General features: G+C 45.4%; 1 protein-coding gene across 1 annotated transcript; it reads left to right on the forward strand.

Annotated features, from left to right (window-relative positions):
* The first annotated feature begins 15932 nt into the window (after positions 1-15932).
* On the forward strand, positions 15933-39108 carry LOC115322455 (ribosome biogenesis protein ERB1-like). Its single transcript, XM_029982809.3, has 3 exons — positions 15933-15999; positions 19334-19419; positions 38602-39108. Exons 1-3 carry the CDS (start codon positions 15933-15935, stop codon positions 39106-39108), a joined length of 660 nt encoding a protein of 219 aa, XP_029838669.3.
* The last annotated feature ends 32981 nt before the right edge of the window (positions 39109-72089 follow it).

Here is a 72089-nt window from a genome sequence, read left to right on the forward strand (position 1 = left end):
GGCGGCGGTGGGGTATCGGGTATTGTTATCGGAGTCATCGGACCAATCTACTAAAATTCTCCATTTCTAAATCACGAAGCTGAGGAAGTAATCATACATCTAGCCAAAACTAGAATAAGAATTGATTTATGTCCTTCTTACTATACCGACATATATCGCCAGACAATAGCAAAACATAGTTGTTACAATAAGGTGATAATCAAATAATAAATAAGGTTTGGCTCGATATTCTTCTTTCTTTGGTTCAGAACAGGTTGAGCCTCGGTTGAGACGTTGGTGAATAAAAAAAAGTTTCCAGTTTATAAATATAAGCAATGCTTGTTGCACGAATAAAAAAAATATAGGCAATAAAAAAAGGACACTCACAACAATTAATTAGAACGTCGGTTAAAACAAGAAAATGTAAAGCAGGCTTGCCGTGTGTACCTTTCTTGGTGCCGTTCAAAAACTCACGGAGCACGAACCGACTGCAGTTTACTCCGGTGTTCTCCAGATAGACGTCCGCTGATGCCACGGGCAGCGAAGTGCAGAGTACTAAGTAAGCCGCGCTATCAGAGAAATATAGTACTACGTAAAGAGTGGCTACTAAAGCCGTTTCGCGGCCCAAGAGTTAGGGACTCTATGGCCGTTAGTATGCGCAACAGTGCCACTGATTCTGAACATTTGTCAGATATATAATATGAATAAATAACTTCGTTGTATAGAGTAAACTTTTAAATTTATTACGAACTTTGAGAACTTTCAGAAACAAACTCAACGGCTGTGGCTATGGCTGCGGCGCGACGGTTGGCTTCGGAGTCGTGGACTCGACGGAGGGCGGATACTTCGGCTACTTGGTCTGCGTCTCTAGACTCGTCGTGTGGGTTGAGTTGGATCCGGGGCTTGTTGTCTCGTGCGGGTTTCTAGTCAATCTTCCATTGCGGTCATGCTATACGCTATACGTAAGAATTATTGTGGCTGTAGTTTCTTTGTTGACGGGCATTTGCATTCGGTCACTGAATTTAGAAACCACTGGGCCCAGCGGCGTAACTAGGAGGGGGGGAAAGGGGGGGGGGGGGGGGGGGCAGGGGGGTACAAGTGCCCCGGGCGCCACTTGGGAAGATGGAGCCGAGCCGAGTCCACCCACACTAATAATATAATGATGATGATGACGACGATGTCATTATCACTATCATCATGAGGGGAGCGAAATTTCATTTGCCATGGGCGCCGTCATATCTATACTCCGCGACAACTTTTCTTGGCAATGCAGTGGAAGGTACAGGCCCGCGTCCCCTCTCCCATTTTGAGTGTGTGCGGGCTCTCCTCCTCTCCCCGGAAATGGGGGAGGAGGAGCGCCTGCGTACACTCAAAATGGGAGAGTGGACGCGGGACGTACCTTCCACTGCATTGCCAAGAAAGGTTGTCGCGGAGTATAGTTACGCCACTGGCCGGGCCAGATTGTTCTTCTATTTTTGCTGCATTAGACACACGGTCGTATGTGCAAGCGCTTTTCATGGAACTTGGACGGTAATTTTTTTAAATGCACTCCATCATATTGCATTTGTCGTTGTAAGTCTCGCTGTAATACAGTATTTTTTCCAGTGTTGCAATGTTGACGCGTTATTCATACATTTTGCATGTGTATTCTTATTTTTTTAATGTATGATTAACATACATCACTCCTTGTCTTCAGAGTTGATGTTTGTTTTGCTTGTCATAGTTGGGTGATTTCAGATAAGATTGACCAAAGGATGGCTAGTCGACATTTTCAAATCAACTGATGTTTTTATATGTTATTGTCTAGTGTCTGGTATGAACGAATCCAAACTTAGTTTTGACTAGAAAAAATACTTGGGGACAGGAAAAATCGCAAGGCATGAGGTGGTGGACAGTTGCATTAACGCGCACTGATGGAGGGGGCCCGTTTGAGAGTGAATAACTAAAGCGATCACATTAGGAGAACTCTAATACGTTTTAGGCGCACACTATGGGTATAGCTTGCTTGTGATATAAAGTAATCATATTTATTTAAAGTTTATTTATTTTTCTAAAAATTGACAAACATGCCTGCTCGAACGACAAATGGCAAACTTTGGAGGTCTGTATCTCATGAAATAATTTAATCATTACGATATCATTTGCAGATATTATTCTACTAATATATAGCTAATATTTAAAAAATAACTAAGGTATCTGTGTGATACAATAGTTAGGATATATTTAGTCAAACATGAAAAAAAAAAATCAAACAAAGAAAAATTCCGATGCGAATAAAAAAAAAACACCACCCTGGATTTTTTTTAAATTTAGGTAACCTGTTATACTCTATTTCGGCATTCATTTCCATTAAAAACATGTTGTATCATTTTATTGAGAAAGAAGATACAACTCCCCAAAGTAGGGTCCTTTTTCAAAGCCTTCACTTAGCAGTGTTTTATACAAGAACTGACTCTGAGTTCCAGTTTCATGAAACCAACACACATCTTTTATATATTTTTATTCAGATGAGGCCAATGATAACTAAAGAAATCGTTCACACACTTAAATTAAGGAGAAACTACTGTGTACAAAGTGGTGTCATATTACGGACTAGTGATCCGAGAAAAGATCATGCAGCCATCGGCCACTAGGAACTTTGTTTACTTTATTCTCCTGCGACACTATATGCTATTCCCTCTTCCGCTCTACCTTCATCTCTCTCTCTCTCTCTCTCTCTCATATATATCCAGAACAAAAACATGTTTAAGCATTCCCTTTCTGCGTGGTAGTGTTCTGTGGCTAGCAAAAATCATTTCCTCGCTAAGCTCACGATTATGGCAAAATAGTTGCCGGAAACCGCAGACGACACTCGTCGCTAGTTCTGGCAAAACGGCCGATACAATCTTTTTTTCGCATTTCCCCGCTCCCTGTCAAGGACAAGGGGGTTCGCTTCAACCAGCAAAACATGGCCGCCGACGCCTGTTTACTGAGCAGTCATGCCTGTCGCCATCTCACTCGCTGGCGTCACGGGTGATAATATCAGGCACAAAGGGGCACACCAACCGGCAGCATTATCCCCAAATACTCGAGCCTCGCGTAAATACATAGAGTGTAAACGCTGTCGCCATGTTATCGTAGTAAGACCGCCCCCCCCCTCCCCCAACGGGGGACTGCAGTACGCCACGGCGTACTAACACAACGGCGACGATATCGACATCGCGGGCTCCGAATTTTCCCATAGTTCTACTCCACGGGCATTTCTCGAAACGCTTGATATTGTGTACGCCCGCCTGGAAGGATTTCAGGCGCGTAGTTAAGATAAGGCGGTTCTCCGCGGCAAAAGAAAGCAATTTCACAAAAGCTTAAAAGCGGCGGCGACGCGTGTGCGGTGAACGCTTGTAGTTTTGGTGTAGACAGGGTGTGTGTGTTCTCGTTGTTGACACCAGCCGGCGATAAGGCACTGCAGGCGGTAGCTCAGTACAGCAAGGGCTAATCCGAGTGACCATCAAGGTAACCCCACCGCCAACCCCTCGCGAACCGGTCGCCGACATGGCTCAGGCTGTGTCATGAACCACGTGGTAGAAGCTCGGGTGCTTTCATATCAGCGCGTGAAGGGACGACAGTGCGATTCAAAGCGCTTCATGACACGCTCAATACGAGAGGCCTTCCGTATATACAAAGACAAGCATCCCGATTCCGGCGTTGGGCTAACGAAATTTTATTCGTTGCGCCCTAGATGGGTCCAATGTATTCCACACCAGGAAGTGTGCGTTTGTGTGCGCTGCGCCAATTATTATCTTTGTATTGCCGCTCTAGAGAACGTTACAGGCTCAACATTCAACACTGGTGAAATGAACTCGGCATTTCTGTGCGACCCAGCAACAGAACTGTGCCTTCAAGGAGACTGTGATCACTGCCCAAAAGGCCAGTTTCTTACACTCCAGGAACTTGATATCCCAGAGCATGAAGAGATTGTGCTTGCAACATGGGAGTCCGGCGACCTTGTGAAAAAAACTTTGGAACCTGATACTTTCCTAAAAGTCATCCAAGTGACGGTTGGAAGTTGGGTACTTCACAACCATATCCGGCAAACGCAAGGTAAAGCGATCTACGATGAAAAACAGTGCATGCAACCCGGGAGCATTGTCTTTCATTTTGACTTTGCTGAAAACTGGACCATTGTGCTTCCTGACGAAGTGCAAGCATATCACTGGAAAAAAAAAAAAACAAGTTTCGATATTTACATGTGTAGTGACGACAAGAAAATCTACAAACAGCTTTTCCATCATCAGTGAGGACCTGTGTCACGACGCCCGTCTAGAAAAAGTGAAGGAGTGGGTTGAAGACAACGTTGCGGTATACTCGTACGTGACGTACGTAAGTGACGGCGCCGCCAGTCATTTCAAGAATCGCTACCAGCTTCACCAATTTGCAAAGGACGATTGCCCACAAGCCCAGTGGTTATTTTCTGCATCTGGACATGGGAAAAATGCATGTGACGGAGTTGGCGGACTCGTGAAGCACCAGGCCACGCTGAACAACCTGAGAGAACGTTCAGTAAACGCAATTCAGACGGCCAGGACAATGGTGAGCGTTCTATCAAAGAAACTGAAAGGCGTGCATCTTGTATATCTGGACGAAAATGAGGTTGTTCGGTATCGTGAACAAAAAAAAAAGAAGAGTGGCTGACGGTGCGCGCCTTCCCTGGCATTCAGTCTTGGCACGCGTGGCGGCTCAGCAAGTCATCAACAGAAGGGACCTGTGACGTATATGTAGCACGGACAGTCGGATCTGCTTGGAAGCAACTTTATTAAATGGGTACAGCGAGGAAAACCTTAGCGTAAAGTGCCGAATTCGATTTCCCAAGGACTGCTCATTTTGAATGCAGGGACATCTTATTTATCACATTTTTCTTCACGGGGTATTTAACCTACTGTTTTTGTTGGTGGTTACTAATAATTTTTAACTGATCACTATAAAAAAAAATCCCAAAATGTTATCCTCGAGCAGGATAAAATATATCGGCTTGCCACGATTCATTCATACACCGAGAGCATCGAAGCTGCTCCAGTTAGGCACTATGGCATCCGTCACCTGACATTGTTTGTAATCGTAAATACACAGCCAACCTAAATATCTTACTATTATATCTTTGTTTTTGTGTGTGGAAGTAAAGTTATTTATTTTACTCTAGATGTAAAATATACCGGAAGGAACAACTTCACACTGCATCATCTTTTATCAAATCATTAGTCTCTAATATGATACCACTTTGTACGCTTATGTAAAATGCTGTATATAGTGTCTCCTCCCTTTTACTGTGTGACCAATCGCTCTTTTTATCAATGACCTCATCTGAATAAATGTATATAAAAGACTTGTGCAAGTTTCATGAAACTGGAACTCAGAGTCACTTCTTGTATAGGACACTGCTAAGTGTAGGCTTTGAAAAAGGATCTACTTTGGGGAGTTGTTTCTTCTTTCACAGTGCAATGATGCAACATGTTTTTAATAGAAATGAATGCCGAAATAGAGTATAACAGGGTACCCAAATTTTAAAAAAATCGAAGGTGGTGTTTTTTTTATTCGCATTGGAATTTTTCTTTGTTTGATTTTTTCCCGTGTTTGCCTAAATATATTGTAACTATTGTGTCACTCAGATACCTTATTTATTTTTTCAATAATAGCGATATATTAGTAAAATAATGTCTGCAAGTTATGTAATAATGATTAAATTATTTCATGGGATACAGATTTCCAAAGTTTGCCATTTGTCGTTTGAGCAGGCATGTTTGGCAATTTTTAGAAAACTAAATAAATTTTTAATATTATTACTTTATATTACAAGCAAGTTGTACCCGTAGTTTGTTTGTAAAAATTTTTAAAATTCTCCTAATTTTTATTGTTTTAATTATTCACTTTCAAACTTGCCCCCTCCATCAGTGCGCGTTATTGCAACTGTCCACCTCTCCCTGCCTTACGATTTTTCTTGTCTCCAAATTTTTTTTCTGGTCAAAACTAGGTGTGGATTCGTTTATACCAGACACTAGACAATGTCATATAAAAACATCAGTTGATTTAAAAATGTCGACCAGCCACCCTTTGGTCGATCTTATCTGAAATCACCCAGTTACGAAAATAAATACTTTTGTGTGGCAATCCCTGGTGTCGTCCCATGTCGTCCCTTCAAGAGAGTTGGCAGAAACGTGAAAATGTCGTTTTCGGTGTGCGGTCAGTTTGATTTATATGTAGCGCTGAATGACTTCTCTTCTCCAGTACAATTAGGTATGTTTATGAAACAATTATATTTTAAACAAAAACCATGCTAGTTACAATAACACTGACTCGTTTAACAAGAGGCGCATGCTACTGTCTGATACAAAAATACCGCCAGAATTCGCCTTTAATCCATTCATTCATCTGGCCAGCGGTTACTGCGTGTATTCATCCATTCAACACTCAACTAGGGACTATACTGGTCGCTGGGAGCGCTCTCTGACGCTGGAGGTGACCGCTCTTTACGTAGTACCAGGGATGGGCAGTATTTCAAATACAAGTATTTGAAAATACGTATTTCAAATACTTTGTGTATTTTGCATTTGTATATAAATACAAATTGGGTAATCTATTTGACGTGTGTATTTAAATACTAAAACGTGGGTATTTCAAATACAATTGTAAATAAATACAATTTTGTGTGCGAAAATACATCCCTCAAATTTATTGTAACGACTCATTTTGCTTATCCTAAGACATGTCCGGAGCAGGAAGAAAACTACGTTCTGCACCGAATGCAGTGTCTCTCAATCAAGCACAAGCGTTTAGTGACTTTGTGATTACGGTGCTAGTCCAGGGCAAGAATAGTGACGAAATCAACGTTCACTGGCAGACTGGCTAAATAAGTGCCTGTGACAACTTGTGATGCTTTCCAGCCTGATTTCCATCCATATTTTGGCCTGGAATATTCTAAATGCGCGGGTCGTCCAGATTTTTATAACTGGTGCGAGTTGCAACAATAAAAAATTCTCTAGCTAGTGCTGCACGTCTTGGTCTTCTCGGTTCTTTGTTGGTCTATACCAAAATGTAATCGACAAAAAAAGCTGCTTGAAGCTCTGTACCTTTCTCACCTATTACGTCCAAGCTGATTATATTTTTTTGTGATTATATTTCTATAACGTTACTGAAGCCTCGCACACTAACGCCCGAGTGTTCGATGCAAAATTAAAATGAGATACCCATAAACCCATTGCAGGTGCCCTAAAGTCGCCGACGCAAATATTGAGGAATGTATTTGGAAAAGTATTTGGAGGAGACCAAATACATTTGGTTGTATTTGTATCTTGTGCTTAAATGCTTTTTTGGTAAATGTAACTAGAGTTGTAATTAAATACCTTTTTGACAAAGTATTTTGTATTTTTATTTCAATACATATATGCATGTATTTTGCCCATCCCAGCCTGGTACTATATTTCTCAATGGCGCTATAGTCCCACTCAAGAATTTCACACTCCCCTCAAGCCCAGAATGTCAAGTCTACGTCAGCCACCATTATGTTTTATTTGTAAGAATACCTGCTTGAGATAAGATGCGTCCTGCTGGGGCAAAACAGGAAGAAGAAGAAAGGAAGACTATTACCATTTTCCGTGTGCTCGCCAAAAGGTGACTCACAAAAAGGGTGCTTGAGATGCAGATTACGTGGCTGGAATTCACAAATAAAGTGGGCCAACCTAGAACTTGGACTACAGAAAAGTAAGTAGCTTTCAAAACAGATTCAAATAATGTGAAAGAAGCAGAAAAAAAATACATCCTGTTTTCTAAGAAAAGCAACGAAAGAAGATGTTTGTGGCAAAAACACCTTCACACATTATCACATCTCTTTTAGTGGATTTTAGGGTTGATGGAGCGTTGTCTCGTGTTGTGACATTATGAAAATGGTCGTAGTCACTATAACTAAGAAGGACATTGTTAATTCTTTTCTGTGCACTCACCGCCTCGAGCTTCTCGAAGAGGCACACAATCACTTAGGGCCGGTTGCACCAACGTCGCTTAGCGCAAAGCGGAGCTTAGCGGGGAACTTAAGCTTAGTTTCGGTTTCGTTCGGTTGCACCAAACTCGCTTATCGCTAAACCTAGCACTAAACTACGCTTAACTTAAGCGCCCAACATTGGGCGCTTTGCTTCTGGTTGTTTCTTAATCCTGGATTAAAAACATGGCGGCTGGTTTGTCACGGTCGACGCGGTGGACGAAATTGGTTGTGCAAAGTGTTTTAGGCTACATCAGCGTGAAAGTCTCGACAAAATGACATTCGATTGTGACAAGGATGCAAAATATTGTCGCGTGAAGTGTTGATCGACCGCTGTTTTCAAGTTGGCTCTCCACTTTCAGGGCGTGTTAGCCCTAACCGAGAAACGTACGGAGCTGTGGGGCTCACGTCTGTATTCCCGTTGGTTCTTCTGTCAACGAGCTTATTCGTATGTACTTCCTAATTTTCGCATAGCTGTAACGTATTGTTATTTACCACCTTGTTACTTGCAGCGCGTATCCTTCAATCTGATCAGCGCGTTGAATAGTGGCAGTACATGATCTCGGCGATCAGCTGATTGTCGACACCTCTGCCGTTTGCATTAGATTGCGGCGCTTTTAGGTGATAAAACAGCGAAAATTCAATTTCTTTCGTTTTCTGAGTTTTGAGACAATATTCAGTGAATTTTCCTTATCTCGCGAGTAGAATCTTGGCTTCAGAAAACTGTATCGTTCCATAACTGTAACTTTTTTGGTGATCGCATTTTTTTTTTATATACTTTGCTTTATATCTTTCATTCGTTTCCCGAGAACGAGATACTGTTGTTTCCGAGTTGTGCTCTGTGATGGTGTTTTCCCTTTACTTTTGGCGTTTGTTGTCATTTGACGATGGTTGAGACTATATACCGGAACACGTTTTCAATAGAATTCAGTTGAAAGTTGTGCCTTGTTGTGTCCTCCGTAACTTTTTTGGTGATCGCGATTTTTTAGGAATATTTTGCTTTATATCTTTCATTCGTGGCGACGACAAATCGTAACGACTACTATGTTAGATTCGGTCATTGCTGTATCGGGGCAGGCTGGGGCAGGTGATGCGAAGAGACGACCGTTCTTATCGGCGCGATGTGATGTACTAGTGGGAGTTTTTTTTTTTTTTTTCTGAACTCGACAGTGTGAAACTGAAGTCCGTTTGAGGCTGCAGCGGATGTTCAACGGCGGTACAGTGCAGTTCTGTCACCTTGCTGATAGCAACGAGTACCTTCGATGCAAGGTCTCGTGACCTGACCTCTCGACAACTTCTATTCGACGATTTCCGGGCATTTTCGCCGCTGCCGTGGCGAGTTCGTCACTGTTTCGAACTTCATCGGTCTCAGGCTTGACTTGGTTTTAGTAGTCATCTTACCTGCCTACTTATATCCATGATGTTCTGTCTTCAGCGATGTAGTGAGTAGAGTGTCCTTCTCGCGTTCGGTGAGTTTTGGGGCCCCCGATGGCTCCTTCGCCTCAAAATGTGAGCACGAAAACTACTACCACTGTAAAAATATCCTGTTATCAACCGATATTAAACACACAATCACAGATGTAAAGAGCATTCGTGTTTATTTGAAGCTTTGACTTCTGTTATTGCAAGTTAAAGGAAAAGTGATTGAATTTGGAGACCTTTAATTTGTTACTCACCGAAGAAATACAGCCAAAAGTAGACGCCGACGACGACTACTACGGCAGTTTTTTTTTTTTTTTTTTTGTTTACATCACGTTATTCCTCTTCGCCAATCGTATTCGTCGCTCTGAGCGTTCCCTAGTTTGCTCTGTTTGTCCCTAGATTCCTTACGCAAATCCAGCGTTTAGCTAGGGGCGCGTCTGTAAAGCCGGCTTAACCTTGGTGCAACCGGAATTTAAACCCGTGCTTACCTAAGCTCGGTTTAGGGCGCTAAGCCGGCTTAGGAAAGCGCCGCTTTGGGTTAAGATAAGCGACGTTGGTGCAACCGGCCCTTAGTGTTATCCTTTTCGTGACTTCGATCGCAAAGAAAAGACGAAAGGACTAAAAAAAGCGAATATAACTTGCGCCCCCCCCCCCCCTTTTTTTCATTTCTTTTTTGTAAAAATGTTTATTTGAGTTTTTTTTTACATTGTTGTTAGGGTCTAAAAAGATAGATTCAGGAGCTTCGTGTTGCAAAAAAAAGGCTTTGCGGAACTCAAGAGTGCCAAACCTCCCTTTGCGCTGGTCCATTCGCGTGGCAGTGTCACTGCGCTCGACTTTACCAAAATAAAAACAACCCTGTCTTTAGAGGGGGTGAGGGGGAGGGATGGGGGTTGGTCCCGAAACAAAATGTAACGGATTACAAGGAATCCGTTACGTAAAAAATCTAAGGGAAATACATTGAGATTACTCGAGGAAATATGTGATTATTCATTTAATGAATTGCTGATAAATGGAAGGGATTAGAAGTAAATTTGTTACTTGTAACGGATTACGTACAAGTCCTCTTTAGACCCATGTTACGAATAAAAAAACAGGACGCGGGTGGTATTTATACAATGCTACGGTCGAGTCCGAATTTCGGCGGGCTGACGGTTGGAGCTTTCTGTGAGAGAGAAGCGTAGGGCGGTTCTTATCCGGGTGAAAAAGCTTGACGGTCGGGGCCCAGTTTCACGGACGGCGGGATGACGGTTGTAGCTTCTTGAGAGGGGGCGTATGGTGACTTTGTGTTCGGGCGGGCAGGAGTAACCTGGATGATAGCGTACAATAGACGAAAGTTACACGCGCAAACCAAAGTGCTGTCTCAAAAAAAAAACAAAAAAAAAACGGCATGGTCACTTGTGTTGTTTTCTGGGGCATGCATGCGTCAGACCTGGAAGGAAACAATGTTAAACCTAGAAATAAAAAGGAAACACAATGAATATCAAAACCTGGAAATAAAAGAGAAAAGTTGTTGGTCCAGGTCCGGCCACAAACACAGTACCACTGTTAACAACAAAGTCTAGGACTTAAGAAAAAGGGGTGTCCTTTGATCGCTGTTGCCATTCGTCTGTTAGCATTTTAATCGCTGCCAGAGTACCGGGGCTTTTATTTATTCCTTCTTTAATAGTGTTGAATCGGTGAATTAGGTAGGACTCACGCTGTTCACGTTAGCGATCTGATTTAAATCCAGATTCTAGGAGCGTCACTGACAATTTATCAAACGAGTGTTTTGGGAGAGCGACATGTTTGGATAGAGGCAGTGTCGGAAGATTTATGGCGTGAAATTTGTGATTATTAAAGCGCAGTCTAAATGCCGTTCTAGTCTGCCCTATGTAATGCATTTTGCATACCGTACACTCGAAAAGGTACACGACATTCGACGAGGCACATGTTAAGTTCCCTTTAATTTTGATCGAGAACTGCGAGTACGTGCTGCTGGCCGCGCTTGTGTGCTGCATCTGTCTACAGCTCAGACATCCTGGGTGCATGCAAGGCGTACACTCGTTAGGTGGTGGCGATGAATTTATCCGAGAGTTTACTAGCGCGTCTATGAGGTTACGCGATCATCTGTGGACTACCCCAGGGGCGGATGGAAACGCGCGTTTAAGGCGCTCGCTTTGTTCGAGAATGTTATAATGTCGTCTTACGATATTATTTACATTATGATGGTTCATGCTATAAGTTAGACATAGATTTGTGCGTTTTGTGTCGCTTTGCGTGGGGCGCGGGCTGATAAGGTCTGCGCGGTTCAGTTGCATGGCTTTTCTGATTGCATCGTCGATTTTACGGGGTGGATACTTTTGTTTCTCAAGCACTGACTTTAAATGTTGACTGCTTGCATCAAAATCTGTCTCTTTTGAACAAATTCGTTTGAAACGATGAGCATGGCTATAGGGAATGCTGTTCTTACAATGGTGTGGGTGGTCGCTTTGATAATGCAGGTATTGCTGTCGATCTGTTGGCTTACGGTACAGGCTCGTGGCGAGTTTACCTTCGTCTATTTTAACGTTGACGTCCAGGAAGTTTATTTCATGAATACGTTGGCATAGTTCGGGGCCATTTTAGTGCCCATCGCGGTTCCGCTAACCTGCCTAAAGTATTTATTGTTAAATTCGAACGTGTTGAGTTCTTAGGCAAGCCTCGCTAGAGTAGCGACGAAGTGTCCATCTGGGATATCCGGTTGTTTGTGGAGTTCGTACATGTCAATTAAAGAAATTATTCAATCATCGAGTGATATATTCGTATACAGCGATGACACATCGAGTGTAACCAGATATGATTCCTTTGGTATGCATAAATTTGATATTTCCCTTAAAAAGTGAGTTGTGTCTTTAATGTACGAATCGAGACTTGTAGGTATATGTTTAATTAAACTGTCTACATATCCTGATATGGATTCGGTTACCGTACCTATTCCAGATATGATTGGGTGCCCTGGGTTACCAGGTTTGTGAATCTTAGGGAGCATGTAGAAGCGGCCCGGGGAAGGCTGTACCGGTTTCATTAATTTCTTTTCGTTTGCGGTTATTCTGCCCTCGTCTAGGAGATTCTTAAGGACCGAGGTCACAATCTGAGTGTGGTGCATCGTAGGGTCATCCGCAAGAGGTTCATAAAACTTTGAGTCATTTAGTTGGCGGTTTCCTTCTCGGATGTATTCCGAAGTGCTAAGAATCACAATTGCTCCTCCTTTATTGGCTGGTTTTATTGTTATGTCTGTCCTATTGCTCAGGGTTTTTAAGCTAGCCCTTTCGGATTTAGTGAGGTTATCCCGTTTTCCCGCCTGCCTGCGATATTCCTGTATAATGTCTTTTTGCACAGCGGCAATGTATAAGTCAAGACAATCATCACGGTTAGCCTTTGGCGTCCAGTCGCTCGTTGCACGCAGCTGAGAGGTGTTGGCGCTAGAAGTTTTGTCCAAGAAGTATTCCCGCAATCTTCAATTTCAAGCAAAGTTGTCGAGGTCGCGTAGTAATTGAAATTCGTCAACAAAACTTGTGGCGGGACAGAAGTTTAATCCTCTCGAAAGGATTATTTCCTCTTCTGTTTATATAGTCACGCCAGATAGATTAACAATTGTAGTGCCACAAGGGGCAATAGTGCTTGACCTGTCGTCCGTTATGCTAATGGCCGGTTGAGTATGTTCGCTGTCGTCAGCTGAGGTAAAACGGGGTTGGGAACCTTATCGCGCTGTAGCTTACGTAGCTTGATTGTTTCGAGGTCATGGCGTTTCTTTTTATTGAATTCAGATACGGCGCTAATTTCGGATGTGGATAATGGGCCATTTGAACGGAGAAGTGTAGCTGTCGCGGTAGTTAACTGTTTTACTTGTTTGTCACTATGATGAATCGCTACTTGGACCAGTTTAAGGGAACCCTCAAGGAGAACCTGTTGCCATTCCGATGGGTCATGTTGGTCGAGGTTTGTGCAGGCGGGAGGAAGGGAAAGCGACATGCCCTTCGGGGTAATGCCTGCGTTAAGGTACACTAGCAAGGTTGATTTATGGAGTTCGTGCCTAATGCGTTTATCTGAGAGCTTTCGTACTTTAAGAAAAGTGGTACTGTAGTTTGGAGCGGAGGAACTGGACCCACCGAAATGTCGTCAATCTCCTTTCGGGTGCGGGGTGCTCTCCGCGGCGGGCTTTCGCGGGTTGTAGCGCTGTCTTGGGGTACTTCTCGGCTGCTGCCGGCGTCGCTGCGGTGCCACATTCTCGGCAAGTGTCGGGTACTCATCGACGTAGTCGACGGTCTCGCTGGCTGCCGGGCACGGTGCTCCCGGTGTCCTCACAGGGGCAGCTGGGCTCTCGATGCTCTCGCTGGCTGCCGGGCACGGTGCTCCCGGGATCCCCACAGGGGCAGCTGGGCTCCCTGGACTGGCGTTGTGGGACCTGGGACTCTCGGGGTGCCTGGATCCCAGTGCAGTTGGCGGTGGCGGGGATCTGCGATGACCACCCTGGCGACGTCGTACTTGTTCCACGTTGCAGAATGAACTTCAGGTTTGCCGCGAGGAGGGCGGCCCCCGTGAAGCTCGGGTGCAGCCCGTCAGCCGCCAGGACTCGAAGAGGCGGCAGCGACGTGAAGTCGTGGTCCAGGAAGGTCACCTTGCCTGGTTTCCTGTAGTAGCCCTTGACTGTGTCGTTGAATTTCCGGGCTTCGGTGTTGAACCAGTGGACGAAGCGGTGGTTCGACTGATCCAGGCGTCGATTGGTGTGCCGAGGCAACACGAGGGACACGATAAGCCTGTGGACCTCCGGACGTGCTCGCAGCGTGTTGTTGACCAGGCGGCAGCACCGTCATAGCGTCTCGTCGGTGCCGTACCGTTCCAGCTCGGTTGTCCCTACGTGAAAGACGAGCGTCGTGACAGAACGTGGGAGGTTGACGAGCTCCTTCTCGATGTCGAACGTGGATGCACCACGGATGGTGATGAAGGCGGGTGCGGCTCTATCGTAGGGGTCGAAGTGCTGGTGGAGATATCGGGTCTGCGAGTTCCCGATGACAGCGGAGGTCGGCAGGTGCTTGGGGTACTCCGCGTTAGCTGCTCCACCTTGGGTGCGCCGGAGGCCGGTCTGGATACAACGGGCATGGTGGCGGGAGGCCGAAGGCGTGGGTGAGAAAAAAAAACCCTTAGTGAAAACAGCAACAACGGACGATTTATTCTTCGACGTTTCGGCCGGAGTCCGGCCTTCGTCAGGAAGAACGTTTACAGATGAACGCGGGTGGTATTTATGCAATGGTATACGGTCGAGTCCAAATTTTGGCGGGGTGACGGTTGGAGCTTTCGTGAGAGAGAAGCGTAGGGCGGTTCTCATCCGGGTGAAGAAGCTTGACGGTCGGGGCCAAGTTTCAAGGACGGCGGGATGACGGTTGTAGCTTCTTGAGAGGGGGCGTAGGGTGACTTTGTGTCCGGGCGGGCAGGAGTAACCTGGATGATAGCGTACAATAGACGAAAGTTACACGCGCAAACCAAAGTGCTGTCTCAAAAAAAAAAAAAAAAAGACACGGCACGGTCATTTGTGTTGTTTTCTGGGGCATGCATGCGTCAGACCTGGAAGGGAACAATGTTAAACCTAGAAATGAAAAGGAAATGCAATGGCTATTAAAACCTGAAAATAAAAGAGAACAGTTGTTGGTCCAGTTGCAGCCACAAACACAGTACCACTGTTAACAATAAAGTCTAGGATATATATACACCAATGGTAAAGATACCCGTTCTCTATAAAGACCATAATTTTGTGCTTTCTTATTTATATCTTTGGTACCTACATAAAAAACGTGCAAATAAGCAAATGACTCATGATGGCTTACTGAATAGCGATATGCAGTATTTGTTCTAGTGCAGGTAAGTGAATGTACTTGTCCACTAGAAAATAACTGAGCAATTCATTATTCTTGTCATATCATATGTGGCGAAACAAGTTTACTGTATGAGTCTTTACACGGCACTACGATTTTTATCAATAGAACAAATAAGTAAATAATGATAAAATGTTTAAACCGATGTTTGTTGTTAGATACAACAAAAATCTTTTTGTATTGAGAAAAGAGTGAAATCAAACTTATACATAACACTTCGGTGAGCGTGCGAGTAACTTGTCTCGACCTCCGTAGAGTTTGTCAAACCTATTTGGTATCCGAAAACAACTGTATAAGTTAGAAATCTTTGAGCAAGAAAAAAAAAAAACAGAATATTTCAACACTTGTTTGAATGGCGTAGCACCTCCAAATGGCATTTGATGAACTCTCATATAAGAATGTACAAGTGGTGTCATGCTGCGTAAAACGGAGTACAATGGCGAATATCTGACGACAGGTATTAGAATATCGCCGAAACCAATAATAAATAGTTTTCCGTTCTGCGGATATGTTTCTTGCGGCGCAAAAATTTAAGTTTTTCGTTTCAGCAATGTATGTGTTTTATAGGCTAGCACACCTGTAGCTATGTAGGCAACTGAGAGTAGAAAGCGGACGTTATTGCTAGGACCAGGTGTGGCATGATAAACCGGCGTAGCGCGTACGATTGTTTGTTTACAGATATGTACAACAGACTCCAATGGATTGGTAAGTCAGTCTAATAGAGATAAGAATCAAAACATTCTTGAGTTAACTTTAATTACAAGATTTAAATAATCAAAATAAATAATGCAAGTTTAGTTGACTGTTTTCACTTTTAATGAGTTAAACTGAATTCGAGCATAATGAAAGGATCTGTCGAAGAGTGCCAAAACAGAAAAAGTAGAAGATAAAAATTTTTATAATTCACTCGGAATATGAGATTTTTTATGCAAACAGGATGGTGATATGTGGATCATACATTTTTTAAATATCGTTTACTAAATCGCGTTAAATCGTATAACCGTTTGAAAGGAAAAAAAAAACATTGATGTTACCGAATAGGTTTAAAAAATCTTTTTTTTTGGAAGCTTCCTGTTTTTTCTAGGCGTTATGTGCTGGGTCACTCTATCACAAACGTCACACACGTTGCGCTCGACCATTTACAAATTTTAAAAGAAAATTTTTAGTATTTTACTTCTTTTCCTAAAAAATTTTCGCACAACGTTTTTTTTTTTTTTTTTTTTTTGTTATGGCTTGGTCGGGGTCTGAATTTTTAAAATGAGCGTAAAACTTGTCATCCACGAATAAATGAATAAAAATTAGATTTTCTTCGAACCACCACCCAATTTGTTTTATAAATTTCGAACGGCTTTTTTTTTGCTATGTTATGATGATAATGCCATTTTTATTGTAAAAATAGTAGAAAAAAAATTAAAAACAGAATGCACAAGAATCAGCACATATCTCAAGCTGGTAAATTATTCTCGCTTGGTGCCTGGCAAGTAAAACTTCTCTGTTGGAAGCCCAGGAGATGTATTACAAATCAAGAATGTTTGAAACTGTACAAAAAATAATCCACAGGCAAAAATTCTCAAGTTGTAAAAAATCAGTTTTGGTGTCTAAACAGCCGTTTATTCTACCCTGAGGTGGTCTAAGTAAAAATACGAAGATAACGGCTTTATAACAAGAGTTTATTGCCTTTCATTTCTGCAAGCTTAATCAAAAGGATTTTGGACTAAATCTAGAAAAAAAATATATCGAATTTGAGCACCCGCGTCGTAACCTGGGGTTGCTTCTTAGCCCCTCTTCACCGTACAACACGCCACCTGACATGGGGTGGAAATTAATTGAGCAAACAACTAGCGACCGCCGAGTTTTCATCGAAAGGCACTTCAGCGAATAGTCGGCCGCCGCGAAGCGACGTTTACGGGTGGGCCAGGTGGGTTATCATTTTTGCGATGAGCCGCCGCAGACTGTCGCCGCGAAGACAGAGCGTAATGGTGGGGGACAAGTTCATAATAAAATAAACAAATAAGTGCTAATTTTTGTGCATTTTGTTGAATTTCGAGCATTATATCTTATTAGCATAAATTGCATAATAATCAGAACATAGCAAGCTACAAGTCGTTCAAATTTTATAAAACAAACTGTGAAACTTTTCGAAGTAAATCAGATATTTACTTTGTTATTGGTTGATACATAGTTTTACGCCCATCTCAGAACTTCAAAAAACGCTCATGCAATAAAAAAAAATGGGGTGAAAATATTTTTGCAAAATGTTAAGGATTTTGGGGTAAAGTGCCCTGAAGTTTCTATTAAAAATCGAAAATAGTCGAGCGCAAAGTTTGGGACCAAAAGACCAGTTGATATACCCCAAGCGCCCCGGCCCGCGTTAAAAGAATCATGGGAACGGTGTTCCTCCAGCTCCTTAGTGGCCGGTAATTTCGACGCTATCCTTCGTTCCACAGCTTCTGAGCGTAATTCGGAGTAACCCTGAACAAGCGCCGGATATACCCCAATGACCTGTCCTATCGCTTTTAAAATTTCTTATTGATGTCAGCGTGTTTGATACTGTGCGTGCTGTCCACCCTTCATCCTCGATGAGCTGCAGAAATCTCTTAACATTATTATCATTCCCGTACAGATTCAGACACTGATATTAAGCTAGAAATGCTAAAAATGCTATAAACAAACCCCCGGACTACAAGCTAAATCTTGGTTTTCTGGTTGTGAATTCTCGGCTTTTTAAGAAATTCCTGCTAAACCAAGATTCGCGAGAATGATAATATTGTGAGATTTCTTCAGCTGAGCCAGGTTGCAAATGGTCTAATGATTTCGAATGGCACTGCTATTTTTTTTTCAGAACTATCAAGAAAAATACAAATCTTTTTTTTTTAAATCTATATTACGCTATTTTGTAGGTACATTATAACCATATAACTATCGTTAATGGAAATATATATATATATATATATATATATATATATATATATATATATATATATAAACATATTTTGTTGCGGCGGCGTTTGTACAGTGTATGCAAACATTATTCTAACAGGCAGCAAATATGCATATCTTTCAATACAGAAGTAGCTCCGACTTTCGGTGTATTTTACCCAACGCGAGTAGGCAAACAACCTGGGTCAAGTTTATAAGATTCCTTAGGTAAATGTAAATACTTAGGGCATACTGACGAAAAAGGCTATTAAACGCATCCAGACATTCATATTATTATTTTTTTTTATCGTATGATGTAGTTTTTTATTTGAGGAGGGAATGAAGCATCCTGAGCTCGCGAAAAGCCTTCGAGTAGAAAGCGGGATTTATAACCGGCCTACATGACGACAGAATATTGAAATTTCCGTCGTTTTGACTGAGCGAACCTCCTCCTTTTGGGAATGATTATAATGAACAGCATTGGGATGTGTTTTTGTTTTCTGCGTTTTCTTAATTTGATGAGTTTACGAACGTCGCAACCGCGTTCACGAAAAGAAAGAGTACACCGACTTACCTACATGCGACTTTGTCGTCCGAATGCTCGGCCGTATTTTCCGTACCACGCCTTTTTTCTCGGGACCTGTTTTTCTGGTCGGTCTATGTATTAATCGCTGTTCTTCGGAGATAAAAAGTCTGCCGTGTGAAAACGCCAGTGTTACATTGTATTTTGTGTACTGTAAAAGATGTCCCACAAGGCCGAAAGATTTCGGACACCATGTAGGGAACCGCGTGCGTAGGGTATGATTGCCTATTTGGTGAAACAGACATTTTCGCCTGATTGTGTTTTCACTTCATACTTTTATGTATCTGTGTACAGTACAGTGCACTGCTGCTCAGGCCACTTGGCTGTTTGCAGGCACGAAAATAAACAAAACAAAATCGTGAAAAGTGTTATATCAGCTATGCGGACTCGCGGTAACACAGAAATAACTGTGTGAGCATATTTTAGATAATTATGCGTTTACTTGCTACTTAAGTTTCAAGTTGATATAATAGTGATGCGTTAGGCTAGGTTAGATATAGTGTTTTGCTTCTCCTGACTTGTCAAAATCTATTACAGCAATCCTTCTATCATTGGAACATCTGCTGGCAGCGTCGCTTCCAACGGATATATTTTTAGACAATGAAAAACAAGCACTTGCTCAGGTAAGAGGCTCTGATTGTTCACTTCTATTAGACAACATAATACTAAAGTTGTTTATAGTGTACGAAGCATTCGTGCTAAAACCGGTCCCCACCGATTTATAACCCCCAACTTCGATCAAGGCCGTTCTTGCATTTTCTGTGGTTTTTCATTGACACAATACTTCTTTGCATCAAGATAGTCTTATTTTTTTATCTGATCGATTTGATATAACAAAATAAGAGAGCCAGTTATAACGGTTTGTACAGATATAAGCTGAGTTGAACACATTTTTGTTCTTAATGCGCAATAATCTCATTTGTTTTATTAAAAACATGAAGACCGCGTCAAGTGATCAAAAATATCGATTAAATGCCGCAAGACTTTTAGGAAACACCACTTTTGAATGAAGTCAATATAGCACTTCATTTGAAACATATGTGTGCACGATTGAGCTTTTACGAAATGGGGCTTTTTTTCAGAAAGGTAACTACCCAGGTAGCACGCCAGAGGAATGCCCAACTTGGGCAAAGGTCTGGCAAACATAAGGGCCCAACTTTGGCGCAGTTCGGTTTTTGCACCATGGCATTCATCAGTGCCAAAGTACGGTGCCTAACTATAGCCTAAGTTGGGCGATCCTATGGCATGCCAAAGTTTGGCTCTTCTCCGGTACGCCAGAGGAGTGCCAAAGTTGGTGCCATACTTGAGCCATAACTGCCATAGTAAATCCTAATCTGGGAATTCGGGGCATGCCAAGGTTTGGCATTTCTCTGGTCTGCCAGAGGAGCGCCAAAGTTGGTGCCATACTTCAGCCATAACTGCCAGAGCAACTCCTAATTTCGGTATTTGGGACGTGCCAAGGTTTGGCGTTTCTCTGGTCCGCCAGAGGAGCGCCAAAGTTGGTGCCATACTTCAGCCATAGCTGCCAGAGCAACGGATAATTTCGGTATTTGGGACGTGCCAAAGTTTGGCTTTTCTCGGGTCCGCCACAGGATTGCCGAAGTAGTGCAATACTAGAGCTATAACTGCCACAGCAATGCCCAATTTGGGTATTTTGGACATGCCAAAGTTTGGCGTTGCTCTGGTCCGCCAGAGGAGCGCTAAAGTTGGTGCCAGATTTGAGCCATAACTGCCATAATAAAACCTAAACTGGGAATTCGGGGCATGCCAAGGTTTGGCGCTTCTCTGGTCCGCCAGAGGAGCGCCAAAGTTGGTGCCATACTTCAGCCATAACTGCCAGAGCAACGCCTAATTTCGGTATTTGGGACGTGCCAAGGTTTGGCGTTTCTCTGGTCCGCCAGAGGAGCGCCAAAATTTGGCGTTTCTCTGATACGCCACAGGAGTGCCGAAGTGTGCCATACTTGAGCCATAACTACCAAAGCAACGCCTAATTTCGGTATTTCAGCCTCGCCGAGTTTGGCTTTTCTCTGGTCCGCCACAGTTGTGCCAAAGTAAGTGCCAGACTTGAGCCATAACTGCCGTAGTAAATGTTAATTTGTCGATTCGGGGCATGTTGAAGTTTGGCTCTTTTCTGGCTACCCACTGAAGTGCCAAATAAGTGCCAAAAGTGGCAAAGAAAGCCGAGAGGCCAGCCCAAGTTTCGAATATCTCTGGTGTGTCACAGAAGTGCTCTTTTACGCGTCCCAGGAGAGAAATAAAATAAATAAGCGTTGGAAGCACGATAGTAAGATGTCATCACCTCCGTTCCCAAGCAGCACGGCAATACTTTGCAGTATCGTGCCAGTGCCGGCCGAAAGTCGGTTCCAATATCGCTCAACTGTCCAGTTTTGCACCACCGTTTGATACCCGGCAGGTATTGCCGTACAGCTGTTTCGCCCCGGCCTAGCGTTCGCGTAATATTGTGCGAAAACTCTACGATGCGTCTGCTTCGTATTGGCCGAACGTCGTGCAAGTATGTGTACGTTACATGTCATTTGTTGCATATCCAATTACTTATACGGACAAACAAATTTTTTCGATCGCTCCCAGAAGTTTATTAAACAACTATCATTACACACAGTGTATTCTCAACATATTTACAAAGGTCACACTTCTCTGTAAAACGAAAAGCAAATTATAAAATACAATTAACACTGTCCTCATGCCAAGCAAAACTCATCACACGTAAAACCGCGGAGAATGAAAGGAAAGCAGGGCGACTATCAGAATCATGCTTGCAGTGCACTTACTAATAAAAGAGCGATATCATGTAATCCTTGATAGATGCATAATCCAACTCAGGCACCCCACAAACACATTCGAGGAAGAAGGTTGCGCACATTCAACTGACGTCTCGTCGTCGGCGAAGAGCAGTTTTTGTCGAAGCGTGTCCAACAAACACATCACAAGTATTCCACGAACTCCGGTGCAAAAAATGACTGTTACCGAAAAATTGGCATGGACGTATTCCGACCGTTTACGACGAAAAAACACGGCCGCGTCTGCAACGCACGAAAGCAACACAACACTGAAGAGCCCAGTTCGAAAACCGGACCTACGTGGCCCGCCTATTTCTATAACTAGCCAAACGGCGAAAACGACACCCCCAGAGATCCCATCAGCGTGACAGAAAAAGTCACGTGACAAATTTTCGTCCGAACTTTTTTGTCCTACGCGTCCTATGTAGAGGGGTCACGCTGAGTAACGCGTTTCGCTTCATCCTTTTGATTTGCTTAAAGCGGCTGTCGCGCTCGCTGACAGCCACACGAAGACGCAAAAGCAGGTGGGGAGGATTTGCAAAAGGCGAGGTCGAAGGGACATCAACGACGCATAAAAGGAAAGGCCGCTTCTGCCGGTGACCTTGTCGCCTTGCCTAGTCTGTCAGCGTGCGGCTTCCATTAAAGGGGTCATGAAACGCTTTTCCAACTTTTTCCTGTTTCGCTTTCCTCCTGAACTCATAAATCGCGCATTCCACCAAACAGTTGAAGAAGACGAAAAGGGGGAGTCCCCTCTTGCTCGCACTCTCGTTTGTGTAATCCCGGACACATCCATTCTCCCCCTAGAAGATTAGCCCGTCGCTCAAAATTCAGACAAAAGTCGCTTTCCCCACCCCGTTCATTCCGAAGCTGACAGTGCTGTTGAAGCTACGTGCTCGTTGGGCCAGCCACACTTGCCACGTGAGCGTGGCAAATGTGACTGCAGAGAATGAAGCAGGTGATGAAAGGGAGGCGGCTGATTGGTCCGGCAAGCGTGTAGCTTCCACCACAATGTCAGCTTAGGGGTGAAGGGAATAAGTGAGGTCCGGTTGCGTGTGACGTCAGTTTGGACCCGATAACGCGCTTTTGGCACCGCGGTTGTATCACAGTGAAAAGGCAGAGAGGTTGCGAAGGGGAGGAGGTACGAAATAGTCCGCTCTGTTTTCAAATTTTCGCACTGAAAGTCAGGCTTTTGACTTTCTACCTTTTTCTTTTGGTCCACTGAACGATGTGCTATTAGTGAAATCCCAATCTAAAATGATTTATCCCAACCCAAAAATCGTTTCATGGGCCCTTTAAGGGCCTAAGAAAGATAATCTCCTTTCTTGAGAGCGAAATGGACGGGGTGGTTATGTTTTCCGGGCTTGTCGCCATCCGATAGGCCTCAATTATTTCTCTCCCCATTTGCACGCAGTGGCCTCCCATGGCTGTCGTGCCGGTGAAATTAGGAGCGCAAAAATACTCCACAAGCCGGGCGAAGACGTGATAAATGTAATAACAAAAACGGCTTGACATCACAAAAATAACAATTTAATTAAACGTTTCGCCTCCCATGCGTGAGGCATCTTCAGTAGAGCGCAGAACGAGTGAGAGTCGCACAAAAAAGTTCGGTTATTTAGGCATAAAGTTTGTGTACACGTCCGGCAGGGGGCCACGGTTCTTGTTTACCAGCGATGAATCACTTCCGCGTTTGTCGTTCTGGATGAACCAAGATTCCAGCAGCTTCCTCGGTTCCCACCTTTTATCCCCCTCCAAGGTGGATGCCTTGTCAATGTCAAATTGGTGTCCTGACGTCCATGCGTGGTCGACGAGTTCGGACATGAAGCGGGTGGCGGTCCCGTGCGTGTTCTTTTAGTCTTGTTTTTCTTTTTCGTCTCGTCGCTCCAATGTAGGAAGCGTCACATTCCTTGCACTGTACCTGGTAAATCACGACCCTTTCTGCCTCTGGCAGGGTCGGATCTTTTGGCTTGGAGATAACATTGGCGATTGTTCTGTAGGGTTTGTATACAGTTCGTACCCCCAACGGCCCAAGGCCGCGTCCCAATGCCTCCGAAACCCTTAACGTAACGTGTTCGTTCGGCTCGATCCAGGCGCCGATGGGACATTTGTTTGTTGGTCAACAAGAACGCATTGGTCTTAATGAGTTGAAGTCAGACAGCTCCATCATGATTTTAAAGGCCGACAAAGGAAAAAGAACCGTTGTGCTTGATAGGGATGACTACATAAAGAAGATGTATGAAGTTATAAACGACAGTCACTATTTCGTGAGGCTATCAAGAGATCCCGCTGCTAAGTCCGAAAGAGAGTTAGTTGACCACCTTCGAGAGCTGAAAAAGAAAGGACGCATCAGTGACGACCTATACCGTCGTCTCTTCTCCTTTGACGCCGCGACACCCAAGATGTATGAACTCCCCAAAATTCACAAACCGGGTTGCCCCCTACGCCCGATTGTATTTTTTATTAGTTCATCCACTTACAGCCTTTCCAAATATCTGGTTATGATTCTGAGCCCTCTTACAAGAAAAAATGAGTTTAGCCTCCGGAATTCCCATGACTTTGTTGAACTTATACGCGCTCAGACCCTGCTACCGCACGAGGCTATGGTATCCTTTAATGTGATTTCATTATTTACGAATGTCCCCAACGCCCTGGCGGTTGATGTCGCCCGTGACCGGTTGTGGGCAGACCAGTCGTTGTCCACTCGCACAACCCTCCTTGTTGAAGACGTTATACTCCTTTTGCGTTTTTGTCTCAACCAGTGTAATCTTAGTTTTAATGGGGACATATATCATCAGGTCAGCGGATGCCCTATGGGGAGTTCAGTTTCCGTCACCGTCTCGAATCTCGTCATGGAATATGTTGAGGAAAGGTAATGTCTGGCATTGATTTCCCCGTGAAGTTCTACCGTCGTTATGTCGATGACACTTTTGTAATGGTTAACAGAGAGAACGTAACTGATTTTCACCGCAATTTGAATAGTGTCCACCCCTCAATTCAGTTCACCTGCGAACATGAAACCGTAGTACCTTGCCGTGTTTAGATGTACGTGTCCATAGAACTAGTGAACCTTTTTTTTAAGATGGAGACATCCGTATATCGTAAACCATGTGACAGACAAAACTTTCTTGACTACCACTCTCATCACCCTACTCAACACAAAAGCTCAGTTGTAAGATCGTTACTTCATCGTTCAGAAACTGTCCCATCTAAGTCAACACTTAGCATTCAAGAACTTAGCCATGTGCGGGAGGCTTTGAAAAAACGTAACTACCCCGACTGGTTTGTCAATCGCGTTAAGAAACAAATGTCCCATCGGCGCCCGGATCGAGCCGAACGAACACGTGACGTCGTGTGCATCCCGGAGGCATTGGGACGCGCCCTTAGGCCGTTGGGGGTACGAAAGAACAATTGTCAATGTTATCTCCATGCCAAAAGACCCGACCCCGCCAGAGGCAGAAAAGGGCGTGATCTACCAGGTGCACTGCAAGGAATGTGACGCTTCCTACATTGGAGAGACGGGACGAAAAAGAATAACAAGACTAAAAGAACACGCACGGGATGTCGCCAATTCCACGAACGCCACCCGCTTCAAGTCCGAACTCATGGACCACGCATGGACGTGAGGACACCAATTTGACTTTGTCAAGGCATCGACCTTGGCGAGAGATATAAGGTGGGGACCGAGGAAGCTGCTGGAATCTTGGTTCATCCAGAATGACAAATGCGGAAGTGATTCATCGCTGGTAAACAAGAACCTTGGCCCCCTGCCGGACGTGTACACAAACTTTATGCCTAAATAGCCGAACTTTTTTGTGCGACTCTCACTCGCTCTGTGCTCTACTGAAGATGCCTCCCGCATTGGAGGCGCAACGTTTAATTAAATTGTTATTTTTGTTATGTCAAGCCGTTTTTGTTATTACATAAATTAGGAGCGCAACCGGGACATTTTCTCCCGTGAATGACTATCGGGTGCTTTGACTCCGAAGCAGCTCTTTCGGCGTCCATTTGATGTTCTCGGAGTCGGTCGTTGAGGCATCGCCCCATTTGCCCGATGTACCTGGTCCCGCAGGACAGGGGGATCCCGTACACTTCCTTCGGTTCCTCTCCTTCCGCCAAGATTTCTCTTTCCGGTACTCCCACGGAGCGGGCGGGTTTTGAGGTTGAAGCCGAAAATAAAGTTTGCTCTTTCCACTTTTTTTTGCGTTTCCTCCTCTCCTGCCCTCCTTTCCTCACTTCACCGCCCTCCCCCGAGGGGCCAACACGGAGAATGGATTAGGAGACGCCTCCGTTAATCCGGCATAACCCGCCGTAGAGGGGGCGTGCTGCTTGACTAAAAATTATCTCGCTGCACACAAAAAAAAAAAAAAAAAGAAAAAAGAAATAAATTAATTAAAAAAAATAAAAAAGAAAAAACGTCGCGGGCAGCGATTTAATGCGCTTTGCCGGATGCGTAATGCTTCGTCCGCCTTGAACAAGCTGGTGTGCATTGGACTAACATTTTTCGAAGCGCGGCAGGTTTAGTGTAGGTGCTATCATAATGGTCCTGCAAGACTTCCCTGTCCGCCACAAGCTAGCCAATAATTCAAGGACATAACGACGGCAGCGTATTCGAACAGTGTAAAATAAAATGTATATAATATTTATAAGAACACCATCGTCTTCACTGCTTGGCTTTCAAATTTTTAGCGCCGCAAATAATCGTAATCAAAATATTTTTATAATTGAAGACCCCTCGTCGTGCATCAAACCCAAAATTACGCTTACGTGAAACATGATTCGGCGCGGAAGCAACTCGAGTCACCGTATTTTTTTTTTTTTTTTTTTTAACGTGGATTTTGTTTTTTAATCTTACTGGGGTACCACTGGCAGAACACGAATCGCATACTTGGAAGGATCTGAAAACTCATATAGCTGGTTGAGTGAATGCAATACTATCGCATTCGTTGAAGCTCGATTTGTTGGTTCGAACTTCAACAAATCACACGCACCCATTCTCCCTATTTCTGTTTACCCAGTCATAGTCGTTCCCTCACGATGCAATACGAGTACAAGTAACGGCAGTTTATGCAATGTTGACGATACACAGCCGTGATCGCACGGTTTTTAGAAGCGCTATAGAACGAGCACAAGCGTCGAATTTCGGTACTCTGATTGATTTCTGTCTTCCCGCCGTGACACCACACGAGAAAAGCGATTTCGTTCTGTCTGTGAAACTAGGAACAAAGAAATCAAGATATAATCCCGTAATAAAACAACGCGAATTGGATCTCTGCAGCCAATACCCAACCGTTCGCGAGGTGACTGGGCAAAAGCATATATTACCTCCGTGCCTTTACCCTCTGCGCACCGCCAGAGAGAGTCATACAAACTCCTTTGCGCTATTATCAACACGATTGCGTTTGCAAGCCGGTAGTTTGACTCGGCTAGGATTCGTCCCTTCTGACTTTCATAGCTCTCTATGAAACCAGAAAGGTAGATACTTTTCTCCATTGGGTTGGTTTGCCCGGGGCCTCCAGTTATTTACGGCCAAAATCACACTAGAGGCGCTTCAGCAATGTTTACTCTGGTCGACACACGTGCTCCTTAAAGATGCCTGTCGTCAACTCTTTCCCAAAAGATACTTGAAGAGCCAATCTTAGAGGCCGACGGATAACGAGGCCTTAGACCTCAAAGAAATTATAACAGAAATTTGGCGTCGTCATTCCCAAACTGGTTGCCGGACGAAATCCAGGGTTGGTAATAGTAACATAAGATACGTACGGCAGAATTCCCTGCCATAAATAAAATGATTTGGCTAACGCCAATGTTACGCGAAATAGGTGCAAAGAGTTTTGCGATAGGAAGCGTAAACCGAAAAAAAGGAAAAAAAAAAAGAAAGAAAGAAAGAAAGAAAGAAAGAAAGAAAGAAAGAAAGGAAGGAAGACTGAAAGACTGAAGAAAAGGAGAAATTAGAAAAAAAATCTTTGGTGACTTGGCCAAAAAAAAATTCTGTTCATGTGATTTTTCTTGCCACGTGACCAAAAAAAAAAAAAACGAAAAAGAAATAACACGAGAAAAGAAACCATCCCCTGCCCGGTTTCGAAGCTAGGCCCTCTTGATCGTGAAACTAGCGCGCTATCCGTTGCGCCAACATAACTTTTTGTTTTTATTTCTTTATTGCAGCCAACATAACTTTTTTTTTATTTCTTTATTGCAAGTTGCGCCAACATAACTTTGCCAGTAATGCTCACGCATTCCCACATCATAGGCGAAAGCTTAGGTGCCTTCGCAGTTTTTCATGCATGTGTTATTTTTATTTGTGGCAAGAGTTCGCGTCCAGCATGCTTTTAGAGTTTTCGAGCAAAACGAGTTTTCTTCATCCGAGTCACCTTCTAGAACCAGTAGACCGCACTGGGTCGTCCGGCTAATCAAGCAGCTATTTTCAAATTCTCTGGCGTGCCCGTCCTCGGATCCGAGGTCGCCGTTTGACAAGCTTAACTTTCTTCCACCTGGTAGCCGGAACCACCACGGCCAGCTTTGTTCCGTCCCCACTCCCTCTCGAGAGGATGGCCTCGCCCCGAGGCTAATCCCATTCTCTAAACCTCCTTCCATCCAACGCTTGACCTTTCCCTCCCCGTCCCCCAGCTTCGGGAGAGAAGGTTCTTCTCTGCAGAACATCCCGTTTGTACAGCGGCTTTAAAGTTCAGAGATTGTCCTGTCTTTATCGTCCCTTTTGTGTCTCCACTTTTTAATGTTTAAAAAATATCAACACGCTAAAATAGGACAATTTCCGGGATTTCATTTTCATCCCCCAAGTGTGATGCGGGAACCGCGCCATAGAGCCACGGTCGTTTCCGCACTTTGTTATCGCTAGGATTTGACAGTGCTCAATCACAATGCAAGACACGCACAGAGCCACGCTCGCTTTTGCAATGCGCCGCATAAAGGAATGTCCAAACAGGACACGACTCCGAATCGTGAAAATTGAAGCGGGCTTGAAGCGGGCGCGTCCGCTTCAATTTTCACGATTTGTAGGAGTCGTGCGTTTTGTAGTGTCCAGTTTGGACACCCCTTAATAATGATATATCTTGTTGAGACGTGCGCACATCCGTCTTGCGCAGTGTTAGCTCAATGGCAGCACTTTCTGTAGAGGCGGATTCACACCGGGGATAGCAGTCGCGCGATCCAGCTAAATCGATTCGCAAAAAAAAAAAAAAAAAAAAGTAATTAGCTGGTCAATTTGGCGTGCGCGATGAGCGAGTCCAATGCTTTCGTTGGCGAGTCGCGTCTCAAAAACTCTCGCTCCGAACGCCGTTGGTTGGCTCGGCCTCTCCGCGACTAGAGTGCATCGCAAAACGTCGGGTCAGCAAGCGACTGCTCAAAACCCGTCACTTTTTGCCCGCGATGGTCGCTTTTGCGATGAAAGTTATGGCGCGACTAGATCGCATCGCCGGTGTGAACGCGCCATAATGTCGAACCAGTCTCACGGCGCGTCCCGATATTGGCTTGTGTACCTACGCGCGAGTAAAACATCTGGCACAATTTGCGTTTGCAAAGCCTGCTCCAGCCGCGTCAAAACATTCAGCCAACCTTTGGACTGCAGAAATCAAGAGACAACCAAACTAAGATAAAGTTGCCAGCCGAATAAAACTTGATTTCTATTTAATTAAGATGAAGACCACCCGCGTACATCAAATACCTCATCAGCCGAACTCCAAGGCAGTAAGCCTAGTTCTGGCACTTGTTTGGCACCTTTGGCCCGTCGCTGCCTGATCACAGCCAAACTATCGGGAAGCGAAGCCTAACTTGGGCACTCGCTTGGCGACTTGGGCCCAAAGATGCCAGATCTCAACCGAACTACAAAGTAGTAAGCCCAACTCTGGCACATTTGTGGCGATTTTGGCCCGAATGTGCTAGGTGACAGCCGAACTGTCAAAAAGTGAAGCCTAACTTTGGCATTAGTTTGGCGATTTCGGCCCGAAAATGCCAAAGCTCTGCCGAACTACAAGGTAGTAAGCCTAACTCTGGCACATCTGTGGCGATTTTGGCCCGAATGTGCCTGGTGACAGCCGAACTGTCAAAAAGTGAAGCCTAACTTTGGCATTAGTTTGGCAATTTTGGCCCAAAAATGCCAAAGCTCTGCCGAACTACAAGGTAGTAAGCCTAACTCTGGCACATCTGTGGCGATTTTGGCCCGAATGTGCCAGGTGATAGCCCAACTATCAAAAAGTGAAGCCTAACTTTGGCATTAGTTTGGCGATTTTGGCCCAAAAATGCCAAAGATCTGCCGAACTAACGGGCAGTAACCCTAAATTTGGCATTTGTTAGGCGATTTAGGCCCGAAGATGCCAGATAATAATCGAACTACCCGGGAGCGAAGCCTAAGTTTGGCACTTGTTTGGCGAATTAGGGCCAAGATACCCAGACTGTTGCCAAGGGAGGTCAGGTTTGGCACTACTTTGGCTTCTTCGGGCTTTTTAATGCCCTAAACTGCCAGACGCAAGCCAAGTTTTGGCCCAGAACTCGGTGCTGCCTGGGTAACTACCTAAGTGAGTTGCGTGTATATTATAGAAAATAAAAGGCGCTAAAACATGAAGGACAAGTAGAAAGTCGAAGAATATGTACCTTGAGCGCTCTGTGGTGTACGTCGTTCTTCTACTCGTCGTTCGAGTTTTCTTGTGGCATTTATTTTCTACATAGTGCCTTTTATTTTATAACTAACCCCTAAGGCGTTTAGCTGTTGGTCTCCGTCTTGAACTCAAGAACAAATAAATAAATAAACAGATGCCATAATTAAAATAAGATGTTTGCGGATTCCGAAATTCTGAACGCCATGTATACATAAAAACCCAGACACATTTTACACTAAACCGAGTCAACACTATCCTATCCTCTTCAATCCAGTATATTTTGTACGTGGTCATTCGCTTCGAGTTTCTTGCGTGTTTGATTGCAGCCTTATATCAGATATAAATTATATAATGTGGTATTTGCTCTGTACATATTCAGCGTATGGTCCAGAGGTAAAAGTTGTTTGATCTTTATCTTTGGACCGTACGCGAAGCCAGAAGATTGTCCTAGAGTATCCTCGCTGTCGCGAGCAAGTGTTTTATGTGTGGTGTTTTCATTTCACGTTTCATCATCCTGGCGTGCATCTACCATATATGCGCAGGCCGCGTTGTCATAGGACATCACGTATTTGACAGTGGGTGTGGTCTTGCTCGACCAGTTTTCCCGCTGTGATCAGGGCGTTTTGTACGATCCAGCTTTTGTAGTCGTTCGAGATGTCTTTAAGGAAGTTTCGATCCTGGGACGACTTTACACATGTGACTTACCGCTCATTCACACTGGAAGCGGGTCCGCGTTCGCAAAGCGGTTGCCAAAAGCGGTTGTATAACGATCCAGTGCACTCGACGTAGGGTGCGACGCGATGTCATCGAGTGCGCGTGCAATTGTACTGGATTTTTATTCAACCGCGTTCGCAACCGCTTTGGGAACGCGGATCCCCTTCCAGTGTGAATGAGCGGTTAGGACGGTTGAACAACATTGCGCCGCTGATAGACCTCCCGCCGCTACCCAGTAGAATGGACGCGCTTGACACATTCAGCGTAAAACGCCTTAATACAAATTACGCTTTAAATATCAGTGCAGTTATCTTCGAATCGTTCAACAAAGTAGTCACTGCCACGCTAAATTTTGGTTCGGATCCGGCGACAAATTTTGCATTTCGGCTTAGGTTTCGTTCGGGTTGGTCAAAAATGACTATAGTAATTTGATTTTATTTCCGAGTTCCGGTTCAATGCTTTCAGCGGACGCAATTTCGCACCCCCGGTACGAGCTCAAGCAAAAGCGGATTTGTTGCAAAGTGAATTCGGGTGAAGGGCTACGCGACCTTGCATTCTCTCGTACGGGGCGCAAGATCGTCTCCGCTGAAAGTCGGAGACGGCCGTGCTACGCGTCGGTCCACCATTCAATTCGATTCAATTACATGTTTATTTTTCACTTGCCTGCTAAAACCCCGATGCCTTGGCGATAATATAGAAAATGCGTGGGAAATATGCACCACAAAGGTGTATGTTTAAAATTCGTACAGAAATTTAAAATCATACACGTGCTTAGAAGTCATGCACGTGCGTAAAAAATAAATATTTGTAGACAAAAATAAACGCTGGATATCTTAGTGTTTAAAGCATAAAAACAACAGGTATTTTCGTTTATAACCTTAATGCGTCATGTAGGTGTTCTTGATTAGTCCACGTTGGTAACTGTAGCGGAGTTGTTCGACAGACATTTAAAACGTACGTCCCTCAGCTTTTTACGACGATAATTGTTTGCTCCGATTGCACGCACTATTCTTACACACTCTAAGCCAGCCAGTGCGTCTGCTTTCCCGCACAACACTCGGAGAGCCAATCACTGCTACCTACAAAGGCAGCTCAGCAAATGACGATGCTGAAACATATGTTTAGACCAAAAAACGCAGTCTCATCTGTGATATTAAGCAATGCAAAACGTCACGCTTGCATTGCTTAATGTCACAACTGAGACTGCGTTTTTTGGTCTAAACATATGTTTCGGCATCGTCATTTGCTGAGCTGCCTCCGGAAGTTGCGGTGATTGGCTCTCCGAGTGTTGTGCGGGAAATCCGACACATGGGCTTTTTTTAGTGTGCATTTGGTTCCTGTGATATTTACTGCGACTAGCAACTCCCGTCGCAGGATTGGTCAGTTGATAGCGAACGCACTCTCCATCTAGAAGTACGTGTTTTTGTGCGCTATGTGTGGCTAAGGTGTTTCGCCGAAGCCCTATAAACATAAAGTGTCTCTTGAAATAATTAGCTTTAAAGAACTTGCAAGGATTAGGAGGCCGCTACATGCTAGCTCAAAAGGCTGGAGGCGCCCCGAAAACACGTGCACTTAAAAACAAAACAAGACGGAGGTATTTACAAGTTAGTATACACAGTACTGGTCTGGGGCATAATCTGTATATTTATGTAATAAAATACACGTGAAAGCAATGCTACCGCGAGGAACATTATGGGGAATGTGGTCGGCGTAGCTTTTCTTCTTTCCCAGGGCTCTAAAATTAGGAGCTCGAAGCGTGGACATTGCCGAGGTTTCACACTGGCATTTTGCTCAGCCGTTTATTCCACACAGAACCCTGCACGAAGCGATAATTTGTTTTATTCATTTTATCAAAAAGTTTACAAAACCATCTCCGAATATTTAAGTTAGAATAAAAAAAAAATGCAAGACGTTTAACATTCTCTGTAATGCCAAATTAGAGCTTAGCTCTTGAGGAGGAGAAGGGTAGAAAAAAAGGGGAGGGTATGCCCCCCGTACCCTCCCCTCCACATTTTCAAAGAAATGGGACAACGCACCTTTACTCAAGACTAGCTAGATTGTCTTCGTTATAATGGCCAACAAAGGCTGCCCCAGCAGTGCTGCTTCATTATAAAATAAAGAGAGTCATACCCCTAGCTTAGTTTTAGCTTTGTGCCCCTTTGTGCTCTCTTACGGTGCCTGGAAACCCCCCTTCCTTCTCTGACCCCCCCCCCCCCCCCCCCCCCTTTACCGAAGGAGTGTGTGCACGCCACCGTTGCCGTCAGTTGCGAGCTCTATGACTGGCACGTTACCGTGAAACCCAAAGCCCACGCGAGGGAAACGTACGTGAAGAGTTAATACACTGGTGTTCGACATTGTGTGACGGCAAACAAGTATCAGCATACGGTTTCTAAGCATGAATAAATAACATTCTAGGAATACAGGTAGAAGTTAATAACCTGTAGGATGTTTTGTTGCTTGTGTTTGTGCGTCAGTTCGTACAATAACTGTCCCTGTAATACTTTGTTTTTATATTTCTGTAAAAAATAGTGTTTTGTTAGCCTTTACGAGTTCGTTAAAAAATTTCGTGACGCGAAAGTTACGCTATTCGGTGATTTAAGTATTTTGAAAAGAGCAACAGGGGCATAATATACGTGGCTAATCGTTACAATACCTGGTATGAGTAACTAAAATGTGTTGGTTAACTTTTACTCAGTTATATTTATGATATAATACGAACAACAAATAGCTGCGCGTTATCAAAAACCACTGAATGAGTAAATTCTTAAAAGATTTGGAAAGCGGGAGGCTCGGTATTGCTCTAAAGTTAACCACCATAGAAGAGGCGCATGGCTGGCGGCATGGATGACAAGCACGGACTTTGGGTTTCACGGTGATGAGCTGTGCATACAGTTTGCTTAGCAGGAGTTGCGTCCGCCGACACGACGTCTCGTGAGTAATGCAAGCAAACACAAAGATAAAACCAAGCTAGCGACACATCGACATTCCGCATTCCCCGATAGAGGAGCACTGCTGAACAGTCTTTGTCAGTTCTGAACAATCTTGTCTTCGTTAAGCAGGTAGGCACTGAGGGGGGAGAAGAAGCGGGAGCGCGGGAGGGAGGGGGGGGGGGGGGGGGGGAGGCGCCAGAAAGCCAAGCTCTGACTGGAGCGATTAGTGGGTAGGGCCAGAGGCAAAGCTTCACTGAACTCATCGAATGCGTTAAGGCTCTGTTATAGACCGACGTTAAGCGCAGCAAACGCAGCGTAGCAAAGAACATGCACCTTTCACTGGCCAGCGACCAGGAGCTGGATATCTGCGACCAATCAGTATCTGTTTGGGCTGTACTGCGCTTGTTTGCTACGCTCAACGTCGGAGCATTAGAGCCCTTAAGGGCTGTATACTCCGACGTAGGCAAAATGAACGTTTGCAGGAACAACGAGACGTCCGTCGACCACAACGTTGCGCCGCGCTGCGATAAGAACCCGCTCGCTTGGTGGTGGCTATGCTGCTCCGATTCGCTTCTCCATTTCGCACATGCGCACAGCGCTTTCCCAGTGGCGCTCCTCCGCGTCTGCGCCACCCACTGGCGATCGTGGGTGGCGGTCGTGTCAGTCGTGTGCTCGGCAAAATCAACGTGCACGTGGACATGCTCAAAGAAAGAGACGGCAAGAAAGTGTCCCGACCCTGTCATGCTTTTTTGTGCTGTTCTCTACTCATTTTGTAGATATCTGCGCACTCTGCCGCTCGAAAATCACATCAATGCACTCCGTCGTTTTCTGGCCCGAGGGAAACAGCACTCAGTGGTCTTGAAACCGCAGATGACTCTGACGGCTTCCAGGGCGGTTTCTTTCCAAGTTGTGTTGCTGTGCTCTATCGAGCCCATGTCATTAATAGTGTAGGAATTCGCGTAATGCCGCTGATTCGCCGTTTCCCACGTGGTCCGTCAACAACCCGAGTCCAGCCTGGTTCTTTCACGGGAGCGGGATTCCGCTCCCCGTTTATTGGTACAATAAAACAGAATGCTACAAAACACTTAATCTAAACTACAAATACACGCGATATTACACACATATTTACAAACGCACGTTAAGCCAAAAGCTAAACACAAAGGCCCCCATGCCTCGTGTCTCGCGATATCCTAGATCCGGTCGCCACCCACCTAGCCTGCGTCTCGGTCTCGTCCGAAGTTTTAAGAGCTCCTTTCTCCCCATGGCCCACCGAGTATATATCGATGATCGATGGGCGAGGAGGTTTCTCCTCGCCGGCCACGAGGCGCCTGCAGCGCCATCCAGTGGCTAGGAGAGAAAGCGGCACGTCGGTAGCCGATTTCGGATTCCGATCGACCCCGCGGCGACACGACCATGTGATCGTGTCTGGGGCGAGGCAGCTGCCTCGCGGCCAAGATGGCAGAATGGTTTGGTGGGCGTCTTCGTGAATGCACGGTGCGCCATAATAGACCGCCGATCTCCGATCGCCTCGATAAGCCTTTCCGTTTTATCGGTTTTAATATCACTCGCGCCTTGCACCATTTTGCGATTTTGCTTTTTGGCTCGCGGCACGCATTCGCACGAGGGCTGCTGGGATAGCCTCCGTCGGCGCCGTCGCCGTCCGACGTTGAACGCAGAGCATGTCCAAGTTCGTCGCAAGCTACGCTGTCGCGCGACGAGCTGCGCCGCGTTCAACTTGACCTTGGTGTATAGACATCACGTTCGCGGACAACGTCAGCGAGCGTGAGCGACCGCGTGCGCTCGTTGTCATTACGACGGAGGATATACAGGACTTCAGAATGCTAAACGCGCCGGCGTTCCATCGTACTTTTGTTTCCTCCGCTCCCTCAGTTCCTGCCAGCATATGGAGAAATCTTGTAGAATGTCTTGTGTTATGAACCAAGGCTATAGGTGGTGACAAGTTAAGACTGAAGAGGAAGCTCCTCTCACCTCTCTTTCCTTTGGCAGAGTATAAGGCTACCTCCTCTCTAGCGTTCGCTCTGCTGAAGTAGAAAGTGGTAGGACGAGCTTCCACTTTGCTCTTAACCTGTGACCGACTATAGCTCAATTGAAAAGAAGATTTGCTGTCGCTTGTCTTTATCATAGTCTCGTCCCACTGGAGCGAAAAATACCGATATTTTTTTCCGGCGACACCAAGAACTTCCGTGTCGCAGATGCATTCCCACTGTTATGCCCGTGTCCCACTAGAACGACAGACAGAAAAAAAAGACACCGACAAGCCTCAAACCCATGCAGCATGCTCGCGATGGTACCTTTGGAAGGTGTTTAGTCGTTCAGTGCTTGTGAACTAAGCACTAGCGATTGCAAGTCTGCCAAAGATACCCTCGCGTGCATGATGCTGGTGTTTGAGCATAGCCTCCTTTATTCTACAAAGCCTCTCAAATCGTGGGAAGCTCTGGTGTAAGGCTTGTCGCTGTCACTTGTTTCTGTCTGTTTCTCTAGTGAGACACGGGTATTACCACCAACACCCGCGACAAACACCGACAAGCGCCGACAAACGATCGACGACGAACAGGTTTTGTCAATCGTTGGACTTGAAGCGCAGCAAGCATTTCCACCGAGGAACATCTTGGACCAAACCCCGAGACGAGGGGTGGGGAAAAGGACAACACAACACAAAGCTCACCTAGACATTGTGTTGTGTTGTCCTTTCCCCGCCCCCAGTCTCAGGGTTTTGTCCAAAATGTTAAACCTTCACCAGCTTGTTTCCGCCCTAACTTTTTGTACCATCTGTTGCTTGTTCCATCGGTTGCTTCTCTTCCCTCTTTTCAACCCTTCCTGCCGGTTCTCCCGTGGCTCGCTCCGCCGCTCCACCCTCAGAGAATACTTGGCGGCCACTGATCATTCCCGCAGTTCCCGACCCTCGGTTGCTGGTAGTGGTCATGGGCGCGGCTTGCTTGCTGCCCGCGCCCCCTGGCCGCTCCCGCTGGAATTTGCTGTGGCCGGTTTTGCTCACGAAAACTTGATGCACGAGGTGGTGCTTCAAGACACCGAGGTCTACGCCCCTGCATCAGGTTGGATACAACCATATGTTTGAGGACTGACCAAAGTAAGGCCGCTCACCACGAAGTAGGGAACGACATTCCGCGGCAAGCCATTCCGGCAGACAAGAGACTTTTCTAGACGCTCTGTGATAATCGGGATGCCGTACTGTCCCCAAAACACGACTTCCCTCGATTATTCGAATATGAAGTTATAAGTATCTTCAAAATCGGCGTAAAATTCCTTGGAGCTCGCCTAGAATGCCTCGAACGACCAAGGAAATAAACGATTCGGGAACTCTAGTTCGAAAATAATTTGGTGTCGATTGTCACAACTATTTGCGGAAAGTCGCCAACGGCAAATGCAGACAAGCGGAAGCTTTAATTAAGAAATAAACTAATCGTCTGCACATTCACTTTGTTTGTTGGTTTGTCTTACGACCAAAGAGCAAAACACAAAGCGCGTTTCCAGACTCTGTTTGTCCTTGCATTTTGACGTGTTTTGTTGACAACTCTAGTCCCACTAGGAAATAAGTTTCCTTCTCCCCGTATTCCACGTCGTGTCCGCCAGGTGGGACGACCAACTCCGACAATCGGGCTGTCTGTCGGTTTCGGCTGTCGCTCGTTGTTGGGTGTTGCTGTCGTGTCGTTTGTTGCTGTTTGTTGCTCTAGTGTGACGCAGTCACAAGAGCTCATACGTTCTTCAATGTTTTGTCCTCACCAGTTAGCTCAACTCACTTTGAGCGGAAAGTTTAAAATAATTAAAAATATATGCATAGATATTTCGTAAGCATTGACGTGCAATTTTGTCACATTTGAAAAAATAGATGTGCTGTATTTCTGAATTTATAACATAGCTGCCATAACACATGAGCAGATTGTTTTATATATTAAAAAAAAGACATTTGAAAAGTCGCATTTTACATATTTTGATACGTTTTATATTAATTTTGTTTTTGGTATGAAAGTCGCAAATTAGCCTTTAAAATGTATTTACATGATTGTTGTGTAGCTTCTTTTTCATAAAATATTTTATCGGAATATTTATTACTCACCGAACATGTATAAACACTTCATAAAATTATTAAAATAAATAATCACTATATGCAATCCTCGGTATAAAAATGGCAGCTGTGAAAGGTACCATAGTGAAACCTTGACAATGTCCACGGCCGAAATTCTTAATTTTACAATCTGGGGAAAAAAAGGCTACGGCATCAGAAATAGCTGCATTTTCCTCCCAAGATCTTTGTTTATACACATATTTTTTACATAAAATAAAACAAAAACATGACTCGGAGGATCACTGTATGAACTGTCGTGCAACCACATAGTAAACATATTCAATTATTGTGGCCTGTTGCATTCAAGGGCGTTGAGGCGAATACTAGGCGATATCCCTTCGCAGGATTAACGGACGTTAAAATTATCACAGTGCCGCGTTTGCAAATATATTTTCGCGTTTTTTTTTTGGTATGTGAAAATCAAGTACCGAATGATCAATTAATGAGAAATGAGAACAGAAAAGACGTATGTGGAGAGTTGCAATATAAACAAACAATATAAATGTATACGTTGTTTCTAAGTAATTTAACGCTATGCATGGCAGTCATAATCGTCTTTATAAACCTAACATTGTTTCGATAAATAAGGTCAAGCCACAGCTCATCGCAGCGAACGAAACATGTTGTAACATAACTTCCATTATTTCCGTAGACGGGGCCGAACACGAAGTCGTTCCAGTCGCCGCACCTTGGACAGCTGGAAGAGAAAAATAACAGTGGTTCTTTTCAAAGTTTATCTTCATTAAAGGAGGCGCGCACTGATGGCAAGAGAAGCGTTCCACCTTTGGCAGTACAAAAGAGAGACTTTCATGCAAGACTAGACGCGGATGATAGTGACAGTTCCTCCGATATTATAAGCTCAGAAGCCGACGAAGGAAGTTCGGACAGCGAACACGAGAGTGATGAGTTAGAGGAAAGCTCCGAGCCACAGTCAGAAGACGACGAAGGATCTTTTAGCAGCGACGGCGAATTTCCGGAAAGCACGGTTGAGTCCTCCGAAGAGGAAGAGGATGACCCATCTGAAAGCGTAGACGACGTCTTCGGGGAGGCCAGTGAGGTTCAAGAGGAAGGCAGCGAAGAAACCGAAGAGAAGGATGTAAATTCGGAAGAATTTACCGAACCTCCAAGGGATAGCGAGATCGATAGTGATGAAACGTAAAACAGTCATTTGCACTATTTTGAGAGAAAGAGAATAAACAGTTTGTAGCCCGGCTATTTACAATGACTGATTTTAGTCATGTGAACGGAGAAACTGCGTACGATGCTTGAGAGTGCGGAAGTGGTACAAACGCTCAGAACAAGGTGGTGCTTCGCACACTTTAAATGCAGTGCAGTGTTCGCGCTATCCGCGGGAGTAAAATTGCAGTAAGAAAGGCAATTTGCTCTGAAGAACTATGTTTTCACGCTCCTCGCCCCCCCCCCCCCCCCCTTAAGAAATAGTGTTGTTTTGGGGGTCCGCAAATCATGTATCGGGATGTTTAGAGCCCGCCCATATTTACTCACCGGCGGGAACGCGGCATCAGGCGGATATTGCGAATTTCTGTACCAGTTCCCGTTACCCACTGCCGTTCTAATTATGCGCCTCAATCCTTTCTTCGTAACTTGTACACATTGCTTAACAACTTCGTCTTCGACCACACTGGCATTCAGTGTTTGATTAAAAAACAGTGTGGACTTACTTTGTTAATGTAACTGTGATGTTTCATTTTAGTATTGCTATGTGTTTTCTTTATGTGCGGGGAAGCGTTTTGTCTGGTGTCCTTGGGAAAAAATATGTTCTAATAAAGTTCAAAATTCGTCCCCTGCACGAGACGAGGACACGGAGGGAGCTTTAAAGTACAGGAGTCTTCAGGAGAATTTGGAGCCCAAAGACAAACCAATCGGCACTGGTCAAGCTGGGTCATAAACTGGCGCTAAATGCTTCTGTTCTTCGGTACCTGTGGTCAGCTGCTACGATCGCGGACAGACGCGCAGGTCACTTCGTGTTTGTCCACCCTGCTCTTTTTGTTTCCACTTTAAACACGCCGTTATGTTGCGAGAACGTTTGGACAACTTGTTAACACGGGGTGAGCATATTTTCGGAACCCTGTCACTTTGCAATACGAGCAGCTGAAGAGAAACATATATTATTGTCGCTGGGAAACCATTTTCTTCACGCGCAAGCTGGTGCCTACTTGAGCGCTGCTTCCAGCGCTCGTGAATCGCTAACTGAGCGCTCCGCTGAATGTGTGTGGCGGCCTTAAGTTCCGCTGCTACAGAATGTCAGCAAAACAAAGTACTCCTCTAAACTGTTATTCGACTACAACATTTGTTGCCAGACTGGTTTTGTCTCTCTGCATTCAAACTCGTCCCCGCACGAGAGACACAGCAGTCCATTTGGTGTGGGACAGACCGTGTGGGCGCGCAGTTTCGGCCAATCGTGGATCACTGAAGTTGTCAGCTCACTTGATGGTATACAAGCGATAAGAGTAGGCACCCAAGAGTATAGCACCAACATCACACAGATAAGCTCTGGACCAGCCTGCCTATAGCAATGTTTCGACAGCGAGGCAACGATGTTGGTAGTGTAACCATCAGGCTGCTCCTTGGCAGCAGGAGACATCCAAAAAGGGCCGGTAGAGCGGTCAGGTGAAGGGGTGTCTGACGGGAGACAAGTAGTTGCCCGGATTCACGGTCAGGCAGACCCTTCCGGCGACAAAACACTGGTGATCAAACATTAAGGCTGGTTCTTATATCAGCGTTGGTTGCGTTCACTTGCAACCGAAACAACCGTAACGACGAAGTCACCGGGACAGGTGTTCGCCGTACACAGCAATGCAAGCGATGCAAGGAATAGCTTCAGGAAGAAATTCATGAGTCGCGGTTGTTGCGGTGTTTTGGTCGTTACCGTCGTTTCGGTTTCATGAGAACGCTGCGTTGAAAATGTGTGAACCAGTCTTTGGGTTTAGGTTTAATTAGTTATATAGCAGAATAATAGAACTCAAGAAAAGGAATGGCAAGACAGGCGCGAGCATGGACTCGAGGTTATGCTCATAATAGCACAAATAGTGTCCCCAGCTGACGGCACAACAAACTCGTAAAAGCCAATAGACCTATTGTTGTATTACCCAAAGCATCAAGGAGAATGCAGGGATTGGTGTTCCACGTGCTGCAGGTGCTGGCGTCTGCAGTAGTAACTTTTCTAAAGCAAATACCTAAAACTGATGGCCTCTTGCACGCGCGTTCGTCAAAGCTTTATTTTGGTTATTTACTTCAAATCTTTTATACGGGGAAGGCGTGCGCATGTGGTGCGTGGAACCCCAATCTCTGCATTCTCCTTGATGCTTTGGGTAATATAGCAATAGGTCTCTTATTACATTCTCCCTTGCTTTCTTTTTTCACTAAATTTCAAGGACTTAAAGCAGAGAAAAAAACGACTGCTCTTCCTTGCATAATATTTTTAACAATTGCTACAGGGAGACTACTATAATAAAAACATCAGAACACGACACTTCTTTTTCAAATTCGCTATCAGTCAGAGAAATAATATTTTAAAAAGTTCATATACGTGGAAAGTTACTCACATCACAGGAAGATGTGTGCTTAACGGCCTCTGTTGAGGTCACAAGCGTTGATGATAAAAACGTTTTCTACAAAAAGACACCGAAAGAGAAAAAAATGTATTTCACTGCACTGTGATTCGCCAGAAACACTCGTCGTGAAGCGGAGAGGATCCCCGCTCCTCCGCGTAGAGGTAGCTGTTGATGAAGCTTCGTGGCGTGTGCTGGTGCGCGCTGGTCCTTCGTCGTACAGGATCCCAAGCGATGGGGGCCAATGAAGACAGAGACTGTCTTGCAAACGCCAACTTCTCGGGAGGCCAAAGCTAGGCGGCCGTCTTGAACGTTTACTGTATTTCATTGACCCCTAAGGCGATACTGCGGTGGAAGCTGCGTCCTCAATATACCAGTCATACATCCCTCTTCCGCCACGTGGTCACGCTCTCGCTCATACCCAGGCGCAGAGTAGGGGGTCACTCGATGAAAGGAAGGCGGCTGATTGGTTCGCAGGCACGTAGTTCCCACTGCAGTTTCAGCTTAGGGGTGAATGTATCATAGACGCTTTCAGGGAGACAGTTACTCAAGCTGTCACCAGTCGCCGCGCCCTCTGCGCGCCTTCCGGACCGCCATAGCCGACCTTCACTTCGTCACACTTGCTCCGCGTTGTGTGCTCCGCCGGCCACCGCTGGAGCTTTGTTTTCGTGTTCTTTTACGTTGCGCGTTGAAATCTTGTGTTTTCTTTAGGTCGTTTAGATATTCCGGGCTTTCATTTAATTATTTGGTATCTATATTTCAACAGAGCTCTTGTATTTTCCTCTTTATGGAATGGAATCGGACAGCGAATGAATCGACGATACAAGATTATGGCCCAGGTTTCAGAGGCAATGTAAGTTTATCGCATTCATTCGTTTTTGTCGCTAATAAAGGGCAGTCAACACCATTGTTACATGTGTAAATTTCAACTGACGCAGTTAGGCTATCGCAGTCGTGCTTCCCGCTACATGTGCGCGTTTTAGACATCGTTTCCGTAAGTAAACGGTGAAACGCATGTAAGCGATTTAGCTAGCGACGAGACCAACGACGGCGACAACGACGACAGTCAGAGACGAAGATTTCTCACTATCGCCCGTCGCGTCACTCGGTTTTTGGATTTCTAGAAAATGTCTCTCATCGCCTTGGCCGCTTTCTCCCGTCGCTTCCATGCCTCGTGACGCGATTGACCTGGCAACAGCGAAGCGGGTCGCCGTCGCTTTGTCTCGTCGCTCGCCGAATCGCTTATATTCCCTTTTTTCGTAAATAATTTCGATGCACACAGCAGTGAACCATTGGCGCCTCGATTTTAAGTATAAACTGCGTGCAAGTGATTTGGCGAGCAACGAGACAAGCCACGGCGACCCGCTTCGCTTTCGCTCGGTCAGTCTCGCGACGAGACAAACCGCATGGAAGCGACGGGAGAAAGCGACCAAGGCGATGAGCGGCAATTTCTATAAATCGAAAAACCGAGGGACGCGACGGGCGTCAGTGAAAGATCTCCGTCGCTAGTCTCAGACTCTCGTCGTTGTTGCCGTCGCTCGTCGCTCGCTAAGGCGCTTACATGCGGTTCGGCTTTTACTTACGGAAGCAATGTCTCAAGCGTGCATATGTGGCAATGGTGTTGAGTGCCTTTATTAGCGACAAAAACGAACGAATGTGATGAACTTACATGGTCTCTGAAGCCTAGGCCATAATCCTGTATCGTCGACCCATTCGCTGTCCGATTCCATTCCATAAATAAGAAAATACAAAACCTATGTTAAAATATAGATATCCAATGATTGAATGGAAGCCCGAAAGAATGAAAAGACCTAAAGAAAACACACGGTGTGAACGCGAAACGATAAGGAACACGAAAAGCAAAGCTCCGGTGGTGGCCGGTGCAGCACTCAACGCAGAGCAACGGCGACAAACTGAAGCTCGCCTATGGCGGCAGGGTCACGTGACGTCAAGATGGCGGCGCCCACGAAATGTTGCCTGAAAGGGTCTATAGGGCAGCATGTCTCAATATACTGAAATTTCTTAAAGTCCGAAAACGTGTACAGCAGAGCGACCAGACAGAGGGAAAAGATCAGAGTATTTGAAAGGCCACTCCTTGCAGGGCAGGTGGGTAAACTGAAGGATCACGAGCCTTAAAACACTGCGTTTATTTACTGCCCTAAAAAAACTGAAGGATCACGAGCCTTAAAACAGACGTTTATTTACTGACCAAAAAAAAACTGACCGAGCACGATAGCAAGAACGTTGTGAAAAACCAAATGGGCTTATTTTCTGCCCTGGAAAGAGTTTGAGACCCAAAACGCTCGAAGAAGCGAAATACGAACAATTATGAATACGAAGTGAAATGTCAAAGCGTCCGAAGCAAGGAAACGCAATGTAACGATCCGCCTACTTAAAATCGAATGGCACAAAGGCTAGGAAAAACTGCGAAAAGCACCGGTTCGCCAATTCTGTGACAGGGACGCGGAAATATGCATCGGCCCGGCCGAAGCGCCAAAATGTAGTAATTCTCTGATGGCGAGGCGACGATGTGGGTGGCTCGACGGTCAGGCAGCCCGCAGCCGTTATGGCGGTCGGGCTATGGGGCGCCCTGACGGGACCTTGAAGTTTAGGTTTAATGAATCATAGGGCAGAACATAAAAACTAGAGAACAGAAAACGGTGAAAGAGGAACCGAGTTCGGGCTCGAGCTGGCGCTTATAATGGCACAAATAGCGCCCGTGGCGACGCAACAATCTACTAAAACACAATTAGTACACTGCCACTGAACTGCAACCCGCTACTGAATTGGAAAGTCACGCGCTACGTACGCACAGCCGTGAGATCACAACAACGACGGGTGCACTTCAGAAATTCAACCGAAGTCCGAGACTGAGGAAAACAGTATACGGGCAACACAGTCACACACCTCTGGCCATGTTTACCCTGTCGATTCTTGTTCTCAGTGTTCAATACGATCAGATATACTAGTGTTTTTGTTTAATAAAAATCTACACAATATTTTACGACAAAAAATAATATACTTAGCTCCTTTCAGCAAACACTCACGTCAATCCAAGCTCACCGTCGTTCGTTGTTACGATGCCCAGTCTGTAGCTCCAAAGCCAGTATAGCCGCTCGCGCTGACGCAATTTTTATTCGATCAATTTACGCGAATTGCAGAACACGTGTGATCTTTACGGATCTTGAAGGACCACAAAAGCTAAAGAACACATTTTATAAAATGTTTGCAGTTTTCTAAGTTACTGAAATCATTTACAAATGCCTGCAGGTAAATATCGAATTAAAAAATAACCCGCCTGCCCCTCTCCTTTTCGAGGATATTGAAAACACGAAATCAAACGCGCCTTTGGATGAGTTTTGTGCGAAATTTGTCACTTTAAACCATCTGTGCGGCTTGCCGAAATTGGTGACGCCATCTTTAAATAATCAGGGAAAACATGGCCATCGTTCGATTTAAAGACCCTAGGTAAGGGATTCCTACTAGTAGCGACATTCGTTAAAGAGCCGACTGCGTGACGGTGTAGGTTTTAGGAAGCAAATGGCGGCGCATAGCAGAGGTTTGAACTGAATGCCGCCATTTGCTTCCAGCGGACAAAGGCCCTTCTCACGTCACGAGCACTGTACAGTTGCAACTGGCTGAATCTCAACCAGACGCAGTGGAAGAAACTCGAGAGACTTCACAACCGGTCGAGGCGAGTAGTCACGGGCCTTCCCAAATACACGCCACTCGAAATGCTAGAAAAGGAAGCACAAATGAACAACATAAAAGACAGGGCCGAAACCCAAGCAATCGCTCAGTTTCAAAGGCTAGAACGCACTAAACATGGACGTAGATTCCTGCAAGACCTAGGATACGGGACAAGCAACAAGCCGCCATTAAAAGAGGCGCTACCTCCGTGGCAGGACGAGGTGATAACGGATCATCGGCCTCTGCCTCAAGTTCTGAACCAAGGGAAGAGGGCTAGAGCCGCTAAGATGCACGCGGCATGGTGCGAAACGCATGCGCCAAACGAAGAAGTACGGTACACCGACGCCGCAAAGAACGGTGACAAAGTGACATCTGCCTGGCACGACCCAAGGAGAGGCAGGACACAAACCGAATCACTGCCGTCGGGCACGACGGTGAGGGAGGCCAAATTGAGGGCGATATTGGCGGCGGCCCAGGATGTCGCAGGAAAGAGCGCGACGGCACCTCACGCCAGAATTTTTACAGACTCACAAGCAGCTATTAACCCAACATGCAGCAGCAGACCAAAGGGCCGAACAATAAAACAAATCAAGAAAATGGCGACGGAGCTTCGCATACGTGGCACCGACCTGCACATCACATGGCTTCCCGGGCACAGCGAAATCCCCGGGAATGAGAGGGCCCACAGGGCCGCAGCGGAAGAAATATTTCACGGCTCCGCGACTGGCCCGACCTCTCATTCTGAAACGAATAACACAGTAGACCCGGAGGAACAGGCTGAACTTGCCAGGCGGGCGAGGAAGGCCTACCTCCGACGGTTGCTGCCGTCACAAGAAGACAACATACCAACGAGCTATACCAGATGGGAAGCTGTCCGAGTCCGACGGATCAGGACCGGAACAGTATTCACACCGGCCAAACAAGCGAGCTTCGGGCTCGTCGACCTCGAGGGCTCCAGATGCAAGGCCTGCGCTGGTAACAACACAGCCACACTACGCCACCTCCTCTGGGACATGTGCCGGCCCGGAACGGCTGAGGAAGAAAGCGATCCAATCTTTTCGGGAAGAGGACAGACCGGCGACGCTCGAGGAGCGGTCCTGACCCCAAAGAACACCGCAGCACAGAAAAGCAATCCTCGATTCCCTGATGAGCTACACACGGAGACGGGGACCCATCATCACAATTAATTTGTTTTTCACATCATTCATTTCGTTTTTGCCCTATAACCCCATGCCCCTCCTTCCTGTCTCAGGCCACCCCACCAAGACAACCGAACCACTCATCTCATCAATAAACATAATTCAACAACAACAACTTCCAGCGCAAGGTACTTCGTCATTTGTATTGGTTGTCGTTACTTATAAAGGAAGTATCAAGGAACTTTAGTTCGATCTCCTTCCTACAGTTGCTGCTCTGACATTAGAAAATCAGTTTTTGAAGTTTCAGTTTAGTTTCACTGGGAATAGTGGATTAAAATATCAGTATTTTAAGTGGACTAGTAGAATCCATTTTTTTTTAAACATTGCAGCTTGATGCACTAAACCGCTGAGTTTTATGGGCCATTTTAGTGTATAACCTTGTTTTGGAACACGCTGTAAATATACTCTAGCGCTCCTCCCTCTGGACCTAGGTAAATATTTGTGTTATTTGTCCCGTTTTATTGCGCCTTTCGCCTTTCTCTGTAAAGTAGTGTCGTTTCATGTTTACCTTTTCTACATAATTTCATGCCTTTATCCGCATAATTTGTACAGCTCACTTTGGCACCCGTCCTGATTAGTTTTGTTTTTGTCGGTAGCCGAATACGTGTGAGGAGGCACAGGGATTAGGGGTATCACCGGCGTGCATTGAGTACCGTTGACCTTCTGGTTTTCTTTTGAGAACGTATCTCTGCAACAGCGATCCTTCTCCCCGTGGCCAGAGTGCGCAACTACCTCCACGCATCGCTTCTAGGGAACAAGGAAGTGTGTTGAGAGCCGGCTAAATGAAACCCAGCGACGTTTGAATGACATAGCGAGAAAAGGACTCGACACCTGGGTTCACCTTCATCATGGTGCAAGACATTCGATCATCAAGACAGTAACCTTAGCGCGCACTCTCGCAACATGAAGCAGTCCCGGTGCCGAAGAAAATTGTCACCGTGCAGACCACATTTGCTATAAATGAGATGACAAAAACATCCCAGGTATGATCTGAGTGATGTAGTAAATGAATGATGCCGAAATATTCTAAGATACAGGTTTGACACTTCTAATCAAATCATATACTGTAATTAGAAAACAAAGCTTTATAGAAACGGAGAGAGCTCGCGGGTGCCTCCTTTCGTCGTTTATTTTCTAAAGCTCTCCTGAATGTGTCACAACGCCATGTTTACGATAAATCCTCAAATGAAGGCACTTCATTCTAAAATAAAATACTGGTGAATCAATACCACCGGGGGCCCTAAGCTACATGGAGAGAGAGAGAAAGAGAGCGTTGTGAATGAAGAGGGGGGGAGAAGGGAGGGCCAATAGTGTAGGCGCACTGGGCGCTTTTGTCACTGGCTCATGGCGGGACTAAAGCGCGATCCAAACCAACGCTTCTTCTTGCGGCTGTAGGCCGTGCGCGCCCCGGATGTGACGTATTTCGTGACGTTGCGCCGGTTCTTCGCTTCTTCCGGGCGCGCATAAAAAAGTTGGTTGATTTCAACTTCTTTCTCAACGCGCACAAAAACGCGCTGACATAGAAGGGAGCTCCTGTCTCCCGACCAATCGGTGGAGGGCATGCTCCGCGTATCTTCACCGTCCTGGCCCCGCCAGCGGAGCGGCGTAGCCGCCGCAGCCGAAGGCTTCGCAGCTGCCTGCGAGTATGGCGGTATGGCCCGTGTTGCTGTATCTATGAACTTTCCCCCGTTTCCGACGCGAGGAAGGTGACCGAAAAGAAGGCTGCTGCGGACGCGCAGATGCAAGAAGAAGCTGCGCAAAAGGCCTCAGACGCTGCCGTCTTTGATGACCAAAGCAAGTACTTTCAGTTGCTCGAGCTCGTCCAGAACTACCCTTGGCTGTACGGGAAGCTTCGCCGCGACGACAAAGACAACCCGAAACGGGAGAACATCTCGGAGGAGATCGCCCGTCTCTTCGACATCGTGCGCTGTAAGTGCGGTTTTGCATCCTCTGACATCGTGTTTTTCGAAATTTTTGTTGCGGGTATGGTTTACTTAATATATGATGGTGTTGGGTTGTTTTTGTAACAATATTGCGAAAAAAAAGAATCATTCAAAAATCAACGGATGAAGACGGTAATATTTGTAAACACCCGAATGTTTTTTTGTACTTTTTTCACGTATTTGCGTTGTTTTGATGGTTGTTTCAACCAGAAATGAGAAGGAATGAAGATGATCACTGCGTCGCCTTTATTCCTCTTTTGGTTCACCCCACGAAAAAGTTCTTTCTCGGTTGTATGGAAAGGCTGAACTCCATTTGTGTCCTTCAGACAATCGATCGTATTTAATTATAACTTTCGACTTAGCCAAGCATTTTAAAAATACTTCTTGAAACGAAATGACAAATTACAGTACCATACCACCCAAAACAAATTTTTACGATTCTTGTCTTATAGATTTGTTCCAATTGGCTCACAAAGTATACATAGCATCGTACACATAGCAGATGTTAGTGAGATCGGTATTAAATGTCTGTACCTGATTCACGGCTAAGTTGATGGGCAGTGAAAGCTATGTACTCTCTGTCTTTAGATCAGTCAGTCGCCTGTCCCTCAGTGCCTGATCCACTCTATGCCCCTTGACTACCCGGAGAGTATGACCACGCTGTATGCGTGGCGACCTATTGTTGATTGTTCCTATGAGCATGTAGCTTCTACCGCCCTGTCAGCCTAGCAGTGAACATACTATAGTTGTTTGTTTGAGTGCTTGGCGAGTCATTTTTAAGTGGGGGACTAAATTTGTTGTGCAAGTGCTTTGGACATGTGTTTTGTGTGTGCTGTTCGTTGCCCACGAAGCATTACAATTGCCAATAGCATTTTTGTCGTTTTTTTTAACGATTCTGCATGAGTATATCATGTCTGTCAGGCTTGTCCCGCATTAGAATCAACATATTTCTCTCCAGACGACATCTGAAAGACAAAGTGGAAGTACCTGAGGGACGAGTACGCCAAGGAGGTGGCCAAGGTCGCAGGAACAGAGCGCGGCGGCTGTGGAACCTCGGACGTCTACAAGCCAAAGTGGATCTACCAAAAGCTTGCGCTTCCTGACTGTGCCAGTCAGGAGGCCACTGTTTCGCGAAAGTACACTTTTCATATTTCTCATTCGTATGCAACTACACGGTCCTTTTTGTCAATTATGCAGGTCTGAGGCTACAGGAACATCAGAAAGCCAGTCCAGCACCAAAAACTGGAGGTAAGATAGCATGCAATAAAATGCGATGCCTCCTCATCATTATGTTAGTGGGCTTATAGTCACGTTTCCAGGTGTCTTTCACAAGTGCTGTCATAGGCAATGAAACTTGAACTCTTCTGGTGAATTATAGGAGTGACTCCATCATGCAGCCAGTCACCTGGATGCACCGCAGGTACAACCAAGCCAACCGATGACGAAGATCCCGTGGTGATTATTTTGCCTGTCTTGACTTTTTTTTTCCGGTCTTTCAGACTAATGAGCATGGGCTGTAGCTTACAAAAGCTATTTCTTTTTGTTTTCTTGTGTTCCTGGATACAGTGGTTTCACCTTGTGGCACTTCCTTTTGCGTTACAGCTATCAATAGCACCACCTCCCCCCCCCCTTCCCCAATTGCTGTTTTTTTTTTATAACCCTTATCTCTTAAATACTGAGCGCAGTGGCTAACCACCTAAATGAGGGGTCAGCCCCTGGCACAGTGTGCAGGTGCAGTCGCTGGGCCGAAGAGGACATTATTTGGTTCGTGTTTTCTTGTAGAAGGAAAGCCATCATAGATTTTCGATTTTGCTTCGGTCTGATATTACTGGTTGATGTTTCATTTCGAACTGGAACCTGGGAATCTCTCAGATGGAAAAGCTTTAGAGCTTTGTCTTAACTATTCTGACAGTGCAGTATACTTCATTTCAGCATAACTTTGAAAATGGTAAGAGCTGCATCCCTTGTGAGTCAATAAGAGCAACAGAGCAAGGTATGTGACAGCCCTCCGCAAGATGATTGCAACCTCGGTCACTATGCTGGCGCATGCCTCGCTCTGGCAGTCATTGGCTGGCCAGGCCATTGATTTAACTGTTTAGCAAAGTTATGTTGAAACGGATTGTGATGAGTCTAATCACTCAATTTTCTTGTTGCAAAGACAGCGGTAACAAAAACTCTTCCAACTTGGAGTATTGCGTAATTTGAGGGAGGAGGATTCGAGCAACATCTGTATCTTTCAGAAATAAAATCAGACAGACTTCTGGCAAGTTCAAGATATTTATCCAGTAAAGCTATCCAGTGGAGCTTGCTCATCTTTAAGTAGATTCTTGTTCCCAGTGTTTTTTGATGATGAGTAAGAGGACTCGTTCAGTCAATTTTCACATTGGCGTCCTATGTTGGGGTTTTCAAATCTAAAGAGTACATTGCCGCTCGCTGTGTAAACGGATGTTTTCGAGGATGAAGCACACATAGTCACACATGCTTTTGCAAATGACAAAGACGGATAAAGAGCTTTACACCTCGGCATGACTTTTAATCAGTACATTAGACTTGCATTCTTTCATCTTGACGAGCAATATTGAAATATAAAATGTGTATTGAGAAGGGGCTCAAGTGTTCTGTAGGCTAAGTTTTAGAAATCAACGCAGTGCTAAAGCATTTTGGCTTAAATAACCTTTCTTCATAATAGCAGATACTTTTAATCGTGTGTCAGCGAACCCCCACAGATGCACACACACACACACCTGTTTCCCGTCTGGCCCAACCCCAGATCCACTTCGCGTCTCCTCGGCCAGCTGCTTCAAAGGGTTGCTGAGCCCTGATCTAGACTGCTTAGCTTATATCGACAGTGGCAAATGCATTTCCAGGACCCAACATCACCCTTCGAGGTCTCGGCTGCTTTCTTGGCTGCACAGCGTGGAGCAGAGAGTGCGCATCCACCAAAACCAAGCCCTTCAGATGTGGAGGAAGTGACCGAGCTCCCTGCTGCACCCGACATGTGCCTCGGCCTGCTGGCGCTCGGGCGGTAAAGCGAAAGGTCCGTGGATGGTGGAAACACACGAGGGGAGCAGGTTCTGAGAGCAGCCGCTGCTAGCCTGAGGTTTTCAGACTGCCCTCCAGATCCTTATCTGGCTGAAGCACTGTGCTCCTCAGAGATTCGTGTGCTGCAGCTTCGATATGGATCTTCATTGTTCACAGCTGTATTGGGCCCGAGTGTTTGCCTTAAAATGCATACACTCATGTTCCCTGACAATGTCTAGGTACTTCAGTTGCAGGCGTTTCTTGGTAGCAGAATGGGTTTAGTAAGCTTGGGTTACTCTTGCCGAGTAACCGAGTAAAAGAACTGATCACTCTGTCGACTGCTCAGTTCCGTATTGTGTGTCTCATGCTTGCTTTTCTGTTTCTTTTTTATGTATTTTGCAGCATTTTGGTGTTCAAGTTGGTGCCAACGTGCTGGGTAGACCGGGAAGCCGAGGGCCGCAGGCTACTGCTGAACCGCCTGCTGGCGAGCAGAGAGGAGGCAAAAAAAAAACATGCAGCAGATGGGTGACGTTGTCCTCATCAACTTGCATGTAAGTTGTGCATTTTATCCTAAATCCAGTAGAATTGGGTGGGGTCCACTTGTCCTTTTATGGTGTCTGCAATCTAAATAGATATTATTCTCGTTGTGAAGTGTCGTGTCTTGTGGCACATCGATGGGCCTATTTATAAGGATTGAGTTCCACACTAATAAGTGGAAGCAAGTATATGCAAGAGTGTGAGCTCCTTTTACAGGAAGCATTCCAAATGCCACGAATTCCGAATCATCGCAATGCTGAAATCATTCTACGTCAGGTGTACCCCAACTGGGGTATGCCTCATATAGGAATGCAGAGACAAAAAGTCAAAATGCCGAAACGCGGGGAACCGTTGTGTCTCGATTTATAGCATAGCATATCTACGAACGATAAAAAGAAAATCTGGAGCTGTGTCACAGATTACTCCTAATCAGGGCGCGGCCAACACGGTGGCATGATTTTCCAAACTGGTAGGTGTCCTCCCACCATCGCAGCAGATCGGAAGCTTCTTGCGGGAAGAGTGGTTTCAAGGACGTATAGGCATCTCATACTTCTTTGGCGGGCAAGAACGAAAAGGCTGCAAGCTGCATCACCTTGATGGCGGAGCCATCTACATAATTTTTGTAAAGCACTACCGGTTCTAGGTGCTGCACTCCTTCATACTGATTGGCCCAACTGGAACAGGAACTTTGCGCATTCGACAACGGGAGCTATGACTGAATACACTTTGATTCCTGCCAATTCGAAATCTGTACTCAAGGTTTTCAGATTTAGTGCAAGTCCAAGATCTGCATCAAAGTTGAATACTTCTTCAAAGAGCACCTCGCACGCCATCTGCGTTTGTCGAGTCACGAGGAAATAAACAAAAGGGAAAACATGGCCATGAGGATTACCGTGAATTGTGTATAACTATCTGAAGGGCAGCAACACAGTCTTAAATGTTCCATCCATGAGCCACATTGGAGTGTCATTTAATTTCCTCAAGTTTCTGTTGGTGAAAACAAATTTACAAGATTTGAGCTCCGCCTGCGCTAGTCGCCCCGCAAAAACTCCCAACCAACTAAAGTTATTCTTAACTCGCCCTCAATTATGAGTATATGTACAGTGTACGGACTGCCTACTTGTGTGGGCAGTCTGCTTTCCTGTTCGTATGCAATGACGCATACCGTAAAATGCCGGCCAAGTGCCCACTCAAACTTTTGAGATAATCATAAAAAATAGGGGATGGGCGCTTGTCCGGTCATCAATTCTACATATCAATGTACTGTGCATATTTTCTCAAATCTTAACAATTTGGGTATGGACATTTATTGTGGTATGGGCGGGTGCACGGTATTCTATGGTATATACCAGGGGTGGCCAAACCGCGGCTCGCGAGCCGCATGCGGCTCTTTGCTGCTCCAAGTGCGGCTCGCAAATCCCTCTTGAGGGGGATACTCTGTTGTATGTTTGTTCTGTTTCAGATAGGATTATACATGCTTAATTGAAAAGGGTACTTACACCTTGTCAACTTCGCTATTTCTAATGGGATAATTATTCATGTTTGTTTCATGCAGCCCGTCTTCCTGAATCTAGAAAAGTGCCCAAAGCGGGAGTACTGCATCACGATCATCTGGTGGGCTAGTTGGTTGATCATATTGTTGAATTAACAGCGCAAATACGACAGGAAGGAGAGACAAGGGAGACAGGATAGAGCGCTGACTAACAACTGACGTTTAATGAAAAGGAGAAGGAAAAAGAAGAACCGAAAAATGCTTTTAAAACATGCATAATGAAAACCCGCAAAAACATATGCTATAGCTTGAGTTGCCTGAAAATGAACTGCTAAGAATACCAAGCTTTAAGGTGGTCGCTTAAATGACTTGTAGAAAACGATTGAGTCCTGGGACGACGTGAATAGAAATTCCGGTAGAAAAAAGAAAGAGGAAGTTTACGTTTAAAATATTTACAGATTCTAGGGACCGTTAAAGATCGCGACTTAAAAAGTAAAGTTCTTTTTGTGACAAGGCCAAGGACGGCGCGCTTACGCAGGCATCCCCAAAGGACAGAATAACCTGTGCCTCGTATAGCTCGCGAGTTCGTCATTCCCCTAAACGTTTCAGGATTTTTGTTTTCCTGAGCAAGGCGGAGCACTGGCAGTCCCTGACATGTATGGCGAAGTGGCCTGCTGGCGACGACTTTAGTGACACGGCATGTTCTCTTAGACGATCGTTGACACACCTTCCTGTCTGACCCACATACACTTTCCCACAAATAAACGGTATTTCGTAAACGACCGCACATTGGCATTCGACGTATCTTTGTTGATGTTGAACTCCGCACCCATCTTGCTGCTGCTGCTTGTTGTTAATTTTCGGACACAACTTCTTTAGTTTGTCCGGTGCAGACAACACGACTTTGACGTTAAACTTCGATGCAATCTTCTTAAGGTTGTGGGAAATGCGGTGAATGTATGGAAGCACCGCCGGTCGGATATTTGTGTCTCTTTGTATCGTCTGTCGTCCCCGTGTGGTGATAATAGACTCGGCGACGTCATACAAGATGGAACTCGGATAGCCAGAATCTTGAAGACGCTGCACTTGATCATGAAAGCTTTCCCCCGCTGAATGTACACAGGATTTCTTTAGCGCCGCATTTAGGAAGTTTTTTACAATTCCTCTCTTAATAATCTTCGAATGTGCCGAATCGTATTGCAGGAGGCCTTTCTTGGACCTTGGGGAGTACTTCCAACAAGTATGATGTTCAAAGAAAGACAATCTTAGATCCAAGAATTGAAGGACGGTGTTAACCGGTAACTCATGTGTGAACTTGAGCCCTTGTCCTTTTTCAAAGAAGGTGGATTGTATGGTGTCAAATATTTGTAATTCGTTGTCTGCCGGACGTTGTTTGAGGAGAACCAGGTAGTCGTCCACGTACCTAAAAATACGGGAAACTTGGCCGATGGGAAGGGCATTAGCAATTGCCCGATCACACTGCGATAGAAAAATATCGCAGAGGACCGGAGCCACGCACGACCCTATACAAATTCCTTTCTTTTGCAAGTAAGTCTTGCCCTCAAACACAACGACCGTGGCAGAAAGGTAAAATTGCAAAAGTTCTAGAAATGGTTCTTCCGAAATTCCACATTCGTTTTGAAAGGACGTGGTTCCCTTTGCCTCAATAGACTCTTTGACGGCTGCAAATAATTTTGAATGTGGGATCGAATAAAACAGGTCTTCCACATCGAGCGAAAATCCGTACCTGACTGTCGATGTATCCTGCTGAAGGTACTGTATAACCTCCTCGGAGTTTGGTATCAAAAATGGATCATTCAGTACGAGGTAAGACAGGTGACGGAGTAAGAAGCGTGACATGAACCCTTGCCATGAACCCTCTTCAGTGACAACGACCCGAAAAGGACAACCGTCCTTGTGGGTTTTGGCTGTGAAAAACATGTCTAAATGATCTTTTTTGGTAGTCGATATCAGCTTCTTCATTTGCATCAACTCAAGCCTGGTGCACAGTTGGAGCGCCATGGCCTTCACCTTTTTGGTTTTGACTTCTAGATGGTTAAAGTTCTTGTCTATGGCTACTCCGGCCTTTTCCAGGTAGTTTGTCCTCGATATAACCACAAAGCCCCCTTACCAGACACCAGCAGGTTTAGGTCGTTTGCGATGAAGTATTCAACTAAACGAGACATGTTCATCTTCTTTCGACTGCTATCTGGCATAGCTCGTAAGAGCACGTCGACACTGTCCTCAATACATCGGGTTCTTTCACTTTTGTGAGCCTTATTAGCAATGTCATGGATGTTAGACAACAGCTGAACTCTCTGGCGTTTTGGGGCTGTGCGAAATTTCGGTCCTTTTTTAAGTATCTTGCTTAATTCTACGGGTAGAATAGTATCTCCCACCAAGGTCACTCTTTCTCCTTTCCGTTTGGTGTTTTGTACTCGGAGGCCTTTTATGAGTGGTACAAAAGACGACCACAGGAGTTCCGTCGCCCTACTTGCTGCATCCAGGAAGGACCTGTGTCGTCGCCCTTGGCCACCGCCAGGATCCCCACCGCCAGCAAGCACCCAGAGGCACGTTCGGTAATACCGTACTTGTCTCCACAGCTCAGCGCGGACGATCTTGCAGACCCTCCTGGCATGATGTTGGGATGGTCTTACTGAGCCGAACACACCTTGTAGGTCCGGTGGAACTGCACCGTATCAGATAGCGACAGAATAGAATCTTGCCTTGCACGTTGAGATGGCGATCAGGTTGATATAAAAAGAAACATAGTCTATCGGTGAAACACAGGGAAAAGGGCCCATTGAAAAAGAAAGAAACTACATCACGATCATCTGGTGGGCTAGTTGGTTGATCATATTGTTGAATTAACAGCGCAAATACGACAGGAAGGAGAGACAAGATAGGTATCACGTCCGCCATATTTTTGACGTCCGCAAGATGAGCAAGCTCATCAAGCTCCAGGTCAGGAAGAAGCTCGGAGCACAGTGGATTTGCAAGGTATATGTACATGGGTAGCAAAGCTTCCATAGAAGCCCACATGTCGAAAAATGGCGGCCCATGGAGCTGCTTTAGCGCCATCTATGAGTCGTGGGGACACTTCCGGCGGAACAAAAAATCAACAGGAAATCACGACACTTCCGGAAAAAAACGGGACGTCATGCGTGCGTGCGGTTTGGCGCGAAAATTAAACAAAACTAATTCCAGAGGTCACAGGTAAATGAACGACAAATACACTAAAAAGTCTCAAACATAGCTCCGTGTTTGAGCTTTGTTTGATACTTTTTAGTGTATGTCGTTCTTTTTACCTGCAGTCTCGACTTTTTCTTGGGGTGTTTACACCTTGTGTTTACTCTATACTGGAATACTGGATCGTTTACACGCTTATTTGCCCTTGCTCTTATATTTTGTTTGAAATGTTTTTTTTTTTTTTTCTACAGCCGACTTTTTTAGCCGACCTGCTATGAGAGTAGTTTCATTTCGTCACAACCATCGTGTCTTTGCACTGTGGTCAAACTCCAGCCGCAGTGTTTTGCTTTTTGTTCCTTCAGGATCCCTGGGAAGTATGTGAGAAACCTTAAAGCAAATTTTGTAATGTCACAAAAAAGAGTGAATCAAACTGCTGGAGTGTGTTGGGCGTATGAAATACACAACAGTAACTCTAATGCAAGTCCAACGTCGCTTTAACAGTCGCGTTTTATTTGTTTTATTCACTTACAAACATTCACTCAGATTACTCACTAGAATTATACAATCGGTATCAACTATTTTCAAAAGGTCATGGTCGAAGAAAATTAGTAGATCGGTACATAAGGCACACTGTCATAACATAAGACATTGTACAATCGGCTGGATGTTGTGAGGACATTGACAGTTGATAGGCAGCCACTAATAACTCGGAGGTTCCACAGTGTTTCGACGACAACTGAGGCCACCACTGTAAGACACAGAAAAGCCCCAATTTTCTACACATTCCTTGGGCAAGGTACCATAATGCTGAAAATATCTTAACTTGCATCTGCTGGTGCTGCTACACTGCAACGCAGCGATTGTTTGGTGCAGGTCAAGGAAGCCAAGTGGAGTAAACCCTCTTGGAGCCCTGTGGTATGCTGCACTTCATTAGCCAGTGTTGCTTCACAGCTTTAAACTTTATATATGTGAATAAGTTAGAAGACTACATTACTCCTCAAGAAACCGAAGAAAATGAAAGGCTCGAATAGAACATGCCTGCACTGCTTTAAAAAGTACTCTGGGTGGTCTCGCATACGTGGTCTGCGCACTTGCAGCCTAGCTTTACACTTTGCTACTGCATGAAATAGTCAGCATTTTTTATTCTCGCGCGAACCAGTGCAGAAAGACTCTGGCAATCAAAGAAAACAAATTATCATAAACACTTTCGTCACATACAGTCAGAGACTTTGAAATCTTCTGGTTAAAAGGGACACAAAGAGTCCGTCCTACGTTCTCCTTTGAAATTAGGTTGTTGATACATGTCTCGAAGACTTCCTCACAAGCTTCAACAAATAATATGAAAGAAGCAGAAGGAACTGAGAGGATTCTAAAGTGGGAGTCGGCAGTGCCTTTCACACTCAAATACAAGAGCACTTGATTTCCATAAGAAAAACACGCATTTTCAGTCCTCAACTCATATTTCTGGGATGTTCGTACACAGAAATGAACCTTGAGGAATATCGATGCCAGCCACCAGCAAAATAAACCATGTTGTTCTCTCCTATTGCCAAGGGGTACTTTGAAGGCGAATCGTCTGCCGTGGTAAGAAAAACTGTGCTTCCTAAGGCAAGACGAGGAGAAGGTGCCAAAAGGCCTGCTGGGAACGTATAGCAAGGAGAGACATGTTATCAGCACAGTTTGATTTTTCCGACAGCTTGAATAGGTTGCTAATCAAAAGTTGCCCAGAACGCAGCCTGAAATTGACGGAAAGTGGAGTTCGTTTTTGCACCTGATTTTGAACGTATAACAGCAAAAGTGTTTTCAAAAGTGTCCTTGTTCAGATGGCGGCTTAAAAGGTGGGAAAAACCGTAATTAACCGCGAGGTGACTGCTGAGCAGCAGTAGATACCTAACTGTTAAGCAGAAGCCACAAATGCAGTGCGGCTGCCTTCCACATCCGAGTACTTGCAGGCTCTTAAAAACCAGAATGCACTCTTTCAGAAACTCCTCATGGATAGAGCCGTTACAGATTGCAGAGGCATATGGCGTCTTTGCAGATTTCTGCGAGCTATTTAGGCTGTCAAAGAGACGGTTGATTCTTTCAACGAATCTCGCTGTGTGAACAGCTGTGGCTGGCAATTGCTAAGAAGTAACAAGGGCATACATTGCAGCTGCGCAGTGATTGCTAAACACTTGAGCTGCTAGCTTCAACGACATCTTTGACGAGAAGGTCAAATTAAAATGCTTCTCCTTCAGCTTTGGCATACAACCGGTCTCAAGTTTACGGTCTTTTTCATAAGCTTCCTTGATGTAGGAACTTTACACTATGTAATCACCAACTTTTTAGTCGTATTTAAATAACATGTTTCTTAGTCACTTCAAAAGGTGCGGAGCATCGAAAATGAAAAAAAGTGGCTTGCCATTGATCTCTACGTAAGGCTTTTCGGCAGTTACGATGCTTGAAAAAGAGACACGTTGTGGCACCGTTCATCGCATACAACAGCTACCGGCTTCAGGCCAGCGTCCACAAGGGCGCTGTAGCACTGGAAAAAGAGATCTTTTAGCACATCTGAAGGTGTGCCTTTGTGAGCAAAAAATAGCAAAGCGGCTGCTTCCACGGTGTTCGGACTCCTTTCGCCATGAACATAAGAGCCTTATTTGCCAGTTTTTTGCCTTGCTGTCCACTATGTTCTTTAAGTCTTTCAAGCCTGTCAGACGAGGGGTTGCATGAAAGCTCTTTTTTGATCTGCATTTCATCAAAGACTATGCTGCAGGCCCGATCGGCTCGAGGAAAAGAAGCTGCCCGCCTCTTTATCAGCTCGAAAATGCCAGGGTAAAATGCAATCTTTAGTGGCACACCTTGAAGCCATAGCTGCAGTGACCTTACTAATGGCAGCCTGAGCAGTCGCCTGCGATACTTATAGCCTTTGGGGCTATGAAAGTAGAGGCCTAAAGCCAAGGCTTTGTTGTGGCTGCACCATCTCTGGCCAAACCGGCTCACATTGCTCATTCTAAGCTGGGCTTCAACGAGTGCGGCGACACGAGGAGACACATGAACGCGGACACTCTCAACGACTTTGGCAACAGTCCTCATCTGACGTTGTCGTTGCAGCCTTCTTTGCAGCCTCTTGTTACGCTCTTGAAGCTGTCGCACTTTGGCTCTCAGGCGTTCACCTTCTTGTCGCCGATGCTGCGGCTTTTGCAGGGTGCTGCAATTTGGCAAATGACCCCCAGATTAGGTTTCCAAGAAAAACTTGCAATCACCATCAATTTATTAATTATGTAATCTATTCACGCTCAAGAACATTCCTCAATGATCTGAAGTGTCTTTAAACAAGAACCGCAAGTTTGACAAACTACACACGCAATTAAAGTTTAGGAAAGCAATAATAGATCTTTATGTCGGACTAGGCGCTTCATGTTGGCCAGAGACCTGATAGTCCAAAAAGACAAGGGCGCATACAGAAACATGCAAGTCGGAATAGGCATCCAAACTGTGAAATGCATTTTCTTAAAGGTTGACCATACCTTACTTATGCCCATGGCATTGTAACAGTGAAGGGCTCGCACAACAACAGGCGACTAAAGTTTGGCAGATAGGACAAGGGAACATGACAGGCTCAGCATCACACACATATGACCACGGCAGCTTTTCAATAACATTAAAAAAACACTGTCTTACTTGAGGTTTTGCGGGAAGACTTATGATTCAGTGAAACCGGTTCAGCTGTTTTGATTTGACGGTGTTAACACCTGCGTGTGGAACATTTTTTTTGTCTTTTTGTGTGCTTGACAATGACAATACCATGAAATAAAAATGTGGTGAACTTTGAACAAACTTCGATTTGTAGCGGCCAGCTAGTCGGTCTGGTGTTATGTGACCCCTTGCGTCATCTGCTTTCAAGAGAAAGTTTAGTATCCCCTGGTGTTTTTCGAGCCTTGGCTTTTTATTTTTGCGGCCTGATATCTTATAACTTCACAACAAAAAAAATAAAAGAGTTCGCGTCATAGAAAGCACTCACATGTGTGAGAAGGCCCAGCAGCACAGCCAGAGAAAGAGTCTCTAGGCGACGGTGAAGAAACCAAAATCTCCATGTCAGCCACGTCCCCGCTGGACCCTTGAGCAGGAGCAGCATCTTGACGTAGAGCGTAGCTGTGATCAACCGCAAAAAAAAAAAAGAAAGAAAAGCTTTTGTAAAAACTGCAAGTAAGAAAGCAAGTTCAACAGAGTGGAAAGTTGGACGAGTTGGTCGTTCATTTAAGCTGGCAGAAACAGTGCCTCTCTGTGTACTTTTACTGCGCCTGTCTGTATACTCCTTGTTTCCTGTTTTACGTCAAGTTGCGCTGTTTCTACCACTTGATAAAGCAACCTCACAAAGAAAAGGGAATAAAAAAGACAGCACAAGCAATATTCGGCCACCACTTATTATTGGCTCCTAGTCGACTGTTCTCTAGTAAGGTGCACGAGTATGTGTGGTCCAATGAAGCCACAGAAATCCGCTCTGCAAATTTAATGTGAACTTAGCAAAGGAGAAGAGGAAGTCCACCCTTATTCCCCTATTTGAACGCATAAAAAGTATATTCACCTTCTTTTATGACAGGTTTAATTCAGAAGACTGGTCGTCAGGGTGACTACAGGAACTCCACCAGTCTGAGTGGCCGGAGTATGTGCAGCTCGATGAGGCTGTCGAAATCCTCTCTGCAAATTTAGCGTGAAGTTGGCCATGGAATAGTAGTTGAGTTCCTTCCTATGTGTCTATTCTAACACACGACAAAAAAAATCACCTTGTTCCCACGAAAGTTTCATTTCGGAAGACTGGTCATCAGGGTGACTACAGAAGCTCTGTGAGTCTGAACTGCCGAAGCATGTGTAGCTCAATAAGGGTGTAACACTCACCTCTGCAAATTTATGGTGAATTCGCCTATTTTAACACAAAATGTAAATCACTTTCTTTCATGGGCAGCTTTATTATGGAAGACTGGGTGTCGGCAAGGCAAAAGATGCTCTGTGACGTTGATTATGTCACCTCAATTAAAACATGTCATTATAAACGGGCCTGAAATGAACTTCTAGCAGTACCTCTGTCCATGTTCAACCAACTTTTCCAAGCTAATCTCACCTAGTTCTTTTGCAAAATGCTCAAGTCATGAAGACCATGAGGTAATGCAGTGGTGCTGGCAGTTGCTGCCACTTTATGTTAGTTTCAGTGAAAAAGCTCACCATGCAAAACTGCTGAACCTGGAGAGCTTTTGCTGGAAATGTCGCCATGTGTCGTCTCTGCAAATAACATAAAAATGTAATGAGCCCAAAAAAGCAATATTTCAACCCCATGTGGTAACCATTTTTCTAAGAGCGGGTTAACCATGCTTAGTCACAAAGTGCACGGAAGGTTTATTGTTCTGCTTACTTTTTGTGGGAAGCACACTTGGCAACGCATTGTGACGGAGGTGTCCAGGGCGCAAGAGAGCTGACTCCTCGAAATGTAAGGAGCAAACTACCCTGTCTCGTAGCTGCCATGGAGTCTTCACCTGTAGACTTCGGTTGTTGCAGAACCGAACCCAGGCTTCGCGCCTGCAGATAATGCATGGTGCTATGTGGGTGCCGTGAATACTTACGAAAAAAAAAATGTAGCCAAAATGTCCGCAAACCAAAGCAAATCAGTGCAAGGACCTTAACAAATGCATGACATCACTGCTCTGTGTACATGATGAAGAGTAAAAACACGAGTCTTACGCACAGATGCCCTATTATATATCTGTGTTGTACCACTGATAACCACGCCGATGATCACGACACTAGGCTCCTCAGAGCCAGGCCGGTACAGGTAAATTTTAATATCGTGGGCACTTTTATAATGACGGCACACAACGCTGCGAAGTTAGAGTGATTTCGAACTTAAAACATTCCTAGTATAACATATTACGCCTTCAGGTGTAGTTTCTTGTGCACATCCAGACAAGACTAATAGTTTTAGGTAAAACTAACAAGAGTTAAGAGGAGACCGAACAAGGGGCATACATCACACAGCAGGCATGTCACTGACAGTAGCGAAGTCTCACCTTCGAGAGTCGAGGGAAAACGGGTGCAGCGAGATGCCAGCCGTGCGGGTATTGCTTTCACACATTTCCACGGAGCACCGTTTCTTTGCGTATCGCGCTGTGCTCATCGTCGCAAAAGACGTTGAGCCCCTTGGGCGCAGTAGCGTCCAAGATCCAAGCGCACGACAGCCGAGTTCCCGCGCAGGTAACTGGGCTAATCACGCCCGAGCAAACAAAAAAACTCCTGAAACGGTGTTAACTGCCGCTAAAACAATTAAAAGCTAAGAGCACGTGGAGGCCCAAACACAAGCAAGCAGACGGACGTCAGCAGACTGCCTTTCCGCGCGCCACGAGGTCTACAAAAAACTGCAAATATCGCTATCGCTTGTCGGCCTTTTTGCTAGTGGCGTACAGAGGACGCTAATAAGAAGTATGCATAATATTAGCAAAAACAAAAACAGTTTTGAATTTTGTAGCGCGTTAAATATGATTGATATTATCTAATAATTATATTTAGCTTGTTTAAAAATACCAATGATTATACTTCTAGTCACAAACTAATTAATTTTAATAATGTTTGTCCCCACCTCTCCTAGTCGCGCTTCAATCGCATCCTTCACGTGACCCTCCAGGTCGATGTCGCTGGCGATTTGTTTTGAACCGCTTTTTGGCCGAAGCTTCGCTACCCATGTACATATACCTTGGGATTTGTGTCAGACACTGCCTGGAGCTACCACTGATCCACTCGTGCAGCCACTGCACATTCGTGCAGCCACTGCAGGACAAGAGGCCACAACTTCCTGAACTTCATCCGCCACCAATAACCATGGTAAGCTGTGCCAAACTGCATTTAGCTTCGAAAAAAAGAATAACGCAGTGTCTCTTATGTTATCCCCAACACGACTTGAAGGCGAAAGCCCAAGCACTGATGCATTAAAGACAGACACATGGATTACGGATGTGGCGGTACCCCTCCGCTTGTGGCGGTACTGCGTTGAACTACCGAATTAAAGGTTGCTGGTTCGACGCCAGCCGAGGGACGTGGGCTAGAAGTCTTTTTCGGAGGAATATTAATACTTGCAGATGTCACATAAACGTTTCGGTACCTTTCGTATTGTCGACGTGTTTTTTCTCAAGGACCGAACGATGAAACATATGAGGTTTTGGCCTTAATAATTGCACATAGTGTATTTCGGATTCCAGAAAGCCATAACGTTTATGCAGTCTTCGAGATTAGATTGTTTACTTGGTGAACACCATGCTAGGCCACCTGTGGTTTCTTTTGTATGCTTGTCTAAAGAAATGATTTGATGAAACACTGAAACCATAGTCAGCACCATGAATTTATTGAGTACATTAGTAATGACAAAGTGTGCCTATTGTTAAAGAAGGATTCCGTGTCTTCAGAAAGACTCGAAAAAATAAATAAATGTCTAGACGGTAAAGGTCCGTCAGAATGTATTCCTTCAATAACTTCCGATAGGGCAGGTTATACATGGCCAAAAAATAAAACCACTGGGTGACTTTTTTTTTCCGCAAGACAACTCAATACAGACTCTGACTTCCCAAAAAAAATCTCTGGCTTCCCTTTTAAAATATCGACCAGTTAAAGAAAAGGGAAATTATTTTGCTAATCTCTGCTGAGGACAAATCTTGGATCTATTTCTGGGACAGTTGAAAAGCTAAGTAAGCCAAGACCAGAATTTTCCAAAAACTACTGAACTCTGACGACATGAAACCTTACTTATAACCGTGTCCCACTAGAGCGACAGACAGTAACAAAGGACAGCGACAAGCCTCAAACCCATGCAGCATGCTCGCGATGGCACCTTTGGCAGGCGTTTAGACATTCGGTGCTCGTGAAGTAAGCACGAGCGATTGCAAGCTTGCCGAAGATACCCTTGCGTGCATGATGCTCGTGTTTGAGCATAGCCTCCTTTATTATACAAAGCCTGCCAAATCGCGAAAGTCTCTGGTTTGAGGCTTGTCGCTGCCTTTTGTCTCTGCCTGTCGCTCTAGTGGGACTCGGGCATTATAAAGGAACACATTTCATTTTGAGTGACATCCCACACCCTCTCTTCTCTTCCTGCAGCCAAAAAGCCATCGACTGCCCGCCAACAAGCCGATTTTCGCGGTGCTGGACCTGCCCGATAGAGTGACTGGGGAAGGATTGTAACAATATTAGCTTAGAGGATTTTATACACGAAGACTGCTGGACAGTACATGGCAGCCCCGTTGCTGTAGATTGTTCAGCAAGCCTTGTGTCGCACATCCTTTATGATGGTAATGTTACTTATCTTTTATAGTCAACAACTCTGACAGCACTGGCAAAACCTTCTCAAACAGCCTTTTTAAAGACCAACCATATCCGTTTTCGAGATGCCCACTCATGGAAGCTGCCTCCCATGTCTCGGAAACTTTATAGCTGAAACCATTAAAGAAAAGTGTCCAAATTACCCGGAATATGCCAAGATCTACATAACATCACTTTTACTGTGCACTACCTTTGCAGAACAATCTGCATAGTGGTGGAACCACAGAAATTATAACATATTTTATGTGGGGATGCTACAAACGTTTTAGGAGCCTTTAAGTTAAAACACAGAAGTTAGAGAGGTGCAATCTTTTTACCTACCATTTATTACGTTGAAAGCGCAATGTTTCAGCTCAATGTCATTGAAATATAAAATGCGCCTACAATTTAAACATAGCAACACACTTCGCTCATCTTAATCACGCATCAAGCTATTTTACACCGAATAGAGCTACATGTCGGCTGCCCCAGGACAAGTTTGTGTGCACTCTGCAGCCTTTCTAGCCTTCAAGAAATGCTGGCACTTCCATCATTACATGCACCCAAACGCCAAGGCAAGGTAAACGAACCAGAAAGTAACTGTATGGAAATGTCTTGATTCAGTGCTGGTCTTGGGGAATGGAGGAGGGGGGGGGGGGGGGAGCACAATGACGTCGCGGCCAGACTTTTAGCAGAACCTGCATGCCTGTTGGTTTGCGGGTGCAAGCGGCAAGTCTACCAAAATGGAGTTCCGGTTCATTTGTTGTGCGACAAACATTTCTCACACTGCTAACATTTAGTCAAGGCAACAAATTCTTGGCCACAGTGTGTACACCAATGATGCTCGATAAAGATGGATCTCCATTGTGATAACTTCCACCCACCAATCGGCAGACGCATTCTCTAGCAGTGAGGCCTGCCGAGAGCCCCAGGCCCGTACCTGCGAAATAGACATAAAAAGAAACAAAGAGAAGCAAGCATGAGACACAAAATACGCAACTGAGCAGTCGACGAGGTGCTCAGTTCTCTTACTCAGTTACTCGCAAGAGTAACCCAAGCTGACTAAACCCACGCTGCTACCAAGAAACGGCTGCAACTGAAATGCCTAGACATTGTCAGGGAACATGAGCGCATGCATTTTAAAGCAAACCTCAGGCCCGATACAGCTGTGGTCGAGTAAGATTCCGGTCGCGCTGCAGCACACGAATCTCCGAATAGCAGAGTGCCTCGGCAAGATAAGGAATGACCACAAAGAAAAAAAAAACTGATCTGAAACTCAACCCGACACTCACAGGTAAGCTCGCAATCTCTTTACACGCGTGTAAAACAAACATTATACCTGACTTACCTGCAAGCACCCTCAGGCCCACAACCAAGGCATGCGATTGGAAAAGCAAGCATGCCATGTGGCTCAAGACAGCTGTGAGCAATGAACACCCTCAACGCTTTCAGCAACGAGCCAAACCAAGAAGCACAGTGCCTCGGCCAGCTGGTGTTATGCAGTGAAAAGAGAACACCAGACAGCTAATGTAGCGAGTATACCTGCAGTGTTCACGTGCAAGCAGCATTTAAACCCACGTGATAGTACCTGGTAGTGCACACCGCTAAAGGCAAAGACAACGCTTGTTCTTGTCGCGCACGCGGTCACGAGAGCGGGGGCAGTGGGAAGCAAAGTACCTTCATGTAGTCAGCCAGGCGTTTAGACGTATAAACCTTGTGATTTTGCCGTCTCGCGAAAGTACAGTGACTTATTTCACTGAGATGGTGCACGCGTCACATTAATATTTATGCGGTGGTAAAAATGATGAAAAATATACTAAACATACCAAATAAAAGCTAGCATAACTCACCTGGCTCTTGACATACGGAAGGACTCGAAGAAGTCCCGGCCCTCGGGGTCCTGGTACATCTGTCGCACAGTTGTGGCGTGCTCGCCGAGCGTCTTTCTAGTCCTCAACAGCGTGCAGATTGCCCTTCGCTGCTTCTTGCTGATACTCAAGTACTGCTCACATGCAGCCGCAAAAGCAGTCAGCCGAGTCATGTTGACGGTTCTTGCATTGCTGACGTACTACCTTACCACACAAAGGTTCATTAGCTCGGCAATAGACCCTTTTCAAAAGTCAGAGTCCTCTTGTGGCAGTATAAAAAGCTCCATTATTGCCGCTCTAATGGCGGTGATAGGAGATCATGCGCGGCTAAATCAAACACCCTCGATTCCGTGCATCGAAAGTGACGTGAAAGGACCAACATCTTTTCCTTTTTCTGCTCTATGCTTTCGAAGACGTTCGATTTTTCTGGTGTGGAGAAACAGTGTAGTTCCGCCATTAGAGCGTCGGGTCTGGCTCTGCACAAGGTGGGTAGACTGACTTTCGTAAAGGGTCTATTCCAGCTTCGTACGTGGGATCCTCACGAAACGCCATCACGAAAGCAAAGGAATGAAGACGGCGCTGACGGCGCCACGGCGTCGACGGCGCAACCAGCGTAGCGATCCCACAGATTAATTTTCATTGGACACTCGCTCGGGACCAAACCTGCATTTCGATTGGTCGTCATTTCACCACCAGAGTGCGCTCGTGCCTGGGTGCGCGCGTGCCCGCTCGACCGAAGTTGGCACCGTCCAAACCAAACCGCACGGTTCTGACTCAGAAAGCGCGCCGGAAACGGCAAAAACGTCACGAAATACGTCACATCCGGGGTGCGCACGACCTACTGCGGCAAAAAGACGCGTTGGTTTGGATCGCGCTTAAGGGAATTGACCAACGCCGTTTGCTACGATTGCTCAGCGCCGTGCCGCTGACCAATCGAAGCAGACGACGGTGTCCCAGTCTCCAGGTTCCGCTTGGTCCCGTCATCTGCCATAGGGCCGCAGATGGCAACTTTGAACAGCACTGAATTGAGATGTAAGGCATGAATTTGGAAAAGTAACAATTAATGTCAAGCATTTTTACTTTTTATGTTAGTCATTCGAGCCGTAACGGCGCAACCCAGTGGTTTATATTTTAAGTGAACTTTAAGTCCTTTATCCTGTAATGGTTGCTAGCAAGCTTACTGTACACTGATACAATAAGCATAGTGTTTCGCTTGCTGACTATGCCTGAGAATGTTTGACTTTCGAATGAAACCATTTCTCGCGTCTAGTTACATATGGTTGCAAGCTTGGTAGATTGCTATGACTGGGCAATCTCATGTCCTGCGTAGCGTTTACACTCTTTTAATATAGAAGTCTGCTGAGTAAGTCGTTCTTAGGTTGTTGGTGAAAAGCTGCGAATCATCGAGCTCGCACAAAAGTGCGTTAAATGTATAATACAAACTTATCTTCAGATCATAAAAAGCACGCATTCGGGTATCCATCGCGCATTCTTTTATTATAAAGCATAATGAAGCCATGTAACACAGGTTAATACGATTAAGATATCCCATGTAGCAATAATAAAATGTAACCCGCTCTTTTAACAGAAAAGCGCTATACGTGTACTACGTCGTTCTTCGGTGAAATATTATGTCCTCACTGACTGATCAATGAACAAGCACACTGGCTTCCGAAACTAAACCAGTCAGAAAACTCAACACAAAAAAGACGTTTGCAATATTTTGACGCATTATTTATATTACCATGTAGTGCAGATGCTTTTCAATATTTTTTTTTTCTTTTACTCCCACACTTCTAACGTGTTTTGACACAACAGGCTTGTTTTGGACTCACACATGCTCTTTACAATATAAAGACACTCCGAAAGAAAAAAATTGCCGAGACGACCCTGAGCCCTTCAAAAACTGCCCTTCTTCTTTTACATCGCCCTTTTTGTAAATACGTTGAATAATAATACTACTGTCCCGGAAGGGCGAATTTCGGCATTGGCTCCAGAGTGTGTGCCTCGACGCGGCCAATGGGCGGAACAAGTTGAGGACCCCCGGCGACTGCATCAGTGGATTTAGGGTAGATTGGTATCTGGTTGGCGCAGGAACGGAACCGCCGATTGGACGAGTAAGTGTCGTAGAATAGATATAAAACCACGACCTGCAAGTAACCAAAGAGGGGTTATCAGTGCTTAACGTCCAGATAGGGCTCTTATAGCGCCTTGGCTTACGTGTAGCACTAGAATAACTATAAATCTTTGCTATACTCTATCGATAATCCACCCAATTTATTTTATCTGCTTTTTTGGCAGGGGAACGGAAGTGCAGAGTGCAATACCGTTAGCGCAAGCACGCGATGGCTACAGTTACTTCTTTTCTCTTTTTTTTTTTTGGCAAATTAAAGTGCTGTCATCAAAGCTAATAGCAGGAAAAATTACCCATCTGGGAACTTCGTACAAAAAACTCAACAACGTGAGAAGTTTTAAAGCTGGCACACTCAAAAACCCTAACCGTAACCCAAACCGAAAACCGCCTCGGATCGAAATTATTTTTGTAACAGTGCCTGGAACAAAACCGATATTTTAATTCGTTGTTAACCATAACCGTAGCCGTAATCGTAATTTTAACCGGTAACCGATTTATTATATCGGTTCAGTGTTTTCGTTCTCTATAATAATACAGCGGAAGATTACGCATGGTCCTGAAATGGCATCGGCACTTAAAGGCCACAGATCATCTTTACTTTGCTTACTTTCTTCGCGAAAGCAGCTGGGGAAAGGAACGGGGCAGCAAAAACGAAAGCGTGGGCGCGCGGAGTTGGCCAATAAGCTACAGCTAGCTCAAATATTTCGTGATGATATCAGATTTGAGTGTTTGAGCTGCGGCCCTTGTCTTTCTATACGAAGTTTCACCTTGAGTCCAGGCGAGGCCGACGCTGCGATCTGTTGGAACAATTCAAACAGCGTTGAAATCACACTATTTTGGTGCTCGTAATATTTCTGTACGTGTTTTATCATCGCTAAAACAATCATAAGCAGAAAAGACCCGGTGACTTGTGCTTTTGACGGTGTTTGATTGGTTCCATTACCTCGTACTGTCGGCTGCGTTTGGACTTATGCTCAAACGAAGCATAGTTGGGGAGCAAGATGGCGTCTATTTTGCGCAGGAACGTGCGTCTCCCCCGCTCGCAGATGAGCATGTACGGCGGATTGTTTCAATCCACGCCTTCGAAGTTCCCGTATCAATGTACAGTGCTAATCGCACTTGTTTATAACGCGCGAGCGTGCGGTTCTCTCCGGGGAGCGCTAGACTGGTGGCACTCGCGGAAACTAAGCTAGTCACGTGGCGCAACATGGAACGACCCGCTCGAGGGGTGTCCTGCCCACTCTGTCAGCTGGCGGCGAACGCGGAAGGCTGCTCGCACGCTCTTTTACAAACATCATTGCTGGAACAATAAACACACTAAAGCATGAAGACGTATCAGCGATGTCGTCATCAAAGAACAAGAATATGTCATAAATCACTTTACTTTTATCGCTTATCAAGCTGATAGAGTGGGCAGGTCACCCCTCGAGCAGGCCGTTCCATGTTGCGCCACGTGACTAGCTTAGTTTCCGCGAATGCCACCAGTCTAGCGCTCCCCGGAAAAAGCCGCACGCTCGCGCGTTATAGACAAGTGTGATTAGCACTGTACCTTGACTTCTGAAGACGGGTTAGGTACAGACTGTTATCTGTTTGCGCCGCCTATTGTCTAGGGACACTTCCAGGGACTGTAAAACAGGGTAAAGGCCTGTTCACACATACAGCGGAGCGCTAAGTTAGCGCTACGTGAGCGCTCCAAGGAGCGCTCACGTGGCGCTTTTTGGCGCGTGACTTAGTTCTAACACGGCGCGCGATTAGCGCTTCTGTAGCGCCTTGTTAGCGCCCCAGTAGCGCCTTGTTAGCGCTCCAGAATGCTCCTTGTTAGTGCTTCAGTATAGCGCCGTGTTAGCGCTTCAGTAGCGCTTCTTGTACCGCGGTGCTGCGGATTAGCGCGTGCACTGCGGTTCCGGTTCCTGTTGCTGGATGCAACGGCAGAACTACGGCGGACATGTGGGACGCTGAAAAAGAAACGCGACAAATGCTCTTACATACGCAATTAGTGCAATGTGTGTAGAGGGCTTAACACCCAGAAGAACCTTCTGGGTGCGCGAAATCTTTCGCCACCGAGATATCCGAGGGTACCCGGCGAACCTTGTTCCTAGGTTGAAGGACCGAGACACAGAGCTGTTTTGAAGGCGATTATTTTAACTGTGTGTCTTTGAAATCAGGGTCACGCATATCAAATAGAAAGCGATGAGGTAGTATCCAATCAATTAGTCGCTGAGAGTTCATGACTCTGGATCGCCTGCCCGGCCCTTTGCTTAAAGAGCGCCTTTTTTACTTCCCCTTCTTTCAATGCCAAAAGAAAAACAACAACAACGGAATCGCCGTGCACGCACTGTTCCGCAGCAGCAAGCAGGGCACAAGGAGCGTGAGAGTTCTGTAGCGCTAACAGAGCGCTAACAAATCGCTTCTGAAGCGCTAACAGATGGCTCCTGAAGCGCTAACCGAGCGCTACTTCACCCGCTAGGAAGCGCCACATGAGCGCCCCATCAAGCGCTCAGGTAGCGCTAACTTAGCGCCCCGCTGTATGTGTGAACCGGCCTTAACCCTTTGGAGTCATGTGTCGGGTGACCCCCGACAAAAAAATATTCAGGTTCTGGTCAAATGTCGGGGCTCCCCCGACAGGCCCATTTCTCCTTTGCGGTCAGGTGTCGGGCGCGCCCCGACAATTTCAACTTGCGCCATCTGTCATCGGGAATGTAAACTAGACTTCTTCGCCCTTCGAAAGGTGCTGCAAGTGACGCTACACATTTTTTTTTTTTTTTTTGCGAAATGCGCGGGCGGGAATGTTGCGCGCCCTTTTACGAGTTCATCATGGCAGCCTTTACTCTGTCCGCATTTTACGGAAAGGCTTGTGACTCAAGTGACAGTGAATGTGATTTTAGTGGAGAAGACACCTATGATGTAAAGGAGGCCTCTGAGATAGTCTCTGATGAGTCCTCAGAGAGTGATGGTGACAGCACCGAGAGTGATGAGGAGACATGCGCCGCCGCCACCGCGCATGCCTACTTTTTTGGTTGCTGGAAGTGGGAGTAGTCAACAGCTACCATCCACTTCTGCCTCGAAAAACTCAGCCAAGGCGAGCAAGCACCGCAGCACCTCACGTTTTGGAAGGCATTGATAAAGGACCTTGTTGGAAATGTCCGCAACCAGCCAAAGAAACGGGGGCGCTCTTCTGATGGAGA

This window comes from Ixodes scapularis, unplaced genomic scaffold, assembly GCF_016920785.2.
Source record: "Ixodes scapularis isolate PalLabHiFi unplaced genomic scaffold, ASM1692078v2 PGA_scaffold1__304_contigs__length_218370807, whole genome shotgun sequence".
Classification (NCBI taxonomy): Eukaryota; Metazoa; Arthropoda; class Arachnida; order Ixodida; family Ixodidae; genus Ixodes; species Ixodes scapularis.

Coding starts and splice junctions, on each gene's coding strand:
- LOC115322455 (XM_029982809.3), top strand. CDS start 15,933: ATGATAAACCGGCGTAGCGCGTACGATTGTTTGTTTACAGATATGTAC. Junction 16,000..19,333: donor CAACAGACTCCAATGGATTG/GTAAGTCAGTCT, acceptor AATCTATTACAG/CAATCCTTCTATCATTGGAA. Junction 19,420..38,601: donor AAAAACAAGCACTTGCTCAG/GTAAGAGGCTCT, acceptor TTATTTCCGTAG/ACGGGGCCGAACACGAAGTC.